At 47.9% G+C, this 56968-nt stretch overlaps 5 protein-coding genes across 5 annotated transcripts; 2 read left to right on the top strand and 3 right to left on the bottom strand.

The window, feature by feature from the left end:
• Positions 1-3429: 3429 nt before the first annotated feature.
• F5891DRAFT_988697 (uncharacterized protein) lies at positions 3430-4254 on the top strand (the record flags this gene model as incomplete). The annotated part of the gene is made up of 2 exons (XM_041378023.1): positions 3430-3943; positions 4139-4254. 2 exons carry the CDS (start codon positions 3430-3432, stop codon positions 4252-4254), a joined length of 630 nt encoding a protein of 209 aa, XP_041216725.1.
• Positions 4255-4504: 250 nt separating this feature from the next.
• Positions 4505-6250, bottom strand: F5891DRAFT_1200534 (uncharacterized protein; the record flags this gene model as incomplete). Its single annotated transcript, XM_041368827.1, has 6 exons — positions 4505-4840; positions 4899-5462; positions 5517-5681; positions 5743-5926; positions 5977-6106; positions 6190-6250. The coding sequence occupies 6 exons, from the start codon at positions 6248-6250 to the stop codon at positions 4505-4507; spliced, it is 1440 nt and encodes a 479-aa protein (XP_041216726.1).
• Positions 6251-7223: 973 nt separating this feature from the next.
• Positions 7224-8091, top strand: F5891DRAFT_1200536 (uncharacterized protein; the record flags this gene model as incomplete). Its single annotated transcript, XM_041368828.1, has 3 exons — positions 7224-7578; positions 7628-7800; positions 7849-8091. 3 exons carry the CDS (start codon positions 7224-7226, stop codon positions 8089-8091), a joined length of 771 nt encoding a protein of 256 aa, XP_041216727.1.
• A 325-nt stretch (positions 8092-8416) lies between these two features.
• F5891DRAFT_1200537 (uncharacterized protein) lies at positions 8417-9067 on the bottom strand (the record flags this gene model as incomplete). Its single annotated transcript, XM_041368829.1, has 2 exons — positions 8417-8830; positions 8882-9067. 2 exons carry the CDS (start codon positions 9065-9067, stop codon positions 8417-8419), a joined length of 600 nt encoding a protein of 199 aa, XP_041216728.1.
• Positions 9068-9377: 310 nt separating this feature from the next.
• Positions 9378-9966, bottom strand: F5891DRAFT_967881 (PIN domain-like protein; the record flags this gene model as incomplete). The annotated part of the gene is made up of 3 exons (XM_041376280.1): positions 9378-9522; positions 9577-9692; positions 9760-9966. Coding segments are annotated over 3 exons (468 nt in total), but the record flags the coding sequence as incomplete, so codon positions are not given.
• Between the last annotated feature and the right edge of the window lie 47002 nt (positions 9967-56968).

Here is a 56968-nt window from a genome sequence, read left to right on the forward strand (position 1 = left end):
AAAGGAGATGGTCAGCACACACAGTCACCAACACACCACACTCAAACTTGAGAGACAGAGAGAGTGAAACAGAGAAACAGAGATGTTAGTTTCACAGTCACAAATCTCAGACACATTTCCAGAGAGACAGATAAAAGAAAAACAATCACAGAGACAATCTCAGAGAGAGACACAGACACAGACACAGAGAGAAAAAGAAACAGAGAAATAACAGAAAAACAATCAGAGGAAACGAAAGAAAAATAAAACTAGTCTTGCTAGTCGTCAGACACAGTGAGCTCAAGGTATGTGCTAGATGTTCAACACAGTGAGCTCAGATATGTTGTGCTGGTTGTTGAGCACAGTGAGCTCCAACCTTGAACCACACTTGCTGAATGCTGATTCACACTTCACTCACAATTTTATTCTGAGAGGGTAAAAGTGGCACTTGGGCATGCATTTATTGGGCAAGAAACAGCTCCTTATATAGACAAATTGGTGGCTATACTACTAGTTTCTCGTACTTAAAGTTGTAACTTTACTGTGATAGTACCAAGTCACACAATATCTTTGAGTCAAAAAGTAAATATTCATAACTCTCGTTGGTATAATGATGAGTCAGCAAGAGCTGTGTATAGCCCATGGGTCAGGTGTCCCTTGATGACTCAGCTAGACAAGGAGTGAGAAAGTGATTACATATTGTGTACATATGTTTGTGCAATCTGTGGCTGATGAATTGATTGGTAGCATAATGACATAAGATGCGTATTTAAGGATTTGTAAGCTTTCCCACAGGGTAACCTTACGCAAACATATTTTTCATAGTCACCTGATATGTGTGAGAATCTTTCTGAGTCATCCTCATGGCTGACTAAGCAAAACTCATTGCAAAATTAAATGTACAAAAATATTCAGTCCACTCGCATATAATCTCGTAAAATGAAAAAAGCGAAAAATATTCCCTTAGCCTTAGTCTGACTTCAGATCACAGGAAAAATGATTTCATAGGGCATAGGGCTCATAGGAGAGTATTAGTCATCCATGCACTGAACCAGTTTGGTGCAGGTCAGTGGTTGGTTCAATGCGGTTGTGAGGAGAAAAGGAAATGCAATTAGAAAGATTTCAAAGTAATTGAAAGGAGGTACTAACCTGAATATCCTGTCTGTGCACATCGGAACGAATGAGCAAGGCATGATATACTCGCTTGAAGGTGCATGCAAGGGTTGGCTCGTCGATGACTGAAATGTCCCAAGCACCTTTTGAGGATGGAATAGTGTTGTGCCACGCTCTGCGTTGCTCTTCCTGGAATAGCATGATGGCTCATTGAGCTAATAGGTCACAAGAGTTCCAGTAACAATGTAGCATGATGGCTCCCCAGAATTGAGCTAGCATCAGCACACATTGTTGAGGCCAGTCATGTTCTTCTAGAGCTGCGACTATACAAGGAATAGCTTGTGCAAAATCTGCTGGAGATAAGTGTCTATCCGCTATGATGCCTGATGCTGGTTTAGAGGATGCGGAGCTTATCCAAACTGTGGAACCATCTTCACTGGTGGTAGGAACTAAGCTATCGTTGTCGCAAGTGCGGTAGTTGACCATTGCATCATCTAGTCCATGGTTCGTCCAGTAGTACAGTTCTATATACTGACCTTTGTCCAGTTTGCATATTGTGAACTCTGAAATTAAGATTAAGGCTTCTTCATCATTGGCAAAGGGACGAGGGCACATGGGTATTGGAATGTGTTTTAGACGGTTTTTCTTCTTTTCATCCGCACGCGCTGCAGCTTCTTCAAGTTGCAAAGCTGCTCGTTGACGTTCCTGATCTTCTTCGTCTAGGCACTGCTTCTCTGCTTTCAGTCTGTCGTCCTCTGCAAGTTGTTGTTGCCACTGTAAGCACAGGTCTTCATTGGTGGTCACCCATATGTTGTGAAGGGTGTCAGCGGCCTGGGCTTCGGTGACGTTGGCTGTTACCATGCTGATCCGACTGATGTGATACCTTTCGGACATGAAGTTGGGGCATACTGAAAACCTAGGATCTGAATGGAGTCTATCCATTGCAATTTTTCAGTAAAACTGCTGCAGCTGTTTTGACGATGTTTTTAAAAGTAGACTAAAGCAGAGTATGGCTAATGATGATAGCACAAGGCGAAATGCTCAGTGTATGAGCACTGATAGGGAGAGGAAGAGAAAGCACGAGTTGTTCTTCCCGAAATGGCATAGACTTCATTCTAATCATGTGTTCGTTCCTCACACTTTGAGAGAACACGACCAACAGAAGACAGTTGCCGAAATAACTTGTTGAACTCACCAGGTGATCTACAAAATTGACACTTCACCAAGATTTCGGACATATGAGATATCCATTTGCTTGTTGTCATGGCAAGCCTCATATTCTCAATCAAAGGAGAACAAAAGAAATACATACAATTGTTGCCCGACGAGGCTTAGTGCACTTGGTGTCTGATCGGCAGTGTGACAATCAGATAGTAGCTGTTGTGGTTAGGGTTAGAGGTTTTGGTAGAGGAATGGTTCGAATTTTACATCCACCAAATACATACAAACACGTTGCATCCAAATCAAGGAGTGAACTTTTTAATGCAAAGCACTGTAAGTAGTGGCCGTAATATTGTGGCCTCTCACAGGCCCCCTGAAGCTCCCTATAAGGTCTGTCCGTCCAGAACCCCAAAATCAGCCCCAAAAAATGCAATTTTTCGACCATCAAAAATGCTAAGTCGGATAGAGGTCAGTGGTCACACAGTGTGACCTCCGCCAAAGTGTGACATTTCCATGTTGTGCACCGCGCAATACTGGGAGTACATAAACAAGATATGTTAGTGCTTGGGGACATATAACTTCTAACTGGCTTCTTAGACAATCCTTTCCCCACTGCTGGAAGCTTCAGTATAACCCTCTTCACCGAGGGACGTGCAAGAGCATTCCAACAAGCTGCAGTCTATCTCCAAGTCACTACATGACCTGCCCTGAAGTGCGCCTGAATCACCACCAAAAATGCTAACTTCGTGTGAAAAATTGACGGTCCTTTTGGTGACGGTTTGCAGTCTCGCCTAGACTGCAAACGTGACACGTGACGACTTAGCCACAGCGCTGCCTTCCTCGTTGGGCTCGATTGCCAATCGCGCTCCACCTGGACCTCGACCACCAACGATCAACGTTTCAACGTCGCGGATGGAAAAGCAGCCTGGCGTCGCCGTCATCCGACGAAGAACTACCGTTTTTGGGAGATTGCCCACAGGATCGGATCAGTGTTTTATTCGTGCGTCCATCATTCACTCACCACCTTTTCGGCACTGACTTGGATCTGCTTCAAGATCTCCTACCACCAGATCATCAAATGGCGCCTAAGCCAGAGTCTCGACTGCCTCTAAGGCACCTACAAAGACTACTGACAAGGCTAATGAGTGTTGAGGCAGGTGCACCGTGAACAAGGCCATGGCCATCCCGAACTCGTTTGTCAACGATATCTTCGAGCGCATCGGTATGCCCTCCCTCTGCTTCTTCATCGTGGGTCTAACGTTGGCCGCAGTGTTGAGGCAGGAGGTGCACCCCGATAAAGGCATCTCCAATGAGGCCATGGCCATCCTGAACTCGTTTGTCAACGACATCCCCCAGCGCCTGAACTCATTTGTCAATGACATCTCAGAGCGCACGACCATCCTGAACTCGTTTGTCGACGACATCTCAGCGCGCACGGCCATCCTGAACTCGTTTGTCAACGACATCTCAGCGCGCACGACCATCCTGAACTCTTTTGTCAACGACATCTCAGAGCGCATGGCCATCCTGAACTCGTTTGTCAACGACATCCCCGAGCATGCGGCCATCCTGAACTCGTTTGTCAACGACATCTCAGCGCGCACAGCCATCCTGAACTCTTTTGTCAATGACATCTCAGAGCGCACGGCCATCCTGAACTCGTTTGTCAACGATATCTTTGAGCGCATCGGTACGCCTTCTTTCTACCTTCTTTCTTCTTTGTCGAGTCCTGCCTCAAAGGCACCTGCAAAGACTACTGACACCCTGATACGGGGATCTCCAACAAAAGGCCATGGCCATCCTCAACTCGTTTGTCAACAATATCTTCGAGCGCATTGGTACGCTCTCCTCTACTTCTTCATTGCAGGTCTAACTTTTATTGCAGTGTTGAGGCAGGTGCACCCTGGTACGGGTATCTCCAACAAGGCCATGGCCATCCTGAACTCATTTGTCAACGACATTTCCTCAAGATCGTTTGTGGTTGGTTACAATAGAACCTAGGGTTCGGAATGCAAGCCGTTGCATTCCGAACCCTAAACTAGGGTCATTTAAGAGGTAGATGACTGCAGCTGTCAACACGACAGATGAAGATTAATTTGTAGGCCTACAAGTACGGTACTTGAATTAAGATTAAGATGTACTAGTATAGTCAGATAGAAATAGCTATGGATACAGATGTACGATATATGGATTAAGTATGTAATGCAAGTGGGAAGAAAAGAAAGAAAAACCCACTGAGAATCGAGCACACTCACTGGGAGGATGATTGAGCAGCCAAAACCCTACTAGAGATGTCTGGTCGTGTCGCTAGAAGTTCACGCCACTTCTTTGCGACGGCGTCGTCCTTGCTTGATACATAGCTCTTCCCACCCTTGGTGTATCGGAATGCACCTTGAGCCAGTGGATGGTCGAGATTCCCATCAAAAAATGTGCATGCATCATTAGCATCTTGAGTGGCCGCTGAAATCCGCTGGTCCGCAATGCAGTTAAGGATCTGCTGATAGGAAAACCTCTTGCCATTTCTGTCACTGAATGCACGCCAAAACGAGGTGGTGTCTGGGTAATGCTGGCGTTCCTCAGCAATGAACTGGAGTTGGATTTGAGAAAGCACTGGGTGTAGCAGTGTCCGAAAGGTGAGAACATACCTTCCAATTTCCCCATTCCACCCGCAGAGCATCCCATGCTGTGTTCTTGACCCCCTTCCCTCTCTTGTAGAACTCACCCCAATATTTGACAGGAATTCCGCGACCACCCACACAGAGCAAGTTCGAGCTCTCCCACTCCTTACATAGCCGGTCGATATCCCGAGAAAGATGAATCATTGGTGGCTCTGGGACTTGTGTCTTGTCGTATTCGAACCTTTCGCCATCAAGCAATGCGATCCCAAGCTTATGTGAGTGAATGGGGTTGCGGGGCATGGAACGCAGCGCTGAGCTGACCGACTGGCCTGACGATGGCATCAGACTGGATACTTGAACTTCAAGCTGGGCAGCATGAACTGGCATAGGCGCTTGGTTATGGTGGGGACTTGGATGGTCTACAGAAGGTGCTGGGGTACTGAGGGTAGGGCAATGCTCATTGCGGACAAGTGATTTCAGGTCCATAAGGTGAGCCGTCACATTGTTGATATTTCCCTCGATATTGTAGATGTCATCTCTGACCGACAGTACATTGCGCTCGACTCTGCGCATGCGAACAGCAAACGACTCCTAATTGTGACTGTCAGGTGAGCAGCTCATCGGTCCTTCAAATGTCTCACACACCATTTCATGCAGGGAACCAAACTGCTGTGGTTCTGCTGGTGCCAGGTCCCCACCACGACTCACCTCATCATGCTGTACTGGCATCTGTGTTTGCCGGCGTTTTGGCAGGGACGGCGCACAACTGAAATCAGCCGCCATTCCAAATGCGGAGAAGACTGCTTTGGCCTGTTAGAAACTGCAGTGAGTACTATACTAGTGAATTCCTCATTTTCGACTGGAAGCTCACCCATGATGTGTTTGCAGCACGATCCTTATCAACCAGGGTGCGTTGAGTGCGGTCTGCCCCCTTCTTGCTCTTGTAAGTGGCTGTTTGCTCCGCTGCCCCAAATGTGTCCTCAATCCGCTTGCGAGACAGCGTCATTCGAGAGGTGTGTTCCCCCCGCTTTCGTTTGAGCTTCGGCTGGAACAAACTACTCACTCCCATCAGGTACACCAGTCAATTCAGCAGCTGCCAGCACACCTCAGCCATTCAGCCTCGTCATTCGAAAAATCACGGAGGCGCTGCAGAGCTTCCTCTCGGTTACCACTGATCGCCTTCCCATACTGCTTTAGCTTCTCTCGTATCTCAGGCCTTTGTGGTCCTTCGAGTCCTGTCAGTGAGAGTTCAATGTGTTGCTACATGTCAGGGGCTGATTTACTTACAGCATGAATTGAAATGCAACAAGTGGCACACCAGGCATGTACTCCTGGCCGACGACAGGGAGGCGAAGCACCTCGGCACCAGGTTCTAGCATAGCAGTGTGCGTGTTGAGGGTGTCACTGCAAGTTGCTTTAAATCCTGGTCTAACTTGACGGCATGTTCCGGCAACAATTTGCAAATGCTTTCAACTTAGCGTTCCTTCACAGATACCACCTGCCATGTCTCTAGCTCGACTCAAGGGTGCCGCCACTTATCTTGATGAGTCCCAAGGCACTGTCAGTATCGAAGCTGCAGTCGAGGACCAAGACGAGGAGGTGGAATCACTCATCAATAGCTTCGATGTCGACAAACAGGCTGCTTGTGGCACCCTGCGTCCTGTTGGTGCTGATGAGGCCACTGCGCCACCATCAAAGCACAGGAAGGTGGCTGCCAGACTCATGGACCATGTCCAACTCTCTTCGAGCCTTGAAACGGCCTCAGCGGGTGTCGTCGTGGACACCACCCTTTCAGACTATCAGCGGTACATTCAATTTTGTCTCTGTGAACCTGCTGTTGACATGTTGCACAGGTACTGGCACCAGTTCAAAGATTTTTGTGCAGTGATTGAGAAGGTCAAATCTGCCAATGATGTCGATGGCCTCTGGCCTGATCTACCGGCCGACTTTCCTACTTGGATTGCCCTCTGGATAATGGACAAGTAAGTTTCACTTCCCGGTTGCCATATGTGCTGCATGGCTGATCAAAATCACAGATGTGATGAAAATGACATCTGGACTGGTAGGACAAAGGCACCGAGCATCCCCCGTGCGACGTACGGCACTGCACAGAAGTTGAGGGCTGCAGTCAGCCACAAGTTTGGCCGCGACCATAAGCTAGGTACTCAACCATGGTCAGAACATCCGACCATTACTGGGAAGTTTATCGGGAACCCGTCACTTTCAGTAATGGTCTCACAATACATGGTTAGCCTTCGTCGCAGAAAGGTGAGTGCTCTGCATGTCAGTGGTACAAACTACTGATTCATCCTTCAGGTACGGGCAGGGGAGGCTGTCACGAGTGCTTGAGCTATGGATGAGGCTACCATGAAGCACCTTTGGGATTTTGCGTGGGCAACACCACGCAAGGAATATGGACCAATGTCGCGCAAGCAGAAAGCCGAAAATCCTGCAGAATGGGCGGGATTTGTGATCCGCATGATGCTGCTGTTACTTTACTTGGTCTCAATGATCTGTCTCCTGCGTTATGATGAGGCCTTGCGGATTACTTGGGCAGATATAACTTTTCAAGTCAAGGACAACGTGATCGAGGACAACTGGCTCGACACATCCACAGATCTATTTCTTCAGGACACAACCACATTCCGACCCGTTGACTTCCGTGTGAAACTTGAGCTGCCATTCAGAAAAACGCATCAATATGGAGGTGCGTGCTCAAGTACTCAAGTGTGCATGGCTGATTTTGATCATGGCAGGCATAGCACCATTCTATATATATCCTGACGAGGAGCGTCCGTGGATGTGCTTGGTGCGGATGTTTGCAGTTTGGTGGGTATTGGCGAGGGAAAGGTGCGAGAACCTTGATGGCTTCATTTTTCGGAAGAAAATCAGTACCGACAGTATTAGCGTGAATCCCACAGACGGCATGGTGGGTGTCCTGTGCTTCTTGGCACTGCTTCTGATTTATCTGGCCTAGACCTCTGATGCGTTCCTCGAGTGTTTTCGCAATAACCTCCTGGATATTGGTGTGGATCCACGTCCTTATGGCACTCACTCCTTTCGGTGGGGCGGGTGTCAGTTTTTATACAAGGTATGCAGGTGGGACTTTCGGGACATATGTGACTGGGGAGGATGGGCCGAAAACTTTGACAATCCAGGTACCATCTTTAAATACTGTCGTGGAATGACAATCCCTGGGAGCAACGGGAGCACTACATGAATCCCAACCGGCCCAGGAAGGACCCTTGTCATACTTGTGGTAGAACTTGTCATTGTGCTTAATAATAGTAATCTAATACACGGTAGATGAAGTGAAACAGCGTGAGCACAGAGAGTAGATGAATGTGAAGTGACAAGATAGCAATTGTAAGACAGATGAAGAAGAAGTTTCAGAACGACCCCAAGAAGGAAGTCATTCTTGCAGCAATACAAATGAAGTACAATTACATTTCAGAACAACCCGAGAAGGAAATCATCCTTGCAGCAATACAAATGAAGTACAATTACATTTCAGAACTACTCGAGAGGGAAGCCATCCTTGCGCATCAGATAGTGAGGTCAATGATTTCATGGTCTCCACCTTCGTCTTGGGTGAGGTCGATGATATCCACATATGAAGAGGGGGAGACAGTGGCAGCAGACGACGCAGGGCCATCATCCATTGTGTTGTCCTCGAGGTCAATTGCGTGTGACATGGAAGGCTCCGGAGACATAGGGAACATCATTCGGACCCAGCAGTCATATATGTCATCAGCAAGCCATACACGAATATACTCAGTTGATTGTGTCACATCATCTGAACCCTTTGAGCTTCCAGTGGGAAGCAGCTGAAGTGTCGCTCGTTCAAGATCACAGATGGGCACATCATTGTTGTGGCCTGCAATCCCCGCAAGGACTTTCTTTGGACGCCTCACACGACACTTAAATATTACCCTTGTACACCCTGGTGCGAGGTCAATCTGTGAGCAGCACATCAGTATATTAAAAGCAAGATAAAATGATCGATGGACCTCAACACTCGCAGGGGAGTTTTTTGCAATGTCCTCGAGCAATTCGTGCAAGACCACAATGGGCCAGATGTTAGAATGAAATGAGCTGACGAGTTTCTTCGAGTCCCAACCAAGGAGTTGCTGGACAAGCAAGGCCAATGGTGCGAGGTCAGGTGGTGCAGGGGAATGCAGGATGGGAAGCTCCATGAGTGGGGTGATGGCAGGTTTTGCATACAAATTCAGAATGTGTTGATTGGGAAATAATCAGGAAGGGCTCGGGCAATGGCAGGGTGAGCTCGACCCATCTCACCTGTGGGATCATCCATGAGATGGTACCGAGCATCCATCCGCCACCGTTCAAGGGTCTGATCGGGCGAGTTTCTGCCACATCCAGTGTCTCGTAACACACTGGTATTCATGCAGCGCACAAGACCAAGGGCAGTCTCACGACCGCACCCAGGAAGGCCATTCTGACAGACATTAATGAGAATCATCATCTGGTACAAAGAAAAGCATGCTAACTTACATTGTCGTAGTCGCCACCACAGCAGACAGCCATGGTCATGAATCCGTCGATGGTAAGGTGTGGTTCCACCCGTTCCTGGATGGAACTAGTAGTGTACATCTTGACGGTCGCAGTTGCATCAGCTGAGAATGACGAGCTAAGAAAGAAAATCATTCAAACCCGCCAATAAAAAAAATTGCAATAGCCTTACTTTCGAAGGACGGTCTGAGCACCAAAGACAAAGGCATCGCTATCATCAGTCATGACAGCATCAATGATCCCTGCATTTTTCATCAAGGCTAGTTGAGCTTCAGCCTCTCCCGCAGCCTAGGCAGTAGGCAGATGCAATAGATGCAATGTCAGCAACAAAAAGTAAGATAGAAAAAATAAGTACCGTAATCCATTGCATGTTGAACGCGTTGAGGATACGCTGAGTGGGCTGGACCATCCAGTGGTCTTTTGTAGACACACGATGGCCTCTTTTGACATTGGGCCGCTGATCGCCGTCGTAACAGAAAATGAGCTGTACTGGGTGCCGCGCGAGTCGAGCGAGCCGAAACAGAAAGGTCCTAATGGTGGGGTTCATTCCGGTTTGAGAATGCGCACGGTGCCACCTTCCTTGCTGACATTGTTCAAACCATCCGCTGCAGAATGGTAAGTCGTCAAACACGGAAACACCCGAGATGTTGAAACTGACCTTGCATCGATACCCACTACATAGGGTGAGTGAGGCGCTGGTCCTACATAGCGGTCCGAGACAGCAAGGGACACGACGGGTACCGTCGTCGCAGCAGGCTCAAGTACCTGTGGAACCAGAGGTGAGCTTTCTGTTGACTGAAGTTGCATACACACGTACCTCCCACAGATTATTGATGCCCATGGCAACAGGGACTCGCCAGTTGGTACCAGTAGTGGAATGTTGAAGAGAGGTCGTGGCCACTATAGGTGATGGTGATGATGACGAGAGGGTGACGAGAAAAGGGTACCAGTACACGTACCCAAGTCGATTATAAATCATGTGGCGCTTGGACTGCAAATTTGGCGAGGACTGTCAATTTGCAGTCCATCAGCCTGAAGGGCGTTTTTTTCGCGGAGGAAAGCACGCGCCCCCGCCAATTCCTCAGCTGGGTCAAACCGGCAAATTGACGTCCCAAACGTGGGAGATTTGCAGTCCCTTCGGCATGTTCCCTAGGGAGGTTGAGATTTGGCTCACCTGTAATCCCTCGCCTTGTCCAGCGGTGGTTTGAGCTCGTCCGAGGCTCAAAACGTCTCAATTTTTCCGTCTACGATGTCGATCACTCGTCCTCCGTCCCTCCACGCGATCCGTTCCAGTCTTGGACGAACAGATCATGCTGCTGGCTGGGGTCGCGTCCTTCTTCTCTTACTCAGTTTAGGTGGCGCGTGGCGTGGTGGCGGTGCCGGCTTTGTCAGCCTCAGCTGGACCGTCAATTTGCAGGTGATCAGTGCTTCTTCGGACAGACATCGGCCCTCCAAAAGCCTCAAAAATGCTAAGTCTGGACAGAGATTTGGCCAAATTTCGGCCTCAAAAATGCTAAAATTCGGACAAACCTATGGGGGAGCTTCAGGGGGCCTCCTCTCACTTGGCTAACAATAGCCGCTTTAGCCGGCTATAACCGACAGTATTTAATCGAGTTTAGGGAGTACCGAGTAGCAAAGGATGGGATTTCGGGGGTGCGCATACTGAGGGCGAACAGTGTCAGGATGCTGATTATGTTGTAGCGAGTCAGACTGCATTCACAGATCCCGATTCAGCGCGAGCACCTTGATCAAAGCTAATTGGCCTATTCCGAATGGCTCACAACTCATCCCACACAATTTCCGATAGCATACATATATCTTGCGTCCGATGCTTCCATTAAAATTCCTCGCTGTGCAATAGCTTGCGGGTGAGTGAGCTCAAAAGATCCTCTGTCATAAATACTAAGCCAGAAACCGAAGAGGCAGAAGAAAAGCGAAGACGAATATCAGCGTTATCTAACGTCTACCGCTTCCCTATTGCTCACACGAGGATGTATGTCAGCGACACCAACTTCACTCCGTTGTTGGTCCTGCAGATGCAGAGCGATTTTTTCTGCAAGGCCATCCTTCTCATTGAAGCTCTCGGGTTCTCCATCCCCATCCTCTTCATCGTCTGTTTCTTCTATGATGGCGCCTTGTTCTCGGAACACGAGGTAGGAGCCCTCAAACACCTGCGAACCACGGTTAGGACTGAGTAAGGCGGAGTGGCGACTCTGACCTTGGAGTTCTGTGCAGCACAGATTGCCTTGATAATCTGACCCTCATGCTTAGCGTGGAGTGTACGTCGGAATGAATGAGTCAGGAAAGGAGAAAGGGAGCTGAGTGGCCAATCTGGAGGTACGAGGGGAATGACCTGTAGATGTTTTGTATGAGACGTCGTAACGACAAGGTAGTGCACATCGAGTTCGTGCCTATAAGGAATGCACTCACGTCAACAGCATCTAGACTCGCAGCCTGTGAGCTCAGTAGTCTTGTGGTTTGCTGGGGCTCCCTGCGAAACAATCATATGTGCCAAGATCAGGCTCGTGGGGTTTTAAACGTACCCATCTTCCATATAAACTTCTAAAAGCATTCTCACCAACTCACCCTTTCCCTCTGAACTCTTTTCCCTCTCCAAAATCCCAGGACCACCCTTAGCTGCGAACAGCGCGCCCCATTCACCCATTCCGCAAGCTTCGACAGCTTTTGAAGGAACAACAATGCCCCCCGTCCGAGCGTATGTCTCCGCAGAGACCGGATCTCGTAGCGTGAGGGCCAGTGCGCGGAGGGCCATCCTGTGCATTCCCATCTAGAGAGCAACTCAGACAATAGGAAACATTGTGTATCAGAAATACTGACCTTTCCGTCAAGCAACGCCACTTCCAAGCCAAGGACTTTGTCGAAGCCGCTAGCAACAATCTGCGACTTGATCATTTCAGCATTATAATCCGATAAGGCCTGCAGAGCAAACAAAGCTTTGAGCCGTGCGCGTTTCGATGGAGAGTCGGGTGCTGTCGATGCGAAATAGGTAAGGAAGGACGATTGTGGACGTTGAAGCTGCGTAGATGGAAGGGAGAGTGCATGTTTTTGTGAAGTTTGCGAGGTGTAAGAAGCGACTATTATTTATGCACTGGGTTGAATATTTGAGCGACTAGCATGAATTTAACGCACATTTGGCACGCCAGAGTTTCAGAGTGCTCTCGTCTTGCAGGCACTCGAGCAGCTCGTCGACACATGCTTGCACGAGCTGTGCATGGAGTTCCGCGTCCTTATCAAAAAGATTCACAGTAAGCTTCCATGATAAATGCGGGGCATAACGAAATGCGCAACATACATCTCGCCTTCTCACAATGACTAGCCACTCCAAGAACTTCCTTGCTGCACTGGAATGTAACTGTTGCAACTCGGAAAGAATGGCGAGATCCTCTTCTCGGTCTTTTTCTTTGGCAGACCTCTTGGTCGACATAAGAAGCTACACCGTTATGTGATGAGTTGCGCACATCTACTGTCGTCTTATGCTTACCATAAGCCCTCGCTCTGAATCTCGTGCTGTTAGCCATACTCCCCATTTTCGAAGCATTGCCCTGTCTTTTCCCTGTTTTGATTCTAGCAAGGCAAACATATTACTCAGGGGGTCCGACACGGAAGAATCACTATATAGTCCCTCAATCAATCTAAGGTGGGCATCAGCATTGTCGGTCTCTGTTGAATGATGAAAGGGAGGGTCAAAGCAGTACCTACCCCTTCCAAATCTCCATCACTCGTCCTTCGTCGCCTCTGGCCCTGAGTAATGCACATAGAGCACCTACTTCTCCGGCTTCGAGGAGTACAGGTTCCACAGCTGAAAGGCTTGCAGAATTTGTGCTTTCAAGGTGAGAAATGAGAGAAGTGGTGTCACCCGATCGTGCGAATAATATGGCGAGGGCTGTATCCGTCACCTGGCAATTCCTTTAGAATCATATAACTCAAACATGAAATCATATAATGACCTCCTGCTGCTTGTGCTTTCCTTGTCCCTTGAAGCCTTGGAGGATAGACTTGATCATCACTATGGCTTCTTCCCGAAGAATCTTGTGAATCTCCTGGGTAGCAGGCGCCTCACGAGTGGAGGGCGGGAGATGAGGGGAGTAATTCCTGACTAGGTTTGCGGCAACTATCAGTTCCGCCCAGACGGGGGAGAGGGGTGGGTGAGTCGGGTGCCGGGGTGTCGGAAAGAGGTAGCAGCGCACGGTCGGGAAGAGAAGGATGGGAAGGGGAATTTGATAGATTTGAACACTCACTAAGATCATCAACGTTTGCCTCGATAGGCATTCGCTTTGAAATACCGTCGTACATGTCCGCCTCTTCACCATCAGTGAACAATGGCCGCGATAACTCAGGAAAGTAAGATACAAGGATACGGGGATCCAGTCCACCTGCAAGAAAGTGTGGGGCTGCATCCACGAAACGTGTTTGAGAGAACAGAGTGAATGCGATAGCTTGGTGTATGTATTCCAGTGTTTCCACCTTTTGGACCGGTCAATATTCGTCTGACAAGCAGATAGAGTAACAGCACCTCGTCAGAATCTAATGCCTGAGCAGATGCGAAGTTGTTTGCGAGGTCGACAGCATCCTTGATGTGGTTGTTTTCAAGCAGTGCTTCAACTTGAGCAATGGCAGTCGATTGAACCAGCGAATGAACAGTGTCCTGTCCGTAAACCAAAATGGAAGAACGGGGGAAAGAACCATGGCGCATCCTGACAGACTTGCCAGTGCGTACAAATGCTGACGAGCTTTCAGTTCCTCAATTTCAGAAGGATGCAAAAAAAGTTAATAGTCGGGTGCGGTCGATATCCAAGATGAAGCCGTCCTGGCAAGCTTATGGTTAGAATGACTTGTTACTATTTCGACATATAATGCTGTAGCGTAATTGATTAGTAAGCACTTTACCTGCGGTGACGAGGGCAAACTTGCAAGCTTACAAGGTATCCATAACGCCAAGTACTTCCCGACGCTGCCATGCTTGACGAAGACACGATAAACTGGGACGCGCTACGAGCTCAGAGCCTTCTCCCTGGTGGATTTGGAAAAGAAAGAACACGTGTCTGGTGCGCGGAACTGTTTACTTATTTCCCTGAGCTGCTTAACTTATCGTATCTTCACAGGCCAGCCCTGCTCGGAGTCTGCGTTCCGTCAGAACCTCCTCCATATGCAGAGGTCTCTCCAGAACCTTGTACAAACGATTCGCCCCATCCTGACGAGCGTCAAGTACGTTTGGACACCGACCGGAGCTTTGTGATGTATCCCGTAGGCAATGTATCTCATGGCTACTTTTCTACGAGTGTTCGAACATGTCACAGGCAGACGATAATGACGATAGTCGCCGAACTGTATTGCAAACTTCTCTCAACAGTTTGATCGTTTCCCTCCTCAGGAAGCGTCGGAAGTTGCACTATTTCCAAGGATACCATGACATTGTCACTGTTGTCTTTCTAACTCTTCCACCAGAATTTCAACTCCCTTGTGTAGAAAAGCTTTCCCTCCATCGATTGAGGGACTCTATGGGACCCACGTTAGAGCCTGTATTGGGACTTCTCCGGATCGCGCGTAATCTTCTGCGTATCATCGACCCTAAATATGCAATGTTGCTTGAGAGGTATCTTAAAGCATTCCACGCCTTGCCACGCCTTGTTTGTTAATGTGTTGTACATTGCTTCGTAGCATTGCGCCACTACCGTTCCATGCCCTATCAAATCTTCTCACTCTCTTCTCACACGAAGTACCCACCCTACCCCTTATTCAGCATGTCTGGGATTTTCTGCTCTGCCGGGAACCTTTGGCAGTGGTATGGCTAGCCGTCGCTGTAAGTGCTTTTTTTCACGGCCATTGCTGCGATACCATTCAAGGGCAAATATCGTTGTTTGAGTAATCCCATCATTGACTTATATCGTGCAGGTTATTCTCGTTCGAAAACCTGATGTTCTTCGATTAGCAGCAGAAGAAGAGGACGGCATGATACATTCAGTTTTGAATGCTCTGCCTTCACTCAGTGATGAATCCGAAACAGCGAACGACGTTCCCTCCGATCAACATACTCGATCAGTATCACCAGATGAGGAAGACACAGTCACCTTGAACACAGAGGAGATGAAGCGGCTCTCAGATACACCCGGCGAAAATACAAGCCACGAGCTTTTGACAGAACAACATCAAATGATCGAAGAGAAACTAGTTCCCTGTTTAGCAGAGAATGGAGCGTCCAAGAATATCACCGATGGTGAAGTTGTACGTGGAGAGACCAATGTGACTACTGATGCTGGCCACTCTGCTGATACTCGGGGCATCCAACGATCGGATGATTCGCACCCCACCTTGTTCTTAGTTCAGCCTCAGGAAACTCCGGCCATGGTTTCTCCAGAGATACTCGTCGATAATACTGCCGAAATTAATACTGACATCCAGCCCTCACAGCCACAACTAGTCCCACCCAACCCACCGTTTCTTTCTAGACCGACGTCCCCGACGTCGCTACGTACATCGCGTTCTAGTTCATGCACTGCGTCCCGTTCGTCCTCATTACCACCTCAAAAATCCTGCCAGCCTCCAGTTTCACTTACGTCCCTTCTAACACACGCCGCACAGCTCCTTGAGACTTATCCTCCCACCCTCCCCGAGCTTCGCGTTAAGGACATACTTGGGCCTAAGAGCGTTGTGCACACGTGGAGACCTCCTCAAAATAGTTTCTCTACACAATACGACAATGAACGTGATGACGACGTAGAGAGCTGGGTTGGGAGCCCTGATGTTGTTGTCCCATTTATAGAAGATGAAGATATAGAGAGCGAAAATGAGCGAAATACGAAGTCACGCAAAGACCCCGTCCCAAGGCACAGGAAACTCGTTCTCCTTCATCGCCTGCGTCTTCGGTTCGGACTACTCACTTCCGCCGAGAAACGGATCCTTCTGTTGGGTGCGATAGCGGTAGTTGGCCTTGCCGTTGCCCTTCGCCAGAACAGGGGCATTTCTGAAATGAGGAATGGGTGGATAGCATGGGTATGGGCATTCAGCGGTGGAATTCGGTCTAAAACTGTGGAATGAACCAGACTATCAGTAAGTACTGGTGTTATCTCGACCCACTTCAACACTAATCAGTCTTCCTAAGAATATCGTATATCACATATAATCACTGAACAACTTGACATTTGTATGGAACACTTATTGAGTCTTCAAATCAGAAACGTCTATCACAGGCTGATCGGTTCATATGCGAGTCTTTATTTTGTATAGATTTACAGTTATGAACAATGTTCACCACTGGTGAGGTTTAGGCTACAAGCCTACAACGGTTCCGAATTTCGATTGTAGCTTTGTGATTGTGATCACGGAGTCCCCCTCCCACAAAAACTGGATTAATCGCGACCATATTACACCGAAGCCTTTCCTTCGCACGCCTTTGCAATCAATGATAATCACCAACAACTTGTGCGACAACAAAGATCGGTGTCTTATCGGCGGGCAGTCGGATTGATATCTAGGCCAGCCAGAACGTTGACAATACATCCAACGACATCTTTAAGCTATGCCGGCTACCCAGTATAGATAAGTTCAAGAACGAGCATGCATTTCGTGTTCGATCTAGTACTTGCTCTATAAGGTCCGCTGATCTGTGGTACGATATATCCAGTGTTTGTGACTCAGGGCCCGTTCGGCAACCGGTCGTTTGTGTCCGTTTTGTTCGTTTGCGTCCGTTTCGTTTTGAAACAAACGGACATTGAGGTGAAACAGCGCTCCCACGGGTGTCACACTGTGACACTCGCACGAACCTACATCAGATAATGAATGATAACCATCAGTTTGCTACTCGAGCTCTATAGCTATGACCTCCTCATCATCACAAAAAAGAAAGGCCCTTAAAACCTCTCTTAAGGCAACACTCGCAGAAAGAGAGCTGCAGTGCTAGCTGCTGCAGTGGCTGTGGCCACCTTGCCCTATATCAACAAGATTCCCCAGCACAACTCTATCTTGACAGGGCATGGATGGGTTCGGGAGCTCTTATCAGGACATCCCCGTCGCTTTCATAATATGATGGGCCTATCTAAGCCAGTATTCCACTGATTGCTCCATGAGCTCAGTGAATATGCGGTGTTCTCAGGCTCCCTGGTATCAGACGAAAGAGAGTGTTCTATTTTCTTAGGTCACATGGTGGGTAGTAATAGTAGTAAACAGAGTAGGGACAGTGGGATATTCAGCTGACAAGAGAGCAAACAAGTACTAGTGCGACGCTGCATTATGCAGCAGTGTGACAGGCCCTTAATGAAACAAACATGTTGCCGAACACGTTTTGCCGTTTCAAATGAAAACGGACACAAATGAACAAAAACAAACGAAATGGACACAAACGACTGGTTGCTGAACAGGCCCTAAGCTTTTCAATATTAAGAATCGGAAATATCGGGATCATTGTATTACAGTGTGTTGCAAATGACTTTAGAGTCCTGTTTCCAAAAATTTGCCAATCTTTGTTTGTTCCTTTGTTTCAACATGTGACTTCTGTCACACTTGGTCAATTTTCACGCCGCTAGGAGCTGGCAATGAGTCACAATAGCTGGTGGCAATGCAGGCTCCTTCCCAACCACTGCTTCGAGTGTGGAAGTAGTGTTGGCAGAATGCTGCCATTCTGCTGGTGGCAATTGCCAAGCAGCAATTGCTGGCAGTAGGTCGAAGGTGGTTGGCAGAAGTCGGCAGAAATATTATGACCTAGTATTTGTTCCGACTAACAAACAGTAAAAATTTGACATATGTTAGAAAACTTAGAATGTATCTTGGTGGTTGTTACCATGGCCTCAAAGTCCAAGGGCCATCCTGTCCGAAAACTTGTGTCTGACCACTTTGTTATTGGGGAGAAAGTCAAAAACAACTCAAACTGCTACTTCTTCACATACAACTACTGCTCGGCATCCATTGAGGGCTGTGACGATAACCATCTCAAACATTTAATTGACCAAAAAACATGTCCCAATGCCCCTGATCGTACTCACACAGAAGTTTGTGGCTACCTTGCTACAAAAAAACGGACTCGACATTGCTCTCGCTGACGAGCTACAAAGATCATTTGCATGGATCTCTCCCCTCGCAACAGACTCTGATGACCAGGATTATCTTGAGGGTCCAGAATCAATTACAGATGAGGAGTTGGTGGATGAATTTGAAAGATTCGAGCACAAGACACGGGAGGCTGGCCAAGCATGAGAAAATGATGAGGCAAACGGTAGTTTGTTTGCAGGTGATGTGCCGGATGTTCTGGATGGTGGCCTCATTGACTGGAGTGAGCTAGAAAGGGTTAACAAAGGTATCACACCAACTGGCTTTGTTGAAGAGATTGAGGTACTCAATCGAAGCTCAAACAATGTATCAGGGTGGAATGTTGATGCACTTTTGACGTCAGAAGGCATAGCCTCGATGTAGTAGTTGAAACTATTTTTGCCATAGTATAAACATAGTTGAAAAGAGCTAAAAACGCTCACAATACATTTTGCCGACTTCTGCCATTCTGCCATTCTGCTGTTCTGCTGTTCTGCTGTTCTGCCAACTGCCGAGAGGCCAATTTACTTCTGCCCATGACACTATGTGGAAGGACTACATCCGAGGTCACATGATACAACAAAATTTCAAACCCAGCATAACCTTATTCCTCTCACACTCTCAGCAGTGGCTGGAAGATAACATTTGTAAACAATATCAGCCACAGTGACTGAACCAGTGGAATGCGAAATTTATTCATGTAGAATGAACTTAGGGTTAGAAAGACGCAGGTATTTTGTATTAGAAAATTCGTGCTACAATTGAGTCCAGGACAGTAGCACATTAATGTCACAGTTGATGTTGACAGTCGTACAATGGAACATTCATTTCAATACCTATTGACTACATTTGAAGATGCTGGAATCAAGCCTTTTCAATTCTTCTCAATGCTACTCAACAACCATCCACATGTCCATGAACTCCTTGTACATTCAGAAGACTTAATCAGTGCAATTATCAAGCATCCTTCGAGACCATATAACTCAGCACACACAGTGACCCAACTCATACAAGGGGTATATGTCTGTGAAGTGCGCACCATGGCTTCCGAAGAAAATGGTTCGCACTTTGGGGCATCGAGTGCAAACATGCAACAACTCGAAGAGTTCAGTATCGAGGAGACCGCACAGACAATGAAGTCTCATGCACCAGGATTGTGGGGATTGCTTGGGACTCTACTCGGCGAGGATGAGAAGTTGGGAAGTAACGAAGACGTGGTCATGAGCGATGTGGAAGAAGCTGTCGATGTCTATTATTGGGATCAGGTGGAAGCAATAGAACTCAAGGGGTTCATCAATGCACTCACCTCTGAAGGGGATACAGTGGCCTTGAAGTGAGATATTCACACAAATAGATGTGCTGCTATATGTAACATTGTCAGTATAATGCCTTGCTCGCATGTCAATGTCTTAGATATTAATTAAATCAGAAAAAGGTCATGATTTTGAGTATCATGATGCAGAGTACGAACTGGAAATCCAATGCACTACAGAGCATCATCGGGATATTCTTGCAGTTGATGCACACACCACAAAATGTCGTCGACACTCTCACTCACATCAGAATATCAATATCCACAGACACCATTCATGCTGCAGTGAAATCTATGTCAGCTGAATCACAAAATGTGATGCAAGAACTTGGTCAGAGTCTCCTCGTGTCATATGCCTATGACAATTTTGATGTTGACCTCAAATCTCACCTTCCTGTCGCGGAAAAATCAAATGATTCACTGAAACACCTTACCTCCAGCCTGATGTTTCTGCTGCAACATGGTATCACTATTGATGATTTGAAATGCTCCAAAGAGCTCTGGAGGCAGTCGGCTTTGAATACTCAAGCAATAGAACAGGACTTACCTCCCTGTAGAACTTGGAAGGATCTTCTATCCATCCACTCTGAGTCTGAAGTCACCCGAAACCTAACAAGACAGGACCATTTCAACACATGGTTATTCTTGATGGATCTATGCACTCACGGACCAGAGTATTTCCACCTCTTTCTTTCTAACCCTAAGTTCATTCTACATGAATAAATTTCGCATTTCACTGGTTCAGCCACTGTAGCTGACATTGTTTACAAATGTTATCTTCCAGCCGCTGCTGAGAGTGTGAGGGGAATAAGGTTATGCTGAGTTTGAAATTTTGTTGTATCATGTGACCTCAGATGTAGCCCTTCCACACTTGAAGCAGTGGTTGGGAAGGTGGAACTTTCAAATCGTTGATGTGACCAAAAGTCATGCATTTGGCTATTACGGACTATTATACAAACACTGAGCTTGCAAAAAAATTCTCGTGCACCTCTAAAGTCATTTGCAACACACTGTATATGAATTGCTCGATGACACAACAGCTGTGCGTCGGCTTTTTGTTAATAGTGCGAACCCTAAAGACACAAAGAGCACAACAGTATGATTGATCCTATGTAGTTGAAACCCCAGTGAATAAATGATCAGGAAGTGTGTTTATGGAGAACTTGAAAGGCATGATCATGCAAGTGATTGCCGCTATGCGGTTCTTTTTGTAATTAGCATTCGTCGATGCATCATTTATATACAGGAATATGATATCAACGATTATTTTGTCCTCCAAAAATAGGATATGCGAGGTACCTTGCAGGTGAAGAGCAGTTGGATTGTGATCAAGATGCTTGCATGTAGTAGGGGTGTAAGATGGGCGACTCGAAACTGTGTCGAGCATCTCCTTTGAAAGTGTACCTTGTATAATCGGAACTTCGACATAGAATTAGCACTTGAAATAATGCAAGATTGGAAAGTAGTCCCTTCTAAGCAGACATGTTGGTGTATGAGTTCGTACATGAACAGGTCAAGTCAACAACTTCATCTATTTCATACCTCTGCTAGCGCATTCTATTCACATTCTAGATGGGCTGATATATCCTTGACAGAGCACGAGACAATGTCCTATGATTGATTCCGATGAGAATGTGCACAATAGTTGGGATAACTGGCACTCCTCACTGGCTACAAAGGAGACATGGCTACAATATCAAGGATTCATGTGTTCTCCGATGTCACATTCAGTAACAAACATGCTAATTGACCTCATGAGCGCGAACCTGACAGAAAACAACCTTGACCGAGAGTGACCAACAGCTCAAGAATGGAATAAACATCACCCAAAACACTCGCTCCAGCGTGAAATAGGTATAGTGCGCATCGCAGGAAATGATTGGTGCAAGTGCATCACACATTTTTCTCAATGAGAGAGCTTGGATAGCCTAGCGCCAATCGACAAATACATATCTGGGCATTCAGCTTATTTAAATGGCGAGCAAGATCATCAACACGTGCTGGGTGAAGACATGGCTTTGGAAGCTCACATAGCTGCTGAATCAAGAGTAAGAGATGCGCTGATGACAAAAGGAGTAAGTAGTGGTTGCCACCTCAGGATCATACAAGTTCTGAAATGCAAAGCACACCATTATCTCATGCAAGCAGGTGGGACGGGTGCCGTCAAGAGATTCGAGAAGTGAAATGAGACATGATTGCATTGATTGTCTTTTGGTATCAGCACGCAGAACACAAGTTTGATGGAGTTTGTTGACTCGGGAGTCAATAAGCAACGAACCGACATCGGTCCGAAAGGATTCCCACGCATCTTTTAAGTACATTCGTGAGAAGTCGGGGATATCGCAATATTCACTGCACCCGGTACCATGTGTATACAAGGTATTTCCTCAAAATGTCTGATCAAGTGGGTTTAATCTTTTTCTCGCTTGCTTGTTCCCCACGTGCACGGCAATATTATAACACTCGTTCGCGAAAAAAAACAAAATGGGTTAGTGGGGCTAAGTTTACAACCTTGATGAACCAAAGAGGACGATCGGAGCTATTATCATGTTCAGATAGGTGAGCCAGCTGCCATCGCGTTACTTCTGACACTGGCCGATTGAGTCCGCTCCAAGTCTCTCATGCAAGCACGTTTAGGACAAGGAGCCGCATACACGGTATGCCACTACCCGTTGTGGAAATTCTGGCTCACTGTAGCTTCACTACGATGCACATCGCATTGCAGCAGGCTCAATGATTTATCGATCCGACTCATCAACAATCACAAGATAGTAGTAGTCGGAAAGCTGATCGGAATAAATTAAAGTTGTAAGTGCAATTGATCCGTGCTTGAAGCTTGGATTTCCATGTTCCACGGGACACTGCTAACTAGAACAAAGAGCACGTATTCGTCCTCAAAGTGATCTTTAAGCTTAAGCACAGGCCATCGATAATGATCCAACACGGATAATGTTTCGGCGATCGCCAGTTGACATGAATTACGGAATCACTTACTTTATCATATGACAGTCATATTCATCTTTCTACTTCGCAATTAAACAAGGTACGTAAACACTTTTTCTGATACCCGTGAACAGGCTGATGGCGTGTCTCAGTGACAACTAGGTTCTTCTTGTGCTCGATCCATGTACGTTGTGGCACTGGCGGGGAGACGTACAGACATTGAGCCAACGTGGAGTATAACGCACTCTCAATCGATTCTGATACTTGCTTGCAGAGTGGCGTCCAATATCTTCGAAGATGAATAATGATGATAACGTTAAACAGTCTGTGCTCGTGGAGACGACAATGAATAAATAGTCTGCAGAGAACCCGTTCAAAGCACACAAACTTCATTCGAATCTCACCCAACACTTCACTCGAAGCACGCCCAACACCTTCAATATGTCCTTCAACTCAAACTCAACTGAATCGCCTCAGAGCAAGGCAGAACAGCAGCGCCTATACAGAGAGAAGGAGGGAGAGGGATTCGCGGATCTTCAGGAAGCAATTCGTGAAGTGACGGCGGGGAGGGTTGACCCGGCGAAACGCCATGAAACACTGACGGCAGGCATGTTAATTCATTCTGTCAGTATTCAATTACCTAACCCACACTCCAGCTGCACAGAAAATTAGAGAGCTCACTCGTCAGAATGAAGAGTTACGCAGACAACTCAACGGAGTCCCTCATTCGTCGTGGGGAGCGCAAGGTGCATCACCTGGCTACTAGACTCACTCAGATGCTAAACAGCACACAGGTGGTCAGACACACGGGGCATGGCCGGATTTCAACACTAATTAGTCTTCCTAAGAATATCTGTGCATCGTATCTACAATATGTAAGGACGAATATGTAAGGACGAAACGTTTGATCCCGCGGAACCAATTCTCCCGTCTCTGCTCCAACTGTGCTCGTGCTGAGCTCCACTTGTCCTCTAAATTGGTCTAGTGCTATGTGCGCTTGACGTCTATCGATCATTATCCTCCTAACTACATACTCCTGTGCTGAGCTCCACCTGTGCCTCCACCACATTCAACGGATGTCAAGGACTCACGCTCGAGAATGCGGTACTGGACCTTCGTACAAATTCGTTCGCGCAATCAGCTTTACACTGCGCTATCGAGAGTGCGATGTCGAAGAGACATTCGGGCGCTATTTCTTACAAAGGCTGAGGAGAAGACTACGGCGAACGTAGTATAGACACGCGACGTCCGAAAGGTGATCGGTACTCTTGTATCACATATAAATTATATAATCACTGAACGACTTGTCAACATCTAGTATTTACTATTGAGTCTTCAAATCAGAAACGTCTATCACAGGCTGAACGATGAACAATGTTAAATTGGCTGACTACGCTACTGATGTAACTCAGGTACTACAAACTCGTCAGCTCTTCGAAATATACTATCGTGCCAATCATGTGTTGGAACTAGACCAAGGTCTCAGCGGACGTGTAAGACAACGCTGAGGTATCGCTGCGTACGAGCAAGATATTTAAAGGTAAGCAATAGAAGGTTCAAGACGGAGAGAAGCTGCCGAGAAACATATGGTGCTGAAGCTGACAAGATACGATAAGGATCGGAAAAGGAAAAGAAGACAAAAATGGTCCCGGAGGCTAATCCTCCGGGACTGGTACCATGCGTGTGTGTCCGACTTGTATCGTCCAACGCCCAACTCGTACCATCCAATACTCAATTCGTCCGACCCGTATCGTCCAACACACCCCCTCAGCGAGACACCAGATGAAGGCCGGGCAGATGTTTTTCGAAGAGAGGTCGAGGGAGAGCTTTCGTGAAGATATCCGCGGTGTTCCTGTGAGAGGCGACCCATTTGAGTAGGAATGTTCCTTTCTCAATATGTTCCCGGATGAAATGGTATCGCACGTCAATGTGCTTGGAACGGATGTGATTGCGTGCTTCAGTTGATAATGAGATGGCGCCAGTATTGTCCATGAAGATGACGATGGGGAAAGGAAGATGTACGTGAAGCGAGATGATGAGCGACTTGATCCAGAGGCCTTCTTGTATGACGTGCGTGACCGCCATATATTCGGCCTCTGTGGATGAGAGAGCATGAGTCGTCTGTTTCTTTGAGACGTGGGCTATGATGCCCCCGCCATAGTACCATACGTAGCCTGAGATTGACAACCGGTCAGAGGGTGAGCTAGCCCAATCGGCGTCACAGTACGCGTGCAGTTCATCGTTTGCGCCGGCACCCCCATACTGTAGGCGAAGGTTGATAGTACCAGATAGATAGTGAAGTAGTCGTTTTGCAGCTGCATAATGTGCTGGGAGAGGGCTTGAGTTGTGTTGTGCAAGGGAGTTGACGGCGTATGAGATATCTGGACGGGTACAAATGGCGAGATGCAATAGTTCACCGACGAGCTTGCGAAAGAGGGTGGGGAGATTGGGGATTGTGTCATGGACGGCGTCTGGTCTGCCGAATGGATGATGTGGGTCAAGAGGGAGACGGACTGGGTTACATTCAAGGAGGTCGTATTCTTCCAGTAGGTAGGTGATATACTCGCTTTGATGCATCCACAGCTGGCGCGTGTTACGGTTTCGTTCGAATTGGATACCAATGAACTTGGTGACTGGTCCCATGTCTTTGATGCCGAAACGCTGATGGATCTTCTGTTTGACCCAGGTTAAGAAAGCCGGCGAATTAGACGTTCCCATCCCGTCGTCGACGTGGAACCCAATAATGCAGAGTATACGGGTGCCGGAGGTGCTGCTGTCAAAAAGGAACACTGCGTAGTCGACGGGACACCGAGTGAAACCCAACTCATCCATCACCTCCCTCACCTGCTCGTACCATTCCATGGCGGACTGCTTCAATCCGTAGATTGTGCGAAGCATCCGCCAGACCTGTACCCTCCAATCTCCATGTTCGAACCCCTTGGGTTGACGCATGTAGATCTCCTCTTTAAGTACTCCCCAGAGGAAAGCGCGTGTGGCGTCGAAGGAGTGAAGTTCCCAGTCATGCTTGCACGCCAGAGCTGCAATGAGTCGTAAGGATGCTGTCTTTAGTACTGGTGCAAAGGTTGCGCCGTAGTCTATGCCTGGAATTTGAGAGAATCCTTGGGCGACAAGACGCGCCTTGTAAATAGACCCGCCCTTATTGTCCTCTTTAAACTCTAAGACCCAACGGTTGCCGATTGCCTTGCGACCTTCTGGGATGGTCGCGATCTTGTAGACGTGCATCTCCTCCATTATTTGTAGCTCCTTTTTCATGGCGGTAAGCCATTCATTATGGTCAGGGCGCAGCATGGCTTCTTCGTACGTCGCGGGAGGGATTGACATGTCGTAGTTGCAGTCGTTGGGATTTCTTCTTCGGTCACTTCGGATGGAGATGTGCGTGTGCTCCTCGATCATCACGTTAGCAAATGCCTCGGGGACGTCTATGTTCGGCTCAATTTCCTCCAAGTTCACCTTCTCATCTGCTTCTTCTCCTTCAGCAACCACCCCCTCGTTCGACGGAACAGGCACTTGAGCGCGGGCGGCGCGAGATTCTCGTAGAGTTTGAAGGTGTTTCTTGGTGGCGTTCATTTCAGCCTCCCAGGCCTGGCCGCCTGCAGTAGATACTTTAGTCCGAGTAGAACGTCGAATGGTAGAGACGATGAGAGGAGATTTGGGAGCTGTGGTGACTTGTGGAGGAGAAGGGACAGCGTGAGGAACGGAAGAAGGAGTGAGAGGTAGCGCATCATCTGAGTCTGAATCGTCGTCCGAACGGGGCGCAGAAGGCAGGTGTTCATCAAAAATGACGTCGCGTGCGACAAAGAAGGTGCCGGTGACCTGATCACGCAGGCGATAACCTTTGGTACCCTCAGGGTACCCGAGGAAGATAGCCGGTCGGGAGTGCGGGCCGAGTTTGACCTGGAGTTCAGCAGGTATTCTAGCGAAGCAACGAGACCCGAATACCCGGATATGTGAAAGGTCGGGCTTCCTGCCATTTACCAGCTCGAAGGGTGTGACATTGAGTGGGAGAGCGCGTGAGGTACTCCTGTTCCATAGGTAACAGACTGTTAATGCGGCTTCGCCCCAGAGATTGGCAGGCAACTTGGCGGCCTCTAACATCGCGAAAAGACGCCCTCCTATAGTCCGAATCGCACGCTCAGCTTTTCCATTTTGTTGATGTGCGTATGGCACGGAGAGTTGACGCTCTATCCCGGCATCCTGAAGAGCCTTAGAGAATGCACTACTCACAAATTCCCCCCCATTGTCAGACCGAAAGGCCTTAACCGCTCGCCCAGAGTGATTCTCCCAGCGTTTCCTGATAATCTCCCAGGCATCCAAAGCTTGGTCCTTCGTAGCGAGGAGTTGCAGGTTAAGCAAATTGGTGTGATCATCTAGAAATATGATGAAATGGAGTTTACCATGGGGCGTCGTGACAGGAAAGGGACCGCAAAGATCGGAATGAATAAGGTCGAGCATATGAGCTGTGCGAGGGCTGTCAGAAGAAGGAAATGGCTTTCGTGGGTGTTTGGCGATGACACACGATTCACATTGCTGAAGGGGAACCGTGGACTCTATGGTAATGCCGGTGGCTGCACGAGAGAGGTGTTTGATCATGTCACCCCCTGGGTGACCCAAACGGGCGTGCCATAAGTCGAGCGACAAGGGAACACGAGCGAATGCTGAGATCTCACGAGGTGCGTGATGAGGTGAAGGTGCGGGACTATTGGGACGAATGAATTTAAGATCAATGAAGAATAGGTTCCCTATCATTGGAACTTCTCCCAGAACTTCGCCGTGATACTTAAGTTGACACCGAGCCGGCGAATGTTCGAAGTTACAAGACCACTTCTTCTTGAGCATGTGACCGATGGAGAGCAAGTTGATCATCGCCCCGGGAGCATGAAGACAATCAGTGAATGTGATGCGGAAGGTCTTCCCACCCAGTGACATTTCTGCAACGCAATCGCCGCGTCCCGAAGTGGGCAAACTGCCGTGGTTGGCGGTTTTGACCGTCACGCGTGAACTCTCCGTATAAGTCCAGAAGAAACTGCGATCTGCAATGAGGTTCGACGTCGTTCCTGAGTCTAATATGGTGGATAGGGAGCTGCGCACTATGCAGGCCATGTCCTCAAAGCTGGGGTAAGACTCAGAAGGAAGTTCCTCAATGACGGCACAGCTGAGGTTGCGAGGCTCATCAGTGCTCGAGGAGGACGTAGTAGGCGAAGTGGATGTAGGATCTGTGCTACTGGTGGTCGCAGCAGCGACCTCCGGTTTCTTTGCCGGTCTCTTGTCGCGAGCCCTTGTGAGAAAGTTGCCTCCCTGCCCTTCCATTCCCCCGCCTGGCTGAAAGCAATGTTCACGGTCATGTGTTAAGGACCGTGGCAGCCCAGAACATGCCGGGTTGTCGCAGCTGACGCCCTTGGGATTCGACTTATGGATTCGGATGCCTGTCTTAGAATTTGCCTTCCCATCAGGAGGTCGAGAGAACGACATAGCGTTAGCATACTCTGATCCTGGTCCGGCGAGCTTCTGCTCTCCTCGGAGGCGATTGGCCTCCTCGGAGAGTGAAGAGACGATTGCCGCGAAGGTCATCTTGGTGACTCTGGTCGTGGTGGAAGAAGAAGATGCAGTGGGGACGGATGATGAGCTATAAAGGTTCATTGTCATGCGTTTAAATATAATCCACTCGGGAGTGGGAGGGAGACCGTGCAGCAATAGGAATACCATCTCATCTTCTGTGACTACGACTCCCATCTCAGCAAAGCGACGTCTTGCGTTCTCGAATGTACTGATGTAACGAGACGTGTCGTCGACGTCTTTGAGTTTTTCCGCGAATAGCTGAGCACGGAGTTCAAACTGAGATGTTACGTCGAGACGTGCGTAATGCGTAGCGAGAGTGGTCCATTGCGCCCTGGCCGTCCAGTCCTCGCTCAAGAGACCTTGGACGACCGCTGACAACTTCCTGCAAATGATACCTTTGGCTTGTGCATCGTTTTTGATCCATTCGATTATGGTTAATTTCTCGGCGGCAGTGGGAGACCCAGGGACAGCAGGTGAAGGCATGACCACGGCGAATTCGGCGTAGTTGTTAGGATCGGTGCCGGAACTGCAGTGGTTCCATAGCCCGTCTGCCTGGAGAGCCAGAGTGACTGCTCGACGCCAAGCTGGGTATTCATCTGCGCCGGTAAGCTCGATGATGTGGTCGTACTTTCCCATAGTAATGAGGAAGTTGGGACACGAAGAGAATGATTGGATTGGGGAGCGTTTCACTGGTTCGTTTCGTGAGGAGGGGGGACTGTTTCCTGGTATGGGGTTATATCAAAACCCAGGGCTCATAACCTGTTGGAACTAGACCAAGGTCTCAGCGGACGTGTAAGACAACGCTGAGGTATCGCTGCGTACGAGCAAGATATTTAAAGGTAAGCAATAGAAGGTTCAAGACGGAGAGAAGCTGCCGAGAAACATATGGTGCTGAAGCTGACAAGATACGATAAGGATCGGAAAAGGAAAAGAAGACAAAAATGGTCCCGGAGGCTAATCCTCCGGGACTGGTACCATGCGTGTGTGTCCGACTTGTATCGTCCAACGCCCAACTCGTACCATCCAATACTCAATTCGTCCGACCCGTATCGTCCAACATCATGTTCATGTGCGAGTCTTTGTCCAGCCGCCGGCTCGGTGTCAATCGTGTCCACCCTTGTCATGCTGTGCTGCTCATTTGCGTGCCCTCCGACACTATCAGCCACACGTGGATACCATCTACACCTTCCAGCACGCCGTACAACACTGATGCCAAGCTCACATCCTGTTACCAATTCTCATTGCTCCTTTCTTGTTCTTTCGTTCCAGTGCTACATATATGGCGACCACCTGTACTTTTCATGAATTGGTCGCTATCCAAAATGTATCGTGACAATGCGACAATAAAAACTACTGGAAATGAAGCGGCTACATTGTTCTACCTGATGGTGACTTAATGGTAGCATTTGATGGATGCTCGCGCCATGAATCCCATGATTGATTCTGCAGTGACCAATGATGGCACTCCTACTCACACTTCACTTCTATGCAAACGATATTCACTGTCCTCCTGTTACCCACTGTTGTCTCGCCTTGCCCATGCTATTTTCACAGGAACCAATAGAACCTCTCAGTGACGGCAATCGCACGTTGCCTATTCTCATCGTGGCTGTGAAACAGACATTGACGAAGCTCTCCGCCCATATTGGCTAATGGGGTCGCGCTTGCCTCGAACAGACTTTTTTCTCTCCTCTCTACAAAGCCTATTTTGCGACGAATCCAATGATAAAGTTATAAACACTAGCCGGCGGCTACCGCGAGTACGGACAACAGCTCTACACGGTCGATTCATCGAAGTCCAACTACTCAAGAACCACTGTATTCCACGAATAACGTTTTATTCTCGTCCTTACTGCTCCTGTTGGACAGTGAAACGCAAACAGATTCCTTTGCGGCTACTCAAGGCTGCCAAGGTTTTACTCTCTCGCACGGTTCTCTGTTTCAGAACAGATCTTTTTATATAGATTTACAATTATGAACAATGTTCATCACTGGTGACGTTTAGGCTACAACGGTTCCGGATCCATTTTGGTTGTAGCTTTGTGATTGTGATCACGAAGTCCCCCTCCCACAAAAACTGGATCAATGGTACACCGAAGCCGTTCCTTCACACGCCTTTGCAATCAATGATAATCATCACTAACAATTTGTGCGACAACAAAGATCGGTATCTTATCGGCGGGCAGTCGAGTTGATATCTAGGCCAGCCAGAACGTTGACAATATGACATCTTTAAGCTATGCCGGCTACCCAGTATAAATAAATCAACCTTGAGTTCAAGAACGAGCATGCATTTCATGCTCGATCTCCTACACTGCTTGCTCTATATTACTGATTTGTGATACGATATGATCGGGTCAGTGTTTGTAACTAAGCTTTTCAATATTAAGAATCGGAAATATTTTGCAACTCCCGGGATGATTGCATTACGAATTGCTCGATGCCACGACAGCTGTGCATCGGCTTTCTGTTGATATGCGAGCCCTAAATCCAACTAAAGATACAAAGAGCACAACGGTACGATCAATCCTACGTAGTTGAAACCCCAGTGAATAAATGATCAGGAAGTGTGCTTATAAACAGCTATGGAGAACATTATGCAAGGATTGCCGCCACGCGGCTCGTAATCAGCATCATTTATGTACAGAAATACGAGACCAACGTTTATTTTGTCCTCCGAGAATGGGATATGCAAGGTGGAGAGCAGTTGAATTGTGATCAAGACGCTTGCATGCAGGGGCGTAAGCCGGGCAACTCGAAACTGTGTCGAGTATCTCTCTTGAAGGTGTACCTTGTACAATCCGAACTTCGACATAGCATTGGCGCTTGAAATAGTGCAAGATTGGAAAGCAGTCCCTTCTGAGCAGACACTGTGTTGTGTGTGAGTAAAGCATTCATTGGCTGCCAGCGGTGCTCAACCTGACATCCTAGGAGAGGCCTTGCGGACTCGTATCAAAAAGACGAGCTTCCTGAGGAGAAAGAATCCAAGGATGAAGGGGCATTTTCGATCACCCCTGCGCTGTTACATCCGGCAGTGAGCTCAACTAGCGCTAGAAGACAAGTTTTGACTTGCACTTACTCCTACCGCCGTTAAAAAATCCCCAGTGGCGCCGACGAAGCATTCACCATCTTCAGATTTAGCTAGATGCGTATATATGAACAGGTCAAGCCAGCTTCATCGTGTATAAAAATATTCAGACATTTCGCAGATCAGATGCAGGACTAGAAATTTGACAATAGTATTATTCATCGTGTGAACACAAAGCGGCTCAGTAATTCAAACTGACCATTTCTGTTCTCAGCTTGCACGGATATTTCTTACCTCCGCCAGCGCATTCTGTTTGCGTTCGATGTCCTTGACAGAGCGCGAGATAACGTCCTACGATTGTGATGAGAACGCATAAAATGGTTGTAATAAGTACACTAGCACTCTCACCGGCTACAGTATCAAGGACTCATGCGTTCTCCGACATCACGTTCAGTAACAAACACACCAATTTTACTCGTGAGCAAGAACCTGACAAAAAACAGCTTTGACCGAGAGTGACCGACAGCTCAAGAACGGAAAATACGCGAGATAAACATCACCCAAAACACTCGCTCCAGCGTGAGATAGGTATAGTGCGCGTTGCGGGGAATGATTGGCGCAAGTGTATCACACGTTTTTTTGATGAGAGAGCTTCTTGTATAGCCTAGCGCCAATCGACGAATACATATCTGGACGTCAGTGTGTTTCAGCTTCAAGATTTAAACGGCGAGCAAGATCATCAACACGTGCTGGATGAGGACATGGCTTTAGAAGCTCGCATAGCTGCTGAATCGAGAGTAAGAGATGCGCTGATGACAGGAGGAATATGTAGAACACCGTGCTCAACGGCTGCCACCTCAGGATCATGCAAGTTCTGGAACGCAACTTAGCACCCCGTGATCTCGTGCAAACAGGTGAGACAGGTGCCGTCCAGGGACTCGAGAAGTGGAATGAGACATGATTGCATTGACACTAAGATCCTTATTTCGCGCATCTAGTATCAACACGCAGAACACAAGTTTCATGACAGACTTTGCTCAGTATAACAAACTAATATCTGCAGTTTTTTTGAAAGGGTTCCCACGCATCAGGGTCATTCGTGGGAAGTCGGGGATGTCGATGAAGCTGCAATGGCCAATTCAATTCACACCGTGACGGCGGGGAAACTGACATTTTGCCTTTGTCGCCAGTGAAATTACATTCGACAGAGTACTTGCTCTGGAACGCTCTAGGCTAGGTCTGGAATGGTCTAGCCAGGTCCAGATCTGCTTTTGATTGAAATCTTGCAAGACGTAAAACGTTGAAACCTCCGACTTGTCACAGCACCGGTACCGGTACCATAAGTTCTTCAAAATATCTTATCAAGTGCTTTTTTTCTTGCTTGCTTGTTCCCCATGTTCACGGCCACTCGTTCGCGAAAAGAACAGAATGGAATAGTGGGGCCAAGGTTACAGCCTTGATGAACCAAAGAGGACGATCGGAGCTATTATTTGGTTTCCATAATCTAGATAGGTGAGTCATCGCGTTACTTCTGAGATCAAGATTGACTGGCCGGTTGAGTCTGCTCCGAGTCTCTCATGCAAGCACGTTTAGGACAAGGAGCCTCGCTATGTTGTAACAATGTATGGAATGCTGCCCTGATCACATACACGGTATGCTGCTGCTCATTGCGTTCACCGTAGCTTCACTACGATGCACATCGCATTGCAGCAGGATGATTTATCGATCCGACTCATCAACAATCGCAAGATAGTGTATGATAGTAGTAGTTGGAAGGCTGATCGGAATAAATTAAAGTCGTAAGTGCAATTGATCCGTACTTGAAGCTTGGATTCCCGTAGAACGCGGGACACTGCTAACTAGAACAAAGAGCACGTACTCGTCCTTAAGCGATTCTTAAGCACAGGCCATCGATAATGATCCAACACGGATAATGCTTCGGCAATCGCCAGTTGACATGAATTACGGAATCACTTGGCTTTCTCATATGACAGTCATATTCATCTTTCTACTTCGCAATTAAACAAGGCACGTAAACACTTTTTCTGATACCCGTGAAAAGGCTGATGGCGTGTCTAAGTAACAACTAGGTTCTTCTTGTGCTCGATCCATGTGCGTTGTGGCACTGGCGGGGAGACGTACAGACATTGAGCCAACGTGGAGTATAACGCACTCTCAATCGATTCTGATACTTGCTTGCAGAGTGGCGTCCAATATCTTCGAAGATGAATAATGATGATAACGTTAAACAGTCCGTACTCGTGGATACGATAATGAATAAATAGTCTGCAATGAACCCGCTCAAAGCACACAAACTTCATTCAAATCACACAACACTTCACTCGAAGCACTCCCAACACTTTCAAGATGTCTTTTAACTCAAACTTCACTGAGTCGCCTCAGAGCAAGGCAGAACAGCAGCGCCTATACAGAGAGAAGGAGGGAGAGGGATTCGCGGATCTTCAGGAAGCAATTCGTGAAGTGACGGCGGGGAGGGTTGACCCGGCGAGACGCCACGAAACACTGACGACAGGCATGTCAATCCATTTTGTTGATATTCAATTACCTAACCCACACTCCAGCTGCACAGAAAATTAGAGAGCTCAATCGTCAGAATGAAGAGTTACGCAGACAACTCAACGGAGTCCCTCATTCGTCGTGGGGAGCGCAAGGTACATTACCTGGCTATTGGACTCACTCAGATGCTAAACAGCACACAGGTGGTCAGACACACGGGGCATGGCCGGGGGGAACTACCGCTATCCCCTACGTTCCTGAGTCTAGCTTCGGTGCTCCGGGGAATAACTTCAGCTCCGCGCAATATCCCGATCAATATTATCCGGGCAATGCTGCACTGCCGGATATGAACTACTTGCGAGGGTACCCCGGACAAGGCAGGGGCATTTAAGTGATATATCAATATCACCCGGCGGGAGCAGGATGGATAACATTTGCCTCACTATTTATTACATTACATAGTCCCCAGTAGTTCTTCTTGTGCTTTTTGGAAAATGATTGGATCGCTCCTTTGTGAACTAATAAGAATATTATTAAGGATCCGCTTGGGTGATGGAAAATTAGTTTTTATACATTCCTAAGACGGCCAGTCAGCTTTGCCTCCGTCTTTCAGGTGAATTGCCGTGAATTTGATCTACTAACATTAAAATTCGATTGCTACCATATGAGTCTATAACGATTGGCTTGGTAACCTGTCGATCAATGTAATAGCAGTGATATTACGAGGGCATTGAAATGAGGCTGTGGAAGTAGTACCAGGTTGGTAATATATTTGGACGAAGATAAAAACATAAATATAGAAGCTGAACGTTCGAACTCCAATCGAGGCAACGTGGGTTCTGGTTTCCCTGATGCAGTGTTCACTACCGAAAAATATCGAAGGAACAATGAGGATGTATCAGTGGTATGTTTGTCTTCCAATCAGGACTTGATGTTGGAGTCAACACCGACGGACTCAGAAAAGATGGCAGGAGACCAAGAGTCATTCCCGACGACTGGAATCCAAGACAACATGGACGATCTAAGAGCAGTCTTATGTATGATATCCATAACTGTGACATCAGAGACAGACAGCAGAAGTTAAAACGCGGTACGTTATTGACAGTGAGCCCGCTCCACTTGGGCATCGGATGTGTCGAACGTGTTGCACAAATACCACTCACCGCTCTATTGTATCGCGGTAAGGTTCGCAAGGGTTGCTAAATTGAAGGAATGACTTGCCGCCAAGGACTAAGGTCAGGCTTTACTGGTGCCTGTAAATAGACTTGGAGAGTTTGAGGACAATATACATTATGCTGAGAAGAATCACTATGCGTATAGCCTCGACGCTGCCTCATACGTGCAATAAGTCGCAGACCTCAAGGTACTGACGTGCAGCCCAGCCAATGAAATTAGGTTAGGTTGAGTTCGCATCCCTGAAGGCACCAGTGACGTGCAGCTCACACAATGGATTTAGGTTCTCAATGTGTACCTGGATATCTTTCGGACCCGACATCTTCGGACGAAGTTTGCTTCCATGAGGGCGCTACTTAGTTTATTTCGCATGAGTGTCGAAGAGAGACCTGAAGATACTATATGCTATACACGTTAGAAGCATCGAGGCGAAGAGAAGCGCGTTCGGATGTCAAACTGAGCAATAAGCCAACCGAGTGCACGCACCACCGTCGGCGGCACCCAACACACCACCCCTGCACGTCACCCCTGATTGGAGCATGATCCTGGGCGCTACGAGCGACCTTGAAAGTTGACACGAGGATCGATTGGGAACAACGAAGACAAGGCAACCATGTGGCATTCAGGCCAAATTCATGAGGTCAAGGGATTGAAGTCCGGCCGATGTCATCGTTGAGATTGCATAGCTACGAGCATTTACAGGATCTGGCGTCTTAACTGTGACTTGTGCTTGCACTACATCCGATGACGAGGCAAGAAAATCTCAGTGCTGTGTTTGTCACCTTCATGAAGCAAGGTAGCAACGGCAATGTTTTCAGTATTTAAGCCAATTGACCTATGACTCACTATGATTTATTCCCCTGTCGAGCAAGCACACTGTATATCCTCGTTCCCTCCAAATTCGGGGGCTTTCGACATGATGCATGACGATACCAAAGACCATGCATACAGGCAGAACAAGTCCACGCAGCAAAAGCAATACAGAGACAGGGAGACCGACGGCTTTGCAGAGCTTCGCGAGGCCATTCGCGAATCGACAGATGATCAGGAAACTCCCAAAACAAAATACGAGACGTTATCAAAAGGTGAGCATACCAGAGTAAAATTTGAGCTACAGAAGGATTCAATGCGTGATTAGCTGCGCAACATATCCGGCAACTTAACCTGATGAATCTGAAGCTGCAACAGCAACTTTACATGCTAAAATCATCTCGGACAAACGGCGAGGGCTGTATGATGACACAAAGTAGGTGTCAGCTTCTGCAGGTCTGGCTGCAAATTGTCTGATAAACAGACCCTACAGTGCGGGTACCTGACATGTCCTTGCACTGGAATGGTGATGTCAAGTCGGCTTGCACGCACCGGACGACACAAGTCGTATCGCAAAACACACTGCACGATTTTTACATCGGTATGAGCCCTGGGGTGTGCGATGCTGCCATGCTGGAGGGCGTGCGGGACCAGATGAGTACCGTCCCACGATACAGTAACAGCTTGAATCAGATCGACCAGTATACGTCCTTTGGATACCCTTCGAACCAACCTGCGTCTCGCATCTCCTATGATAGAAAATTATAATAGAAACTGAAGTAAATGTAGAATACTAGAACTTGCCGAGCTTTCTATAGGTGACGGCACGCTTATAATGGATGGTTGTAACTGGTTGGTGTGCTATGTACTTGTGTAAAATGCATTCAGTGAGTGTACTTCAATGGCGACATCTAGGCTCGTGAGCCTGACCCTGGCTTATGACACCATGGATAAAGCGGAGTGGCGAAACCAGATCTCAGGCAACTGGTCACGCGAGTGACGAGTCCCTGGCGACGGAGTTTAAATTCTGACAGATTCAGATGCCGGTCGTGCTGGTAGTAACTGGTAACAATCGCGTAGTACAGCTTATGTGTCTACCGTCGCGCAGACTGTATGCTATGTCGATGTCAACTCCAACCATACACAAGTTTGATCATCAATTTTGGCCCACCCTTGTCGTGTAGTGCTCTAGAAGCTATCGACAATCTACCAGTGGACTTTACGAGCACCCTTTCGACGAAAGCAAGCAAACTCTTGAAGCTTTCGCACAACTCACTTTTATTTTGTAAGGAACACAGCATCCTAAATTTTCAGCTCAAATACTTTATATCCTTGCTGATAGAGTATAATATGAGGTCTGTGGCCGTCATCCGAAGCTCACAAAGGATTTTTAGGATGGCCAGGATTTTTTTTGTCTTGGTCAGGGCTAGCGAAGGATCGATAATCCAAATGAAGGGTTCAACAGATGGTACATTTTGGAGCATGAACGTGCGAGATGCATTAAGTGGTATCATTTTATCACCCTATTCAATGTTCAACGTTCAGTACTCAGTACTGCTCGACTCCGATGCGCGATGTCGATGATCAAATCGGTCGGACGCCCTCGCACGGAAATGGAACATGTACTGCTCAAATGGTACACATGTTGTTCAATCTGCACAAGTGAGATTTTCATCGATCTAGGTCTACTGACTATAGCTACTCCAAACTTACAAACCCGTCGATCTCGATGCGAGGGCGTCCGACCGATTTTTACTGGGCATAATGTTTAAGAAACTCCGCACTTCGCCTCCGAAATCTCTCCAAGATGATCCAGCCAGTCTTACCGTTACTACGTTAAGTACTTTAGTAAAAACTGGTTACGAGTCTAGGATACTAATCATATGATATGCACTTCGGCTCAGAAAGAACAGCATCTCGGTAGCACTTTGAAGATGATCCCACGGCGGTATGGACGACCCTTGAGCCACAGGCCTGTGTCAGGATGTCTCCTTGGTGGGTTCATCTGAATTTCTCTCCAGAAGATCCTCTTGCGGAAAGTGAGTCCATCCTCCTCTCCTGATCCTTCGTACTCATCAATATGTCAAAAAAAGATTTCGGCCTTGAGATACCATGTAATACATTTTAAGAGCCAACTTAGTGCATGTCGTTATAAATGGATGATAATCTTTTAATGGGTCTTACGTTGAACGCAGCATGCCGCGGAACTCAATCTGTGGTTTGTCGATGCCTTGCAAGGTTTTGTAAGTTATTTCAAAGTTTGAAGGTGCTAACTAAACTTGTAATCCGGCGGCATTGTGAGATTGGAGGTTTTGTCCGGCACAGCAGATGACTTGGTCCCATGTGATGACGGACAACATCTTCAGATCCTTCCGCACCTGCTGTCCACATCTCCATATGTTGGTGCAATGTCCCGATGGAACCAGGCAGAAGATTGCAGGACACGAAGATGTGGAGTAGAGACAAATCGAGATTACTTGAGAAATTGACGATTAGTTCATGTTAACCCTGTAAATGCATGATCCGGCAAGTTGGAAAACCCCGGGCCTCGATGCAGGCGGGTTCGAGCGCGTCTAGAAGTCGGAATCTATATTTAAACTGTGAAAAGCCCCGAAAGACTCGGGCCCTAGATACTTTCCACAGAAAGTCTCGGGAAGCACTCGCTTGCGAGTAGGGTCGGTGTCATCGAACAAGGGCTTACGATACCCAACCAAGCTGCCCGGAATCAAATGCCAGAGTCTGAGAATGTACATGTGATTCACGCCGTAAATCGACCCCCAACAGATAAAAAATCTAGCTATCACGGGTAGCGAGAAGTTGATGTACACTAGGCAATTCTATTGTCCCATACATATATTTGTTCACCATGGTTGTAATATTGGCGATCCAGACTCCAATAAGGATTCACCTGGCTGATGATCTGATCATGTGCCGGGGTTGTGCTCGTGTTCTCCAATGACATGTCATCGCACAGTTCATACCCTGTGTTGGTGACGTATGGATGTGATTCGGTCGGCGGTATGCCTGCGAGCTGACACGGCTGCTCGATGAAATGATCGTAAAGTACAGGAGAATATAGGCCTTGCGTACAAGGATCTGCTGGGCGCCAATGAGGTGCGGATTGCCTGTGGACAGGATATACTTACTACTGATTGTTGTTGGGAACCCTCCTACACAACTTGGTGGCGTTTCGGAACCGGTTTGACGGGACTTTACATAAACTTGTTGTTGCAACTTTGCGTTCAACACAGAAAGCTCCCTAATCAGCCGTGCAGCTGAAGACACTCAGCTAATTTATTTTTTCATTCAATATATATACACACCTTTTCGTAGAACATCTTGTCTTGTCTTGGGGTCTGAATTTCCTTTGCTAGCATGATAGATCTCCGCCCGTACCAAGGAAAACCCATCGAGCTCCTTGCTTCTGTACTGTCTTTGCAAGACCGACTTGTTTTGCTTTGGCATTGTTTCCACAAGGTGTTCAAGTTGCGATGGAGTTGAAGCAGCTGATGCGAAACAGGACAGTACGGTAGGCATAAGGTGACCTCGAGGCTTGCCTCCTTATATGCCGATCACAGTTGTGCCATCTGATAGGCGCCAGCGGCGGCCAATAGGTACAACTTACGTCCAGCTCCTGGCTTAACGGGATAGTTGAACCCTAAAAATCCATTGATGTGCAGGGACGAAATGAATTAACGCTCGCCCGCATGAAGTTCGGGTTTGGTGACATGGTGGCAAGGCTCAAGCCTTTTTCGTTATTCGGAAGCCCTTATATTTGGAGACGTCGAATCAGTGCGTGCGAATAAATGCACGTGATTACCTTCTGCTAATTCCGCCTGACGTCATGCACACCGGATATAAAAAAATTATGCAAACCTGTGCATGACGCACTGCCCAAAGCGCTCTAGTCGTGCGCTTTGCACCTCATGATGAGGTACAGGCGCTGGATTGATAGCGTACTTTTTACTTCTGGACTGCGTTATACTTGGAATGACACTGATAAGCTGATCTTTGCAGAATAATAGGAAACCATGGCATCGCAATCTCCGTACATCCCGCGCTCTATCATGCCAAGGTCTGGGAGTATTACTACAGCAAGAACTTGAATGGCAGAACTCACATGGGCAGCGCTACTAGTACGCGTCTATTGAACTTGGAGACATGTGCATCTGGGATTGCCCAGCGAATATCATTGCAAAGCCCGGGGATGCTTCTCGGTAGTCGAGCTCTTGATTGGACGCTAGAATCAAGCCACTTTGGTACACGCTCCTAAGACGTGCACCAATCTGGGATCGTCACCGTATCATTGCAAACCCCGGAGATGCTTCTAGCCAGTCGAGTTCTTGATTAAACTCCTATAGAATCAAGCGACTTTCCTCCTTTACGATATACAGCGTACACGATCCTCGGAGCAGCACTTGACCTACAGTGCCTAGTACCCACGATTACTCCCGAAGTTGACGGCTGCTGGGCAGCCGAAATTTGATCTGTCGTCCTAGTTGGAAGGAGGCATTGCAACGCTAAACTCGGACCATATATACTAGTCACTTCGGAATGGAAGTTAGCGCAGGTGAGAGGTCTGCCAATCAATGTTTCGGTTCAAGCCACTGGTGTTTTTTGTCCTAGCTTGCTGTAAAGTTATTTGCCCTTTCTTAGATACAGGAAGCCGAACTTCCAGTGAAACTTTTTCTCAAAATAGGAATTGGCACGACGATTATTTTCCTAGTCTGACTGTCGAACTGTTCAATTTGTTTCTTCCGAGTCGAGTGCCTCCTGTATCGAATCATCGATTAAACACTTATACGGATTCATCGGATCACTGCAGGATGAGAAGGCCGTCAATGTCGGTAGAGGCCATGCTCCATAGCGCGAATATTTCCTTATGTTGCATAGTACACAGCACTGAGTACTATAAACAACCAAAGTGATTTTTTGCAGGGTTGCAGTAGATAACGGAATTCTAAAGACAGTTGTTGAACTCTCTTGCATGCTGAGCGCAGGACTAGTAGGCTACTACTTATGTACCCATGCAGCAAGCAAGGACCTTGCATAATTAGTTCATTGCTCTTTTTCTTGTAAATATGAGGTACAAAGTATTATAGCTAGTATGCACTCCCTCTGATGCATTGGTAACACATAGAGATACAGTATGTTTTATTTGGTGTGTTATAGCTACTGATCGTATAGCAAGCCCACTTCACAGGAAGGAGCAGGGTGAGGTATGGCCGGCTAATTGAGGAGGTACGTCGTGAAACTATCAGATCACAATACTTTTTTTTTCACGTTTTTGTCATTTTAGGTTGACCCAATGTTGACAGTACATGTGGTTTATAATACTGTATCGAAACTTGTGGCTGGTAATTCCTGAGGGGATGTGAAAGCTGGTCTGGTATGAGCTAATTGGGTGCGGGGTGCTTGCGCGAGAGCACGAGACAAGGTACTGATGCAGGATGTGCGGGACCGGGTATATGCGGAAGTATGGACATTGGTTTCTAGACATGCGCAGAGGACGCGATACATGATATATTTGCCGCAACTTGCAAGGTGGTCTCAGCCAATTGAAATCGCGCATCGTCGCTATTGAAGTACTCAGGAGGATCGACTTTGGTGCTATTCACCAATTATCAGAGTTGACAAGAGTTCCGACCTCTTTTCATCACGTTCTTACGTTACACTGTTCGGTACCTAGTTTTTGCCACAACTCGGCGAAATGGTGGCGTAAGAGGGCACTGCATAAAGAATGGCATGAATTTTTTTCGTACATGCATGAAAGGCTATATGTATAGTTAGGCTCAACTGTAAAACTAGGGGTCGGCGTTGCCGACGTGGACCTTGCTCAGCTTTGCGCCTGTTTATAGCTCTACCGTGCTCGTTTAGTGTGCCGGTCTCTATTCCTGTTCCTTTGCACAGAAGAATTCCTATTCTCATTTTCAATAATAATTTACAGTACAGAATTCTGCGGGATCATAGAGAACGCACAGAGACCTCCAGCCATAGCAGAGCTCTCACCCGCAAAAATGAAATGAATTGGACACCAGATGAAAGAAAAAGCAAAAAAAAGGTATGTGTAGTACAGACTTCTGCGGGATCACAGAGGACGCACGGAGACCTCCAGCCATAGCAGGGCTCTCCCCGCAGAAGTGAAATCAGGCGAAAACTGAGTTTGCGAAAAAAAAAAGGGAGTTGCACGGTCAGGACTCAGCCGCAGTGAAAACGAAAAAAAGCAGGTCCGAAAATGACGAATATTGGAAGGGAAGCGCGCTAGCTCCGCCCTGCTACACCAAAGGGAGTTACACGGCAAGGTGGGCGGAGCTCTGGGCGCGCATGAGCGCAGTGCGCCACTTGTTATTACGAAGTGGCGAGATCATTGGGTAACAAGCAGGTCCGAAAACGATGAGTATTGGAAGGGATCGACAAAGTCGAAGTCGATCCCCCACGAATCGGAGGTAGATCATAAGTTCGCACGGTGACGGATGAACGTGCTATTACTAATGCACCATCGTATCACGTTGTATGGCGTCACTGTATTTACTATTATTTGGAAATCAGTCCATGTGAACCTGACCTTGCTTCGCAAGGTAACAACTCAAGTGGGCATTTAGGTATATGGACGGTCCTGTCAGTGTACTTGGCAGTCGGTGCGCTTATATAAGCACCACGTAAACTTCACTGTCAATATAATGCTGATCCATCGCTTGATCCATTTATTTGGCTTTCCTGTCAAGAAGAAATGATCGAATCATTATTGAAGAAGCATTCAAATATTCAATCAGTTTGTATTGATATATACAATCGGTCGCAGCGAGCTCAGCTGAGGCGAACTTAACACATGTCTCGAGGCTACCATAGCTAGTGCCAGACGGATCTGTTGCTAGACATCGCGACACCATTTAAAGATGTCGGACAACCTGGGTTCCACGCGCCATCCGAGTGTTGGTGTCTTTCATCCACATGGTCATTACCCCACTTCCAGTCAGCCAATGGGTGTTGGACTGCGAATAACAGGTCAATGGTCCTGTGCTATATCTCGTAAAGTGAAGAAAGCTTACCCAGATGACAGTCGATCGAAGCCGTGGCACCATAGCCTGGTTCCGGATGTGGCGATTGATAGAGTTCCTCCAACATAGTGTTGCGATAATAAAGGAATTCAATCATTTCTGTAGCTGCGGTGAAAATGTCAACGACGCCACGATTAGGGGCTAGTTGGCGAAATCGGGTTACCTTGAACAATCGTCCCAAGTCGAGTCAGATAGGTATTTGCGCCTGGGGATATGTCATAAAGTAATTTTTGGAGTTGTGCAAGTGCATGCGCTTCTTTTGCCCGGTACTGCCGTTGCAACATGGCCTTGTCCTGGGCTGAACTCGCACGCTCCAAGCTTGCGGAGTGCGATTGAGAATGATGGAATGAATGCATGACCACAGACTCGGACATTTCAGTGATCCACAGATGCGTTCACTAAAGGATTAAATACTTGTCGTCCAGCGACGGACGAGTACAAGGAGCGCACAGGGTCCCCTTGGCACGCCTTTGAACGAGCAGTATGACACGATGATACTTGCACTTCAGAACGCCGAGATAACGTTAAATCTCTACTTGCGTGCTCACCGTGGTAATAGACCATCGAGGACATCGCTTGCGATGATACTAACCTGATGAGCTTGCACATGATGCCACATTCACTGGCACGTTTGTTCAAACCTAGATGTGCAAATTTATTCACCCGGGGGGGACAACATTTTACCGTGACACACCCACAGCCATGGTGATGGAAACAGCTGCTTGGACTTTGGGCAGTACTGCAAAGGTTAACCTTCATCAGGAATAAACCGACTCGGACATGGAAGTGGAAATTCACAGCATTATGAGTCACGTGATTTGGCAACGTGTCTACAGTAGCAAGACTAAGTAGTAACTACCGAGATCACCATAAACTTTGTGATTTAGCAATTTACTGACTACGTAGGCTTGTAGGAGTCAGGAGTAATGCGTTCTGGCGCACTTGTTGTTCTTGGATGCGCGCTGCTTGCTTTCAGCGCGTCTCCCCCAGTTGGTGTGTCCTTGCGTTCCTCTTTCAGTGCTGCAGATCCATTGCTCGAAGCCCTGTAAGTTCGGACTATGTACTTGACCCTCTCGTGCAACTGATACCATCACTTACCAGAGAAACCCTGGCCCTTACCTCTCCAGAGCACCTATTCTCACTCCTTAATCATTTCCCCCTCCCACTAAAACCCGCGACGCCGGAAGAATCGCATAACGTTGTCTTAGATCTCGCAACAAATTACCTTCTGGCTCCTGAGATAGCTGCCGTGAATGTTAGGCTAGCTTTACATGCCGCAAGTCCCAAACTCGCTGCACAGCACACACACGAAAGTGGAAGGGAGGGATGCGAGGATTGGGTAGATTGGTATGGAAGTATTGCATGCAACGCAGAAGAACTCAGGCGCCTCGTCGAAATTTCAGTCGCAGCTTCAGATTCCGAGTCTCGACCAAAAATGAAGCGCCTCCAAACAGATCATACTCCACCTCTTCAGCCATCACTTGACGCCCCCAGATGGACAGCAATACACTACGCTGATCCTATGGCACCTGAATTCAAGCCACTACATCGCGCCCTACTCTCTTTGACTCATGATATGGAATACGTACTACGCTGGGCACGGCCTGTCATTGCAACAGATGGACCATATTTGTCTGGGTTTGGTGTCGCACTGGACTTGAAGAAGATGGATTACCTCGCTGTGGATGACCGGAAGCGGGCTTCTTCCACCTCTCGTGATGATTCCTCTGCGAATGAGAGTCAGGAAGGGAATGAAAATGACGTGCTAAGCTGTGTTTTCGAGGCCATGTCATACATTGATACTGCAATGGAGGAGGATGCTACCACAAATAATCCCTTGAGTAGAGAGGAGATTCAAGGTAGCTTGAATTTTATCATTATTTTATTATTTGGGGCTCATCTCGCATGGCGCAGATCTTGGCCTTAAAGCAACGTCTTTCCTTGCACTCCTTTCCAACCCCGATTCCTTCCCTCCAGTTATCTCTTCATGCCTATTGGGAAATTCGTTCACCCCGCTGCATATTTTGCACACGCTGTCTGCGAATTTTCCGCGCTATGCTGCTCCACTTGCGCGCAAAGTTCGCGTACCGGACACAGTACGAGACGAAGTACAAGATAACTGGGGGAAAGCGATGATGGGCGTGAACACGGTATGGATCAATGGGAGGGTGCTAGAGGGTGAAGCTGGCATATTCGGGTGCGTTTTCTGTCTCTACTATTCTTACCCTCATTTGTACTTTCCTTCTGCCTATCGTGCTGTACTCTGAGGTCCGTTCAGTTCTGATCCAAGTCCAGGCTTTTACGCAACTTTGCGCGCGAACGCGCTCTTATTCGCTCACTCGTCGAACTTGGCTTGTCGCGGTCGCAGGCCATAGAGTTTGTCGTGCACCCAGTGCATTCGGGTCCTCTCGATCCATCTCCGTCGAAATTGAAAGTCAAGAAAGGCACCACGCTTGGTTCAGCGAAGCGCTTTGCCCAAGAAGTTTTGCGCGCAGATACTGAGAACAACGCGGAGGCAGAGACCTTGAATGAAGGACAGAGAGTATATGATATCTCTCCAAAGTGGAACGATCTCTTGGACGGCCTCGTCGACTCTTCAGATAGGTCAGAGGGGGGCGGCGTTATATTATGGCGGAATGATATCGAGGAAGACACGAAATACGCTGAGTGGGGGACGGACTTGACGCAGGTGGGTGTATATACGCTCAGTCGTGGATGATTCGATTGAGGCATGATACTAACTCGTCTTGTTTGCGTTACATGCATAGCTTCTCCGCACGCATCCCACTCAACTTTTCAGTCCTTACTTGCGTTTGCGGGTCAACGTCATTAATGTCGTCCTCGCCCTTAACTTTTCGCAACCGCGATCCCTTTCTCTCATTGCAAACCAAGTAGATAGCATCGTCGCCCGCGGGTTTCCTGTTAGGTGGGGATTTGTTCCAGTTTCTGGTGACGGTGACGGTGCGTGAAGGCACTATTCTAATCGACAATGATGCTCATCGTCGTACGCGGATAGGCCTTAAGATGGCGAGAATTATATACTATGTTGCACAGAAATTCAGTCGTCCAGAAGTGGCCTCTTTTTTCCGCTCTGTATGTCCTTCACTTTGCCCTTATTCTATGTTGCTTAATTATGCTCTTCCATAGTTATCCACTGCGCACACGCAGCAGCACTTCCCTACTCTGTCTTGGAGTATTGTCCATGCAACATTCAACACTCTTGGGGCAGCAGATAACTTTGCAGACATAACTAGCGGGAAGGTTCCCAGCGTTGAAGAAGCTCTTGAAAGTGCAAGGCGGTGGACGAAGAGACTTGGTATTAGCGGCAAGGATGGGGAAGGGTTTGTTAATGGAAAGTGGTATGAAGTGGGGGATAATTTCTTACGAGACCTGCAGAATGAGGCGGTTGGGCAGCTGCAGTTACTGCAGGAACTGGTGAGCGTTTTCATTCATATTCCCTCCTGACCTCGCTGTCTAGTTGATCACCTCATATACTTACCCCCTTCCCTCAGGTTTACCTCCAAGAACTGACCGGTGCTTCCGTGCCGCTCATCTCAACGTTCTTTTATGACCTCCCTACAACACTCTCGAGCCGGAATCCGTACATTTTCAGCAAGGCGCCCTCTTCAGTGCATGCTCCTTCACCGAGTACTGGGAATCTCAAAATTCTCGATCTTGGCGATTTGGGTAAGCGCACAGGGTGGAGCCCGCTCACATGCGCATGGGTGACATCGGGTGAATCTTGTTACATATACTATTTAGGCGATACTAAATCTGTATATCGCTGTCAGATGCCGACAGGACACCTGTAAGCATGGTTGTCATCGCCAATCTGGATTCAGCGGAGGGGCAGGCACTGGTTCAGGAGGCTGTGATGTTCGTTTCTGTGAGTAATCTGTGTCTGCGCGCTTTCGTGCTAATACGCGCATAGAGAGAGGAATCGCAATCACGCATTACATTCCTACATAATCCCTCTACCGGCTCACCTGGGGGTAATGTATCGTCCTTCTTTGCACACGTTGGGTCAACAAGCGACCTTGGAGAGCTCTCTCCGGATGGGTTAAAACGAGCGCTCGACGATTTGAAAACACATGACGCTACACAGGTATTTATCACCGAAGGGATTAAACTCGGATCGGATCCGGAAGCACACGCAGCATTTCTAACTACTAGCCGCCTTTTCGCGCGTGAGGCGGGCCTTCAGCCTGGAGAACAAGCCATCGTTGTTAATGGCCGGGTACGTTTATCCTTGTTTTCAGTCCCACGTGGATAATAAAACTTCATGCATAGCTCATCGGTCCTTTCTCTCGCGAATCGGAGTTCGTGTCCGAAGACTTTGCAACGTTGGAGACATATGAAATGAAAAAGCGAGTTAAACGTGTCGCGCAAGCTATCGAGGAAGTTCTAGCTGACGTCACAGAACTTGATGCGTGGGTGGTCTTGATCTGCGCTCTTTTGGGTTCTGATATCGTATTTTGCGTATACAGGCTCGCGTATGCAAACCTGGTCTCGGTGGCATCGTCAATTATTTATGCAGATCAACAGCCAGATCCAAGTGAAGTTGGATTGTTCGACAGCGCACCTCGAGCTAGGACTAGTAATTATAAACTCCTATCGGGTAGTTACACGTATGTGTTTCATCATCTACATGCAGTCTTGCGACATGTTGAACAAACTATCCTTTTCCAGGAAATTTGAATTTGGCGATCGAGAGAATGCACTGACACACCTTGTCCTGCTCCTTGATCCCCTGAGTGAAGGAGCGCAGAAGTGGATCGCAATCTTAGAGGTAAGCTGTCGTGGGGACTGTAGAATTGTCGAGTTGATGTGGGTGACCGTAGAACCACGAGGAGCTCTTCCCGGAGGTATACTTTGAACTGTACCTCAATCCAGCTCAACATTCCGAAGTATGCAAAATCACTTTGTACAGCCTGGTCCAACTAATCGATTTCACAGATCCCACTCAAACGATTTTACCGTTATAGTGTCGAGCCTCGCGTGCAATATGACAACAAAGGGTGAGTGCGTCTCTTTTCCTGCTTGTCATATCACTGAGAGCACTTCAGCAATGAGATTCCGGCGCAAGTAACGTTCAATGGCCTATCTGAAGACCCGATATATACTCTTAGTATGGACGTTCCCCCCTCGTGGCTCGTTCGCCCACGAGAAGCCCTTTACGACCTCGACAACATTCAGCCGAGCACACTTCCACCTGACGGCCTTCATGCTCTTTTCTCGCTCGACTACCTCGTCGTTGAAGGGCATGCACGGGAGACGAAGTCTAATAGCCCTCCTCGAGGCGTACAGCTCCAACTGACCACTTCATCTCCTGCTGCCAATCATACTCCGTCCGTAGTCGACGACACTCAGGTTGTCGCGAATCTTGGCTACTTGCAGTTTAAAGCTCGCCCAGGAACATTCAAACTTACTATTCGCGAGGGAGGAGGCCGTGAGGTATATGATATAGTCAGCGTGGGGAGTGAGGGTTGGAATAGTCCTTCTGTAGAAGATTCTGGAGAGGAATTGACTGTGATGAGCTTTGAGGGACTAACCCTGTACCCAAGGCTGTCACGGAAACCGGGTATGGAGAAGGCGGATGTGCTTGCAGGGTTACAGCGACACTCGGGCCAATCGCAAACCGTCGTACACGATATCTTGTCCAAGTGGGTGGTTCTCTCATTCTTTACTGCTATTGTTGGTCCTGAATTCACTTCAGGGTTTTATCTCTTTTCACATCAAAAAGTGAAAGCACGACCGAAGTCGCAGAGACGGGCGCCAGACAAGCGGAGATCAACATATTCACAGTTGCTTCTGGGCTGCTCTATGAGGTGCGCTCCCTTTCCCCTTCTGCAACACTGGATGCCTCCAACAACCCTCTCTTTTCAGCGTTTCGCTTCCATCATGATTCTCAGCGTCCTGCGCAACACAAACAGCACTGTGAAATTCTGGTTCATCGAGAACTTCCTATCGCCTTCTTTCTTGGTCAGTTGGCATGACGTATTGCTTGCAACACGCCTCATTGTGATATTACAGGAATTCGTACCACACATGGCCGAAGAATATGGCTTCCAGTATGAGCTCGTGACTTATAAATGGCCGTCTTGGCTCCGCGCCCAAAAGGAAAAGCAGCGCATTATTTGGGCATACAAGATTCTTTTCCTCGATGTTCTGTTTCCCATGGACCTAAATAAAGTCATATTTGTCGACGCGGACCAAATTGTCCGTGCGGATCTACAGGAACTGGTTGACCTCGACTTGCACGGCGCACCATATGGCTATACACCCATGGGCGATGACAACTACGAGATGGAAGGTTTCCGATTCTGGAAAACTGGATATTGGAAAGACTTCTTGGGTGATCTTCCGTATCACATCAGGTGAGTTTATGTCTGGGTTGCATGATGTTGTTTGATCTGATGCTTCCCCAGTGCCCTGTATGTCGTAGATCTTGTTCGTTTTCGCCAGGTACGTAGGTCAGTTTTGATGACAATCCCTGACTGATGGACTTTAGATGGCCTGCGGGAGTAAGTCGGTTCCTAGCGCATCCGAGGACATTGGGTGACACTTTGATTTTCAGGACATCCTTCGTGGACAATACCAGATGCTTTCAGCTGATCCAAACTCCCTTGCTAACTTGGACCAAGGTCGGTCGTGTGAGTCTCGAGAGGGCACCTACTGATGCGAGCCAAGATTTACCAAATAACATCCAAAGAGAAGTGCCGATAGTGAGTTGAGACTGTGTTTGAATGATACAGGTCATTAATTCCAACTAGTTCTCTCTTCACGAAGACTGGCTCTGGGTATGTAAACTTAAACTTTAGTATTCTTCCAACCATACTGATGACGTGGCTGGTGCAGTGTGAAACCTGGTGTATGTCATCAAATTCACCCTAGATCTCCCCCTGAACCATCTGAACGTCATATGCAGGCAGCGCAGATCGCCTTCATCGTGCCAAAACTATCGACTTGTGCCAGAACCCCCTGACGGTCAGCCCTCTTAAACTACATTAGTCGTTCGTCTGACGCCTATTTGGTTAACAGAAAGAACCAAAATTATCACGTGCGAGGCGGATCCCTGAATGGGAAGAATACGACAACGAGATCGCGCAATTTGCGGGCCGACTGGCTGCCGCAGGCAAGATTCATTCGAGTGTTGCTACCGCTCGTTCGGATGTCCTTGCGAATGTTGGGTTAGTTCAGCCAGCACACGCCAATGACGTCGAGGGTACTTCAGAGGGCGAGGACCTTCAGCATCCACATGACGAATTGTAGACAAGGATCACGGACAATTTTTGCCGATGGAATTTACTAAATTTGCTGTAAAGGCTGATCCACGCTGATCAATTGAATATGCCAGGTGTCACCTCGTGAGTTCTCCGCTGTTCAGCGTTGCGCCCGGATATGTCTTGAGCCGGCTAGGATCCAGAACCAATGCTGTGATATGCTGGAACTCGCACACCCGTTTGTGAAGTTACACTTTCGCCTTATCAGTGGGGCCTAGTCTCCTCTAGCCAGACCCTATAGAAGTAAGACTGCGATACCGGCCCGCATTAAGCACGACAAACGATCATCACTCAGAACAATTCTGGTACAGGACATGCTTCGCCCCTAAGCCAGGGATGATCGCAACGTCATGTGTCGTATTTACGACTCACCCTAAACTTTCTTCATTGTTGGCGAGAGATAATGAGGCAAGGCCAGGGTCGACGCTATCGCTCGTACTCAAAGGAGATGCATGATCCGGCTCAACTTGCATAGCGTAGATGCGATCAATCTGCGTTCCCTGTTAGGACAGGATAAAGCAAACTCTACCACAAGAGAGGACATTACACCGATAAAAGCGGGAACAGGGAATAGATCTTTGATACTCATTGATATCTTTCGGCCGTTATTCCACACGCATCTACCGAGTAGAATGCGAAAGCGTTTTTCTATGATCTCCGTCAGATTCTTGGATGTGATCAGAAGGGAAATAAAGACGCAACATTATTATTAGATATGAAGCGATTCAGAACAGCATAATCTTATCCGGGATGCTGTAAGAGAGCATTCATTTCATAGAGAAAGCATCTTATCGTCGAGTGAAGACTGATATGAGCTGATACGAAGGCGAAAGACGTTGGGCGTAAATGGGTGTTGAACTTTGTAGGGGCAGGCGCGGAAGAAATAGGTGAGGGCATCGCAGTCTTTGAGTGTGTCGCCTCCGTTCATATAATTTGATGAAATCCGAACGGTGGGGAAGTACTTACGCTATGAGCTCCACTCATATCAGCAGGTGATGCAGGCAGATTTCATAATGAAAGAAGGTAAGATTCTAGAAGCGCTTTTGGAGACGAATCTGTGCAACGAGGCGTCTAAAAAAGGTGAAAGCGGCCCCGCAGGATAGACTTGAAAGGGGATGCCGGGTAAGGTGTGTGCATGAAAAAAATGATCACAGCTGGCAGCTACACAGGCACATACGAGCGTAGCGCCGCTGCAGGAAGGTATGATAAGAGTGTGATGCAGGTACAGCCTATGATGATGTTATTGTTCTTGGGGATACAACCTCGAGTGAGCAACGTTGCGGTTGCGTCAATAGGTGCGTGAAAAGCAATTATGGGGAAGCACGGTAAGGGCGTGTGCGCAAGTGATTGTAGTCTAGGAGATCAATAACAAGAGAGTCACCGCCTCTCCAAGTCACTGTGAGTACTTGGTATAGGCTATTGTATTAAGTACAAACCATGGTGATAGAATCTGCTGTTCTATTTTGTTTATGGCTTCATCTTAGTGGAGACTGAGTGGAAGATCACGAAGAACGACTCGCCAACAAAAAGGAGACGAGCTTAGCCACGGCGGCAGAGAGGATCTACGGCATAAGGAAGCCAACCTAATCAGGAAAAGAAGGCACAAGAACTTCAAAACTAGTACAAACAGTTTCTAAATGCGGACTTATTCAGACTCAGATAATAGACAGGTGTGACAAACTACTAAATTTGGTAATGCGTTACTTGCTGCGCGGTGTCGGAGAACAAAAAGGTCCATGTGTCATCCGAAGATCAGTCATCCCACGATATCCTCGTTTTTTATTCCTCTCACATCACTCTCAACTTCGTCGTCGTAATCGCCGTCGTCCTCAGCCTCTTCCCCGTCGCTGCGCTCGTTGTACTCGTCATTTCACTCAACACTCCATCCTTACCCAAATGCTCCTAGCACACAAACCACATCCTCCGCCCTTCATGTCGCCTAACATATCACATCGTCGTCATCCTTCGGCTCCTCCAGCAGTTGTAGTTCAAGCAACGAAAACACCTGGCTTGCTTTTCATCTCCAAGCAGCCTTCACGACCCTCAACTCCTCGTAGCCATCCACAGCAGCTCCCTCAAAGTCATCAGAAACAACATCGGTCTCCAAGGCCGAAACAGAGACAGCTCGTCCCTCATTCCCAGGGCCGTGCAACACAGCCTCCAATCTCAGAGTCATGCGATGAACCCACCAAGCCCTCCTCACAGAAAAGTAATTTAGATGTTGTCTCGAAGCTCACAGTCCTTCCGGCCACATCATTGCCAGACAAGACCATACGGGGTAGACAATCTAAGGCACCTAAAGATAAGGGAACGACGAGGTAATCAATTATACCCCTTTGTATTCACTCAGCAACATTTCTGAGTACCATTATTCGTTCGCTTCTCCTTTTTAGAAGCCCTTCTTCGAATGCGCAAGCCCGACGCAGCAACATTCGTCAACCTTCACCACCTATTCTCTCGCAGGCTGAGGGTACAACATCTCCGACGCAAACTTTTACCCGTCACAATAACAATCCCGCATCCAATTCCTTTGATCCCTTTGTTGTCAGTTCCGATTCTGATTCGGACAACTCGCTTCCACCCATGACCTTGACGTCCAAGAATATTTCTTCGCCAGCTCCTTCCTTGACGTCTCAGCCGGCCGGAAAACTTGCTGTTCGTCGCCGTCGCCCTTTCCCACAGCAAATTGCCACACCCACCCCTTCCACTCGGGCAGTTCCTGTCCCTAGATCTAATATTCAGACACCTCGTCACAATCTCTCTCGTTCGGCCCCCAGCCAGTCCGCTGTACCACTCCGAACCGCACGGCGCACTTCCGCCGGCTCTGTCACAGATTTCCCGGTCTGTGATGACACCACTGATGTTGATGATGATAATTCTCCTCTATCAACCCCCACTCGCGAGAGATCCGCTGGGACTTGGCAACAGCTTACATTCGAGGGAGGCCCTCGCACAGCACCGCTTAATGCGAGCACAGGGTTCCCGTTTGGTGGGCAGTTGAGCTGCAACACTCCGTCTCCATCCCGCAAACATTTCAGAACGCCCAGTGAGGGTGTTTTTCACATGTCCTTTGACGAGGACATGGCATCGGCTTCTGATGCCTCGGAAGATCAGAGGAAGTTGTTTGGCTTCATGTCAAGGAAGCCTGGGTCAGTTGGACCGAGCATCACCCGCGCTGCTAAGGACAAGGCTGGGTTCTTCGCGAGTTCAGTATTCCAAAACTCGCCGAGTCCCGACGAGTTGCCTCCACCCGCTTTTTGAGCGGTATCTTCATGTCTATCGCATTCATCAAGTGTAGAGGTTGGTGACCTAATTCTTGCGGTGACATCTCGAATCGTTGAACAGCGGTTTAGATTTTCGTATTGGCAAGCAGTCCCTAGACTAATATCACCTCACCACCGACATAATCTCCCTTTCTTTTCGCCGCGGAATATCTTCGAACGTATACTGAACTTAATACACCCTCATCGCGAAAAAAGTCGACATACACCCTGCTTCTGACGACTTCCGTGGCGCAGTGTCTTATACCTCTTTCACCGATATCATTATCCTTTCGAAGTCTTCCATCGGTCAATATTTTCGTTGTGGTCTTCTCTCTTGGGCTGTTGGCTCCCACGTTTCCACGGCATTGCCTGTCTAATAGACTTGCCGCTCTGCACTTGTCTTGCTTGTCATATCATCCGGTCTATTTCGGTCATGGTCACCCGCACACAGGACACATTCGCGGCTTGCCCCAGATGTATTGCATCTGGGTCACCACTCAGTGGCGACATTCATACCTCGCTCGCTGGCGGTTCATTCTCTATCTATTTCTTTTCACCCCTCAATGTGTCACTACCACGGCTCCATCATTATCATGCTTTCGCAACATCGCATCGGCATTTCTTATTATCTCGGTTGCCCGACAGCACTCGGGCTTGTATAAAAGGCGGCACAAGGCGCAAACTATCCACTCTATAAACGACAAAAATATTATCATCAAGTCTTGTGTCGCCCGCTGCGTATTGTGTATATGACGCCACGCCACTCTCCTCCTAGCCGATCGTGCTTATTTATCTATCGGCCTCGCGTCCACACGTGGGGTCCTAGTATTTCCACCCCTGAGCGTGTTCTTGGATCTTGGGACTCCGTCTTGTGATATTCTCATCTTTTTCTTTTCATTCACGACAGTTTTTCTTTTCTCGGTATTCCCTGGTCTTAGTATCGTATACTTTCCCGTCACCCGCCTGTGTTTTTAGCCTGATTTCTTGGGTGCCCGGGTTATTTATTTCATTTCATTTCATTCTCCCATTCCCCTCCCGGCTGCCATGCTTTTTCCGATTCTGCCGGCAGCTATTTTTTTTTCCAGATAACACAAAGGTGTATCAATATCGACTCAGCCCACACATTCTCGGACTATTACGTCGCATCATAACTCTTCACTTCTTTTCCCGAATGTGCTATAGCCACTTTACATTCTCGTAGCATCCGTGCTTCTTTATGTCTTTTACTTTTCTTCTCTGTTCATGATGCGACACGATTTTCCCAGTGTATAATCTGTCTGGGTGTGCGTTGCTTATCCCTGAGTATCCTGACTCTTGACTAAGTCTTGATTACAGTTCTATCATACGTTTTCACCCAATGGTCGTTGTACAGGCGCGGATGTACATACATACTCTACTTTCTTTCCACTATCCACACGCGCCTGTACATCTTTGATCCGCCCGTTAAGATCATACTTAAAACTCTCACTCGTTAAACATCATCCTTATATCAAACCGTACACTCCTTACTGTGATCTGCAATAGACTTCATTGGCTTTTGCAATTGGGCATTGAATATTGAGGACGTAAGGCTTGAAAATATTGTGTTGCTGCAGCTACGCTGATACGCAACAAATTGCGATCAACTGAGTCATGCAGACACGCTGGAGCGCCATCATTGGTAGAACTGGTAATCGATATCAAGATCTTATTTTTTCGAGACACCTTCGTGATCATAGATCACTTTCCTATTCTTGCACCACTAACGCACAGAAAATGGAACCCGGAAAGTACCTACAGGTTGCCGTGGTAGGCGTCGGAGGCGTCGGGACCCAAGTCGTCGAACAGCTGATCGCAAACCCGATCTATGGCTTCCAGCTCGTAGCGCTCACCTCTTCCAAGCGCATGCTCCAGCCCACCAAAGACCTCTGCATCAACCCCATAGCATGGAAGGACGCACTTAATGCCAGCGAGACACCCGTCGACCTCTCCGCGGTGACAAGCACGTTGCAGGAGCTCGTGAAGCAGGGCAAGAAGGCTGTGTTTATCGATAATACTTCTTCGCAAGATGTTGCGGAGATGTACCCTGCGTTGTTGAGTGCGGGGATCAATGTGATCACGCCGAATAAGAAGGCGTTTTCGGGCGAGGCAGGGCTGTATCAGGCTATTGTCCAGGCGAGCAGGAGTGGAAGGTATTTGCATGAGTCGACGGTGGGTGCTGGGCTGCCCATTATCTCGACGTTGAGAGATTTGGTAGAGACGGGGGACAAGGTGAAGCTTTGCTGGCTAAGGTGCGATGGATGCAGGCTGACTGCGTGCGATCAGGTCGTCAAGATCGAGGGTGTTTTCTCAGGGACCATGAGTTATATCTTCAACAACTTCTCTGCCGTGGAGGGAAGTGATGAGAGCTTTTCGTCGATAGTCAAAGGAGCCCGAGCACAGGGATACACGGTGTGTTTTCTTTCTCCACTTGGGTTTGCGCAGTGCTCAGATGCCAATCTTCAGGAACCCAACCCGGCAGACGATCTAAATGGCGCAGACGTCGCTCGGAAATTGACCATCCTAGCGCGTATCATTCCAGAGCTGAAGGATGAACAAGGAAACTTCCCACTTCTGCACGGGTACCAGTCGGTGGAGACTACCTCTTTAATCCAGGATGCCCCTGCGAGCGCTGTTTCCAACGGGGACGAGTTTATGAAATGGCTTCCCGAACAGGACGCACATTTTTCACAGATGCGCGAGCAGGCTGCGAAAGAGGGTAGTGTTCTCCGCTACGTCGGCGTCGTCGATGTAAAAAATAAAGTCGTGAAAGCCGAATTGGCGAAGTACGTCCATGATGGGTTCACGAGCATGCCCTGTTCTGATCAACTCTCCAGATACCCAAAAACTCATCCGTTTGCAACCTCGTTAGGAGGATCGGACAATATCATTATGTTCCATACCGAACGTTACGGTAAGAGACCCCTGATTGTCCAAGGCGCTGGTGCTGGCAATGATGTCACGGCCATGGGAGTTGTGAGCGATATCCTAAAGTTGATTAGGCCGTAAGTTGAAATACGACTGACAAATGTAACACAATTATCAACAGACTTAATACTTCTAACAATATGGGATATAGGTGTGAGCGAAAAAAATGGGGTCAAGGGTACTGCAAGATGAACTCCTTCATAGGCTGCTCCCAACTGCAAAACGACAGGTTTGAACCCCCGCATGTTTCCAACATGGTCGGCCGCAGTTGCTTCATGATCGTCTTCAAGCCTTGCTGAATACTGTGCGTACTCCTCGCCTGTATCGCTGCGCGATGCGTAACGGCATGATGCGGGACAGGTTTTCCATACGTTCTTCTGTCCCGTGTTGACGTCTGCCAGAACCGTTTGTTTTATCTGGTTGTACGGTTTACTCCCCGGTTCCGTGAGGTTGGCGAGCAGGTCGGTTGTCCCGTCGAATACGATCCTGACGAGGGTAGGGTAGAAGTGGACCATGGAGCCGGGCGTGCCGCAGACTTTGGGACAGTCAGGGTTTGGACATCCGGGTGGATTCACGCCGTTTGCGTCTTGACACTTTCCATGGAAGTAACTCGGG

The sequence above is a fragment of the Suillus fuscotomentosus genome (genome assembly GCF_016647785.1).
Source record: "Suillus fuscotomentosus strain FC203 chromosome Unknown F5891scaffold_242, whole genome shotgun sequence".
NCBI classification, from domain to species: Eukaryota; Fungi; Basidiomycota; class Agaricomycetes; order Boletales; family Suillaceae; genus Suillus; species Suillus fuscotomentosus.